This window comes from Gouania willdenowi, chromosome 6 (genome assembly GCF_900634775.1).
Source record: "Gouania willdenowi chromosome 6, fGouWil2.1, whole genome shotgun sequence".
Taxonomy (NCBI): domain Eukaryota; kingdom Metazoa; phylum Chordata; class Actinopteri; order Blenniiformes; family Gobiesocidae; genus Gouania; species Gouania willdenowi.
In genome coordinates this window covers 657,722-719,044 of record NC_041049.1, presented here as the reverse complement: position 1 = coordinate 719,044, position 61,323 = coordinate 657,722, and the positions used below count along the sequence as shown (strand labels likewise).

At 40.8% G+C, this 61,323-nt stretch overlaps 3 protein-coding genes across 8 annotated transcripts in view; all 3 read right to left on the bottom strand.

Moving 5' to 3' along the window:
- Window positions 1–1,436: 1,436 nt before the first annotated feature.
- On the bottom strand, window positions 1,437–12,746 carry LOC114465532 (potassium voltage-gated channel subfamily A member 1-like). Of its 3 annotated transcripts, none has more exons than XM_028450605.1 (2): window positions 12,722–12,746; window positions 1,437–5,751 (listed from the first exon to the last, which is right to left on the bottom strand). In XM_028450605.1, the coding sequence occupies exon 2, from the start codon at window positions 5,668–5,670 to the stop codon at window positions 4,183–4,185; it is 1,488 nt and encodes a 495-aa protein (XP_028306406.1). In that variant the 5' UTR covers window positions 5,671–5,751; window positions 12,722–12,746; the 3' UTR covers window positions 1,437–4,182. The 3 variants fall into 3 exon arrangements, with proteins under 3 accessions (XP_028306406.1, XP_028306405.1, XP_028306404.1); XM_028450604.1 differs by lacking the exon at window positions 12,722–12,746 and adding an exon at window positions 5,842–6,036; XM_028450603.1 differs by lacking the exon at window positions 12,722–12,746 and adding an exon at window positions 5,846–6,036.
- Window positions 12,747–23,889: 11,143 nt separating this feature from the next.
- Window positions 23,890–27,897, bottom strand: LOC114465189 (potassium voltage-gated channel subfamily A member 1-like). 3 transcript variants are annotated; one of them, XR_003674287.1, is made up of 2 exons: window positions 25,776–26,270; window positions 23,890–24,599 (listed from the first exon to the last, which is right to left on the bottom strand). XR_003674287.1 is itself a non-coding variant. In XM_028450028.1 (2 exons), the coding sequence occupies exons 1-2, from the start codon at window positions 27,800–27,802 to the stop codon at window positions 24,574–24,576; spliced, it is 1,206 nt and encodes a 401-aa protein (XP_028305829.1). In that variant the 5' UTR covers window positions 27,803–27,897; the 3' UTR covers window positions 23,890–24,573. The 3 variants fall into 3 exon arrangements, 2 of the variants coding, with proteins under 2 accessions (XP_028305829.1, XP_028305828.1); XM_028450028.1 differs by lacking the exon at window positions 25,776–26,270 and adding an exon at window positions 26,623–27,897; XM_028450027.1 differs by lacking the exons at window positions 23,890–24,599; window positions 25,776–26,270 and adding an exon at window positions 26,364–27,897.
- A 21,133-nt stretch (window positions 27,898–49,030) lies between these two features.
- Window positions 49,031–61,323, bottom strand: part of phf21b (PHD finger protein 21B) — a 26,013-nt gene continuing 13,720 nt past the window's right edge. For both annotated transcript variants that reach the window (XM_028450342.1, XM_028450343.1), the window contains 12 exons: window positions 60,557–60,715; window positions 58,928–59,020; window positions 57,704–57,967; window positions 57,512–57,640; window positions 57,388–57,439; window positions 54,699–54,775; window positions 54,450–54,504; window positions 53,852–53,874; window positions 53,086–53,244; window positions 52,758–52,824; window positions 52,213–52,316; window positions 49,031–52,084 (listed from right to left, as the gene is read on the bottom strand). In XM_028450342.1, the coding sequence (XP_028306143.1) occupies window positions 51,905–52,084; window positions 52,213–52,316; window positions 52,758–52,824; window positions 53,086–53,244; window positions 53,852–53,874; window positions 54,450–54,504; window positions 54,699–54,775; window positions 57,388–57,439; window positions 57,512–57,640; window positions 57,704–57,967; window positions 58,928–59,020; window positions 60,557–60,715 (1,362 nt within the window). In that variant the 3' untranslated portion in view covers window positions 49,031–51,904. The remainder of the gene's footprint in view (window positions 52,085–52,212; window positions 52,317–52,757; window positions 52,825–53,085; window positions 53,245–53,851; window positions 53,875–54,449; window positions 54,505–54,698; window positions 54,776–57,387; window positions 57,440–57,511; window positions 57,641–57,703; window positions 57,968–58,927; window positions 59,021–60,556; window positions 60,716–61,323) is intronic.

Below are 61,323 nucleotides of genomic sequence, written 5' to 3'. Positions count from 1 at the left end.
AATTACTGAGCCTGAAATAAATAACCTAATAAAAGTTAGCCTTCCTCTTGTGTTAGCTTTCTGTTAGCATCTATAATGCTAACATGTCCTAAATCACCTGTAAAATACACTAAAAACAAATATCTATCATCTATTTTATTTCCTATTTATTGATGACCTTGTTAGGCTTCCTAATCAATTAATATATAGGTATTATTATTTATGGTGTGGGTGTCAGTATACTTCTAGATTTATATGTTTTTAAATGGTAAAATGTAGGAAAGCTTGACATGAAACATATTTTAATAATTATTAACTACCAGTGACGTGCTGGCAGGGTAGGCAAGGTAGGCAGTGCCTACCGAAGGGTGAATTGATATTTTGATTATTTGATTAATTACAATAAAATAATGAATTATTTATTTTTCCATTTCCAATAGCCTACTGCACCTATAAGTTTGAAAGTGTCAGCATTTTGTGCGTTTCATAGCCCAAATTACTAAACAGCGCTATTTCCTGGAACAGCTGCACAGTCTCACACCTCTGTAAGGCAGGAGGAAGCCACGCCCCCTCCCAAAGGCACGTTGCTCCTCTGTCTCTGTTCTCATTGCGTGTTTGCACATGTGCAGTCAGGTCTCCAAGATGACAACCAGTTACGTCCAAAGGCAGCGTAGAGAGCTGCCTTTGGATGTAGCCGCGCTATGCTAAATGCTATACATAAGTTCACAGTGCATTAGTGAATTGATATCATGTGACCGCTGCTGTTACGTTCTCTAGCTAGTGGACGGGATAACACTACAGTCATGATGACAGCGCTAGAGACGATAGAGAAACTTTGTTTTGAGGAAAAAACGGCATCTTTTAAAAGATGGAGACCAACACCTGAGCTACCAGACCTTCAGCAAAGGTAAGGTCAGAACATTGTTGGTACTTTCTACAGTGAATGGAACATAAGGAAGGATTGACTTTGTGGATGCTCCTCACTGAGGATGTTCTGAGTTGTTGTTGTTGTCATTTTCTCCATGTTTCTGTGTTTCCAACACAAACAACAGATGTGCTGTCGTGTCATGAGATATATGTTGTTGGAGAGTATGGAGGTTATATTAAATAATTGTTTATGATGTTGATTTTGTTAGATGATAAATACTTGTTCATGTGGATCTTATTGGGTTTTTTCTTTATTATGAATTTTATATTTTGATACGCGCATTGAGATGATTTTGTTGTAAATTTCTTTATACAAATAAAGTTGATTTGAATTGAATTAAAACTTGTCAGTAGAAACATATGAAATTGTTATTGGTGGTCTTGATTTGCTATGTGCCTACCCAACCCTAGTGGTCACAGCACGTCACTGTTAACTACATATGTGTAGATATAACATGGTTCACCAGTTTAGCGTTAAATTATAATTGACAATTTTTATAGAATTTTCATGGCAATTACAATTTAATTACGATTTAATTACAGATTTTTTAAATGACAATAATTACAATTATAATTGACCCCAACCCTGGTATTTAGTCGTAAATTGTCAGTGACTGCCCTCTATGGGTTGAACGCTGCTAATACAATAGAATGTTTCTATTGGCCGAGATTAGATCAATCACTGTTGGCCCCGCCCCCTCCTAAAAAATATGAAGCAGAAACACTCCTTGCCTTGGTTGTATTGATTGACAGCACCATGTGGAACTGTGAAATGCGGTGGGGGCGTGGCTGCTGTGACTGGGCGTGTCCTAACTACTCTATAAGCCACGCCTATAATCAAGGTTTTTTTGTTTTGTTTCCCCCTAGTGGCAGGTCAGTAATACTTATACTTTAAAGTCCTGATGATGATAAAACAAGTTCATTTTAATATAAAATCGAGAAGCCAATGATCATTCTGATATATGTGGTCAAATGTTTGTAGTAAAAGAGAAAAGGTTAAATGAAGCCAATATTTCAGAGAGCTATGAAATCAACTATTATACTGTAGTGTGATGTCATAGGGTGGACAGCAATGACATCCCATTCAGAGCTGTGATTGGTCCGTGCCTGGTACCAGTGGATAGTTGTGGTTCTCCTCAGTCTGAACATGTTCCTCTGGTGGAGGTAGAGTCTGAATGATCCACTGGAGGTTTGGAAACAATAAAAAACTAAACATGGAACCAACGGATTAAAACACGGGCTTCATTTCAAATGATCGGTGGTTTCTCGGTTTTCTATTAAATTAACTTGTTTTATCATGACGGAGATTTTAAATTCCATTCTTCATTGACATTAAAGATCATTACATCATAAAACTAAACAAATAAAGAAAGCAATAAAACAGAACCTTAAAATGTATCAGAAATTCAAAGAGCAATAAATGATTAGACTGCATTAGATATGGCCCTGGAACTAAAGTGTAAAAATAATGATTTACGTCAGCATGTACAGAACAATAAACAACAAACTTTCATTATCTGAATTAAAATAAAAAATATTACTATTCTATTCTATTTACTGTATTTACATTTGATTAGTTAAATTTAGTGTTTGATTAATTATGAAATGTGATGTCCTCTGTTAGTTCATTACATTTGAAAACGTGTTATTTGTAAGGATTATTTGGGGGTCAATGGGCTTGAAAGTTCACCATCGTTCAAAGTGGGAAACACCCAATAAAGTTTAAGAACCAGAGGTTTCATGGACGTATTTCAGCTTTTTCTGCATCAGTATCTTTTCAAGGTTCCCATGTTTACAAACATTAATTTAGTTTCTTGAACTAATTCATGTTTTATGAGGCTTTTTTTCTCCTACATTTAGAAAAACTGAATGTTTACGTGCCTCCCTGGTGCAGGAGGTTAAACAACATCAGTTCTTATCTAACTTTGCACTTTTTTGTTTGATACTTTGTGAAAAAACATAAAATGTAATTTTGCTGAACTTGCACTGATGTTTGGGCCCTCGGACAGTTTTAGTTTAAGACCTCTGAACACACAATGACAAACATAACACTGTTATGTGGGCCTCAGATTTTAGGTGAGAAAATTAGTAATTGAATCATTATTGTGCTCTAGTTTGAACTTACATTTATAAATAAATGATAATATATGTACGGCACTGATCATATCAAAGCACTGCAGATTCTTCATTTTACATTTATTTCATTCTGTGACCCATTTTTATGTAATTTGGGGAAATTTTGTGCAATAATTTAAAGAAAATTGCAGGATTTTGGAAAATTGAAAGTTCTTTTAATAATTTGAGATTAAAAAGGACTTCCATCATGTGATATAAACGTGGGGAAAATCTGTGTATTCATTTTAGTAATTTACACAATGATTCATGGTTTCTCTGACATTTTTTGTTTTCTGCTGCGGGCCGAAGTAGATGCTCTAAAGGGCCGGATTTAGCCCCCAGGCCATGAATTTGACACGTGTGATGTGTGAGAAACAAAATGTTGTAACATTAGCAATTTTGGTGACAACAACTGAAAGGAAGCATTGAGAATGAAGGTCAAATAATAGTAATACAGAGGCTGATTAATACTTCAGAATAAGAGCTTTAAAACATTCTAAATAAATCATTTAGTGTGAATTTACACAAAAATATCAGCAACCTTTGCTCTTTGTCTCCTGATCGTATATTTACATATAAAGAAACTCAGAGTCCTTAACTAAAATATTTTTAATCCTAACCTTTTAAAAATCGCATCTTTTTTATTTTTTTATCAACTGATCAAATGATGAGAAGAACATTTAGCTAACGTGATAAACTTTTAGTTTGAAATCACACCTTCAGTTTAATTCTCAAGTGAAATTTGAATGAAAACTTTTACTTTGTAAAATGCACTTTTTGGTTCAACTTAGCTTAAATTAATTAAGGCATCTGAAACATTTCCCACATCTGTTTGAATGTCTCTCTAAGTTTTCTTGTCTCGAAACGTAAAAAAACCAACGTGGCTCCAATAAGAAACCCTGAAAAACTGACCTCGAGGGAAATGGTTGCACAACTTTCAATCATCATCACACACTGAAACTCCACCTCCCAGAATGCATTGTGTTCAGGGCCCACCTACACGTCTGAGGATCATTTGAGGGTACAAGTTACATGTGTTACTCCCTTTGAAGAAATTTTTTTTTTGTGTGCTCCGACCGGAACAAAGAGGTCCGTTTCCATGACGATACTCCATGTTTGATGTCTTTCTACACTATGTACAGCGGCGAGCGAGCAAGCCCCTCACACGTCCGTCAGCAGCTTGGCTTTGTTGACGCAGTTCTGCTGACTGGTGCAGTTGGCGGTCCTGAGGTTGGCCTCCCTGAAGTTGTCGATGCTGTTGTTCAAGTCCTCGTCGATCTCCATGTACTCCGACTTGCTGATGGCCGACGAGCTGCGGCGGCTGGAGTTGGTTTCCAGGTTCTGGTTGCTGACATTGAGCAGCTGCGCCTGCTCCTCGCCCTCCGTCTCCCGGTGGTAGAAGTAGTTGAAGTTGGAGACGATGACGGGCACGGGCAGCGCGATGGTCAGCACGCCCGCGATGGCGCACAGCGAGCCCACGATCTTCCCCCCGATAGTGACCGGGTACATGTCCCCGTACCCCACTGTTGTCATGGAGACCACGGCCCACCAGAAGGCGTCCGGGATGCTCGTGAAGAAGGACTCCTTCTCCTCGGCCTCGGCGAAGTAGACGGCGCTGGAGAAGAGGATGACTCCAATGAAGAGGAAGAAGATGAGCAAGCCGAGCTCCCTCATGGAGGCTTTGAGTGTCTGACCGAGGATCTGCAGACCCTTGGAGTGACGCGACAGCTTGAAGATCCTGAAGACCCGGACGAGGCGGATGACCCTGAGGATAGCCAGGGACGTGGCCTGCTCGCCGCCGCCGCCGCCCTTCCCCTCGCGGTTCTCCGGGTCGTCGGCCAGCTCGGTGCCCAGAGTTATGAAGTACGGGATGATGGCTACGATGTCAATGGTGTTCATCATGTTCTTGAAGAACGCGGCTTTGCTCGGACACGCAAAGAAGCGCACAATGAGCTCGAAGGAGAACCAGATGATGCACAGAGTCTCAACCACAAAGAATGGGTCAGTGAGGACGTTGGCTTTATAGTACGTGGTCACGTTCCCTACTGTTCGTATCCGGTCGTTGGGGTCCTCCTTCAGCTCCGGTAAAGTCTCCAAACAGAAGATGACGATAGAAATAAGAATCACCATCACGGAGACAATGGCGATGCCCCGAGCTGGACCAGAACTCTCCGGGTGCTCGAACAGAAGCCAGATCTGACGCTGGAACTCCTTCTCCGGTAGCGGTCGCTCTTCTTCTCGAATGAAGCCCTCGTCCTCACGGAACTTCTCCATGGCCTCGGCGCCAAGTTCATAAAACTTTATCTCCTCTGAGAACATGTCCAAGGGCACGTTGACGGGCCGCCGCAGGCGTCCACCCGACTGGTAGTAGTACAGGATGGCGTCGAAGCTGGGGCGGTTGCGGTCAAAAAAGTACTCGTTCCGTAAAGGGTCGAAGTACCTCATCCTCTTCTTGGGGTTCCCCAGCAGCGTCTCGGGGAACTGGGCCAGGGTCTTCAGCTGCGTCTCAAAGCGCAGCCCCGAGATGTTGATGACCACGCGCTCGCAGCAGTCGTGGTCGTCGTGGTCGTCGTCGGGCGGGTAGGGGTCCTGCGGGTGTCCCGGCAGGGTGGAGGTCTCATCCATGTTCTCTGTGGACACCACGGTCATCCTGCCTGAGGGACGGAGCACTCAGTGGAGCTCCTACTGCGTCCTCTTCCTCACCATCATCATCATCATCCTCATCCTCACCTGCAGGAGAAGCACAAACACGCGCTCAGTCAGAGCTGCGGCAGTCCGTGCTGCCTTCACGGTCCTCCGCAGTGCGTGAAACGCGCGCACCTACCTGCAGCTGTGGCCCGCAGCGGACGGATGGGCCAGTCTCGGTGGTCCCGGTGTGCGCGTGGATCCACGCGGTGCGCGTCAGTGCTACAGACGGCAGATAGCGAGGCTTCCTCCGCACCATGCTGGAGCTGGGGTGGGGGGTGGGATGGGGGGGGTGAGGTTCCACCGCAGTGAGGAGTGGAGGGGGGGGGGACGTCGCTTCGCAACGGAGAGAAGCTCCGAGTCCGAGAACCGAGCACCGGGAGCGCGAGGAGAGGAAAGGAGGGAGGTGTCGGAGAAGGCGGTGGAGTGTGTGGGGGGGGGGGGGGGGGGGGGGGGGGGGGGGGGATTAGACGCAATGCAGAAACTCTGTCACGGCCGCGCGCGAGGGCGCACAGCATGGGCCAGGACGCGCGCGCCGCTGCGCTGTTCTCAGGTGACAAAAAAAAAAAACAAAAAAAAAAAAAAAACACCGTGTTGGTTACGTAACCCGGCCAGGTATAGGAGGTCCGCGGCCCTGGCCCGGGTCCGAGCTCCCTGTGTGAGGGAGATGCTGAGTTACCATGGCAACAAGGAGCCCATGACGTCTGGACTTAACTCACAAGAGTTTCCAAACCCTGCGGTCCAATCAGAGCTTCACATTGAGTTCGAGCTCCTGCTGAAGTTGTGCTGTGGTATCTGCAGCTGCTCCACGTGCACTCACACAGGACTCACACAGGACTCACGTGCAATAAATGCACGGTGTATCCTCAATGACGACAAATAATTAATCATTTTTGTTGTCGTTATTTATTGTCTTTTCAGGAAAAAAAACTAAAAACTAAAAATGTCAAAAAATGGACAAAACACAGAATTTAATTGACAATAAAATGTAAAAGTAAAGGAAACCATGGAAACAGCATCTGAAGCAGGAACAGGTTCTCAACTTATGGCTTGAGGCTTTATGGGCTTTTATTTTAAAGTTCTTTCCACTCTATCCCTTTTCCACAAATATTTTAATAGTTTTCTTTTTATACTGGTTTATATTTATATTGGTTTATACTGGTTTATATTTATATTGGTTTATACTGGTTTATATTTATATTGGTTTATACTGGTTTATATTTATATTGGTTTATACTGGTTTATATTTATATTGGTTTATACTGGTTTATATTTATATCGGTTTATACTGGTTTATATTTATATTGGTTTATACTGGTTTATATTTATATTGGTTTATACTGGTTTATATTTATATTGGTTTATTACTGGTTTATATTTATATTGGTTTATACTGGTTTATATTTATATTGGTTTATACTGGTTTATATTTATATTGGTTTATACTGGTTTATATTTATATCGGTTTATACTGGTTTATATTTATATCGGTTTATACTGGTTTATATTTATATTGGTTTATACTGGTTTATATTTATATTGGTTTATACTGGTTTATATTTATATTGGTTTATACTGGTTTATACTGGTCTATTTTGGTTTATACTGGTTTATATTTATATTGGTTTATACTGGTTTATATTTATATTGGTTTATACTGGTTTATATTTATATTGGTTTATACTGGTTTATATTTATATTGGTTATACTGGTTTATATTTATATTGGTTTATACTGGTTTATATTTATATCGGTTTATACTGGTTTATATTTATATCGGTTTATACTGGTTTATATTTATATTGGTTTATTACTGGTTTATATTTATATTGGTTTATACTGGTTTATATTTATATTGGTTTATACTGGTTTATATTTATATTGGTTTATACTGGTTTATATTTATATCGGTTTATTACTGGTTTATATTTATATTGGTTTATACTGGTTTATATTTATATTGGTTTATACTGGTTTATATTTATATTGGTTTATACTGGTTTATATTTATATTGGTTTATACTGGTTTATATTTATATTGGTTTATACTGGTTTGTATTTATATTGGTTTATACTGGTTTATATTTATATTGGTTTATACTGGTTTATATTTATATTGGTTTATACTGGTTTGTATTTATATTGGTTTATACTGGTTTATATTTATATTGGTTTATACTGGTTTATATTTATATCGGTTTATACTGGTTTATATTTATATTGGTTTATACTGGTTTATATTTATATTGGTTTATACTGGTTTGTATTTATATTGGTTTATACTGGTTTATATTTATATTGGTTTATACTGGTTTATATTTATATTGGTTTATACTGGTTTATACTGGTCTATTTTGGTTAATACTGGTTTATATTGGTATATACTGGTTTATACTGGTTTATATTGGGTTATAATAGTTTAGACAGGTTTATACTGGTTTATATTAGTTTACACAGGTTTATACTGGTTTACATCGGTTTAAATTGGGTTATAATAGTTTATACAGGTTTATATTTATACTGGTTTATATTTATATTGGTTTGTACAGGTTTATATTTATATTGGTTTATACAGGTTTATACTGGTTTATATTTATATTGGTTTATACTGGTTTATGGGTTTATACTGGTTTATACTGGCTTATATTTATTTTGGTTAATACTGGTTTATACAGGTTTATATTGGTTTAAATTGGGTTATACTAGTTTATATTGGTTTATACTGGTTTATATTTATATTGGTTTATACTGGTTTATACTGGTTTACATCGGTTTAAAATGGATTATAATAGTTTATACAGGTTTATATTTATATTGGTTTATACTGGTTTATACTGGTTTATATTTATATTGGTTTATACTGGTTTATACTGGTTTATACAGGTTTATACAGGTTTATATTTATATTGGTTTATACTGGTTTATACTGGTTTATATTTATATTGGTTTATACTGGTTTATACTGGTTTATACAGGTTTATACTGGTTTATATTTATATTGGTTTATACTGGTTTATACAGGTTTATATTTATATTGGTTTATACTGATTTATATTGGTTTATACTGCTTTATATTTATATTGGTTTATACTGGATTATATTGGTTTATAATGGTTTGTACAGGTTTATACTGGTTAATAATAGTTTATACAGGTTCATACTGGATTATATTGGTTTAAATTGGGTTATACTAGTTTATATTGTTTATACTGGTTTATATTTATATTTGTTTATACTGGTTTATAAAGGTTTATACTAGTTTATATTGGTTTATATTTATATTGCTTTATATTGGTCTATACTGGTTTTTATTGGTTTATACTGCTTTATATTGGTTTATGCTGGTTTATACTGGTTTATATTGGTTTAAATTGGTTTATATTGGTTTATACAAGTTTGTACTGGTTTATACTGTTAATATTATTACTATATACAGGGGACAGATCTGGATAAGCATAATGCTTTTTTTCCGTCGCCCTTTCCGGCATGCAAAAGGACAAAAAAAAAAAAAAAAAAAAAAAAAAAAAAACAATGATATGATTCTGCTCTGAATCTCAAAATGAATTTCTGTGATTGCAACCATGTCGGAAATGAACTGAATAAATAAATAATATTGGTTTATACAAGTTTGTACTGGTTTATATTGGTTTATACTGTTTATACAGGATTATACTGGTTTATATTGGTTTATACTGGTTTTTACAATTGGTTTATACTGGTTTATATTGGTTTGCACTGGTTTATACAAGTTTGTACTGGTTTGCAGTGGTTTATACAATTTGTACTAGTTTACACTGGTTTATATTCGTTTATAAAAGTTTGTACTGGTTTATTCAAGTTTGTACTAGTTTATGCTGGTTTGTGGTGGTTTGTACTGGTTTATACAAATTTGTACTGGTTTATACAAGTTTGTACTGGTTTTTACAAGTTTTAACTGGTTTCTACTGGTTCATATTGGTTTATACTGGGTTGTACTGGTTTCTACCTGTTTATATTGGTTTTTACTGGTTTATACAAGTTTGTACTGGCTTGTAGTGGTTTATACACATTTGTACTAATTTACACTGGTTCATAAAAGTTTGTACTAGTTTATATTGGTTTATACTAGTTTGTACAAGTTTGTACTGGTTTATACAAGTTTGTATTGGTTTATACTGGTTTGTGGTGGTTTGTATTGGATATTATGATTTATACTTATTTTATTGGTTTGTATTGGTTTATATTGGTTATACTGGGTAAAATGTGTTCATAATGGTTATACTAGTTGTTGTTATTGGTTTATACTGGCTTGACCTTCAGCTGGTTTGACCTTCAGTCTGTGACCTACTGGTGTTGCTGTGACGTTTTTTGAGGCTGATGTTCACACTCGTCCTTGTTTACGTGGTGAAGGTGAAACTCTATGTTTATCACGAGTTATTTGACAGCTGGAAACTTCCTCCTGTTCCCAAACCAACGTCTAATTTTAACACAAAGCTGCCTTTCACTTTGTCACCTCTGAGCAAGGCACAGGGAGCTGGGTGTGGGTTTGAACCCTGAGGTGAACAGCTGTGCAGGTTTCTTCTCTGAATAGAACACAGGTGGGCAAATTATATCACAGCAGGGGCCACAAAAAATGTGTTTGTTTGATGGAAGGGCCACATTATCAACATTCATGACTGAGCATTTAGAATAATGACCAATCTGATCCTTAACACAGGAAAGAAGTAAGAATAGTAATTTTGTGTGGTTTTGAATCATTCTGTGCTTGTTGTTGACTTGCTTGTTATGAGGCATTTTATGGATTTTTCCTGTAAAATGTATGTTTTTTGGATGGACTTTTGTGTATTTCTGATGCCGTTTTTGTTGTTTGATAATACTGTGGGTTTATCATATCATTTTATTGTACTTTCACTTTTATTTTTCTGTAATTTTGTATTTTTTGAGTAATTTTTTAGTAATTTTGTGTATTACTGCTGTTGTTTTGCTCATTTTTGTGTGTTTTTGGAGTATTTTCTGTGTTTTTCTTGTCTTTTATGGTATTTTCCTGCAATGTTGTAATTTTTAAAAATATTTTTTTTATGTATTGTTTTTCTTTTGTGTATTTTGTACGTTTACTTTCGGGGCCGCATAAAATTAAACCAAGGGAAGCATGTGACCCCTGTGCCGCTGGTTGCCCCTGTCTGGGATAGACCTTCACACGCAGATCTGCTCTATCAGTGGATCCTTTCTTCCTTGACCTGATCTCACAGCTTCAGTTTGGATTGAAGATGTTTGATGATGATGATGATGACAATGATAGTTATGAACATCTTCCTCATGCCACATGTGCTCTGCTCCTCTCTGAGAGCTTGTTGTTGTTGACAGGAGGAGGAGGAGGAAGTCACAGCGTTGTCAGAAGTCAAAGTGAACAATTCAAGTTTCCACTTTGCTTTGAGAAAGAATTCCAGGCGGTTCTTCAGCCATCGGCCGTAACCGGACACCCTGGCTCTGAGTTCTTTGTGCTGCTGGGATCGTCTGACAGTCTGAGGCCTCTTCACATGCTCACATTCATCAAAGGCATCCACGTGTTACATAGAAAACAAAGGACCGTAACCAGAGGAGCCAGAGCAGGAACCAGAACAGGAACCAGAGAAGAACCAGAGCAGGAACCGGAACAGGCACTAGAGCAAGAACCTGAGCAAGAACCAGAGAAGGAACCGGAACAGGAACCAGAGAAGAATCAGAGCAGGAACCAGAGTAAGAACCAAAGAAGGAACCAGAGCAAGAACCAGAGAAGGAACCAGAGCAAGAACCAGAACAGGAACCAGAGGAGAACCAGAGCAGGAACTAGAGCAAGAACCAGAACAGGAACCAGAGGAAAATCAGAGCAGGAACCAGAGTAAGAACCAAAGAAGGAACCTGAGCAAGAACCAGAGAAGGAACCGGAACAGGAACCAGAGAAGAATCAGAGCAGGAACCAGAGTAAGAACCAAAGAAGGAACCAGAGCAAGAACCAGAGAAGGAACCAGAGCAAGAACCAGAACAGGAACCAGAGGAGAACCAGAGCAGGAACCAGAGCAAGAACCAGAACAGGAACCAGAGGAAAATCAGAGCAGGAACCAGAGTAAGAACCAAAGAAGGAACCTGAGCAAGAACCAGAGAAGGAACCGGAACAGGAACCAGAGAAGAATCAGAGCAGGAACCAGAGTAAGAACCAAAGAAGGAACCAGAGCAAGAACCAGAGAAGGAACCAGAGCAAGAACCAGAACAGGAACCAGAGGAGAATCAGAGCAGGAACCAGAGTAAGAACCAAAGAAGGAACCAGAGCAAGAACCAGAGATGGAACCAGAGCAAGAACCAGAACAGGAACCAGAGGAGAACCAGAGAAGGAACCAGAGCAGGAACTGGAACAGGAACTAGAGTAGGAACCAGAGAAGGAACCACAACAGGAACCAGAGAATTAACCAGAGCAGGAAACAGAGCAACATTTTACCTTTAAGATAGCCTTTAGAACCTTTAACTTTTAGAACCTTTAGAATATTTAACCTTCAGAATCTTCAAACTTTAAGCTTTAGAGCCTTTAGAACCTTTAAACTTGAACATTTTAACAACCTTTAAAGGTGCAGTCTGCAACTCTTTTAAAAGTGACTTTGTCATATTTACTAAAACTGTCACTATGTAAGGACAGCTTTACATCAAACTAGTAGTTTGTGTGAAAAAACAAGCTCATTGAGTCTTTAACCTTTAGAACATTTAACCTTGAACATTTTAAGAACCTTTAACCATTAGAACCTTTTAACTTTACCCTTTAGAACATTTTGAACCTTTAAAACCTTTAGACTCAAAGGTCCGACTTAGAGCTGAACAAACACACATCTCTAAAGAAATTCACACAATGAAATCAAACGTACACACAACTACAACAGGAAGTCTACCAACCAATGTATGAGCAACACTGTTGCTATGGAAACACAAAACCAACATGAGGTTTATAGTCGACATGTTGTGATTGTGTGTTTTTGTTGTGATTGTGTGTTTTTGTTGTGATTGTGTGTACCTGCTCACTCTGCAGGTGAAGTCCTGCTCTGCATTGATTCCTTCAGCATTGCTCTCCTCCTCCTCCTCCTCCTCTTCATCACTCCATCCCGTCCTTTCATCCTCTGATAACACACACACACACACACACACACACACACACACACACACACACACACGGGTCATAAATCCACGGTGGAGGTCTCAGAGTAAATAAAGGAACCATCAGCACTGACTGACACTAACAGTGAGGGACTTGAACCCTGAACCTTCAGAATGATGATGATGATGAAGATGATGAAGGTCACACACACAGAGGGATCATCATTTGTCACTGTTGCATTACGATGTGTCACTGTTCACTTTCACCTTCAGTCAGTGCGAGAGCGACTCAGAATAGCATAGCATAGCATAGCATAGCATAGCATAGCATAGCATAGCATAGCATAGCATAGCATAGCATAGCATAGCATAGCATAGCATAGCATAGGTGTGTGTGTGTGTGTGGCCCTCATCATCCATTTATTTCTGAAGTCGTTTTCTTTACTTTAGCTGGAACCACAATGAAAATCTTTTTATTTATTCAGTTTATTTTTGACATGGTTACATTCACTTTCACATTTCCAAATTTTTTTTTTTTTTTTTGTCCATGCCGAAAAAGGAGACGAGAAAAGCAAATTGCGTATCTAAGTCCCGTCCCTTGTTTTGAACACAGAAAATTTACATCAAAGCTTGTCTCTCTGGTCAAACATTCTTAGGTTGTTCTGAACACAATATCATTTCATTTTTATTTTTTTTTGTGTGTAGGGTTTATTCTCATCTGTAGTCAGTGTTGTCTTTCTTTATTCCTCCTCCTCTCTGTCGTTGTTCGTGTCGGCCTTGTTTGAATTTCATTCCCAGACGTTCCTCCAGTTCAAAAGAAAAGTTCTTGTAGCTTGTTTTGTCTCTACATCAAGGTTATTCCAGCTGGTAATAGCTCTGTTGACAGTGATGTATTTTCCAATGTTAGATTTAACCCTTTCTTGTATAAACACATTACTATGTTTTAGTTCATAAGCCGTTTGTTTGTATGTCAAACGTTTTTGTATTTGATATGGGAGTGTTTTAAGTGAGGCCCTAAATGCGAGATTTGTTTGTTGTAGTGTATTATTTCTCTTTTTTTTCTCAGGAGATTGTTGACTTTGTTTCTGTTTTCAATATTTTGTCTTTAAGATATTTTTTATATAATGTATTTCTTTTTTTTTGCATGCGTTTGCATTTATCATGTATTGTAGTTATTGTGTCTGTGAATGTGTCACATGCAATGTTCACCTCTTTTTTTGTAAAAACCTCCTTCCACGTTTCTGTTCTTATCTGTTGTTTAAAGTTTTCTAGCTGTTTTTCTCTTTCCAGTCTTTTGTATGTTATTGGTTTGTGTGTTTCTGGGTGGATGTTGTCATTAGTGTTAAATATTGTAACTATTGGTAAATGGTCGGAGATGTCATTTATTAATATTCCATTGGTTAGATCTGAATTTTGTATGTTTATATGTTTGTGAAGATGTTATCTCGATACAAACAGCAGATTAATATGTTCTCTCCCTTTGGTATCGTTATTTTTACTGTTACACATTCCATTACTCCTTCACAGTTGTACTCATCGTAAAGTTCATACCTTTTTGTTCATTTAGCCAAGTTTCTGACAGTGCTCTTCCAGTGTGTGTATTGATCTGAGTCCATATCCATTTTCCCAGGTCTTCCATCGTTTTGATGAAGATTGGTTTTACGTTCTCTTCTCCCAGTGGTGTGATATAAATCCTGCAGTTTCTTGTCCACGTCTTTAGAATTTTTCCTCCTTTTTTCATTTGGCGTGCCTTCCATGCGATGCTTGTGTTTTGTTTCGTCAAGTGTTCATTCATGAAAACCTTCGTTTCCTTCAGTTTCTTGCCTTGCTTCAGTAGTTCACCTTTAAATTTCACATTCGTGAAGGTGATTTTTACTGCTCTGGTGTTATTACGCTTTGGAAGGAGTTGGCAGGAGTTGATGTTGTTAGGGTTCAAGACAATGTCCTTTGTTTCTAAGTAATCAATGACATGTTGTTCAATCGATTTTGTGTCTTCGTCACTCGGTTCCGTTGTCCGTCTCAACGCACTCGCGTAACTCCTGGGTGTTATCTTTAGGCCTGTAATGATGACATCTTTCTCTCTTTCCTTTTGTTCCAGCTCTTCAACCCTCACGTTCAGCAGTTTCATCTCTTCAGCATTCTTTACATTCTGCTGTTCCAGTACCTTTACTTCACTTTGAAGGTTTTCCAGTGTTTTTACCAGCTTCTTTTCCAACGACTTTATCTCGGTAGTGAACTTCAGCGATAGATCGTCTTTGAGGTTTCGTATCATCTCCTTGACCTCTTTCAAACCCAGATTAGGTTCTGTAGGGCCTTTTTTAACCATTTTTATTTTCATCTTGGGCCCAAGTTTTCTTTTCTCAGGCTGTTAATCTCCCAAGGTCGTGTTGTCGGAGCGAGTAAAAACACGTCTGCTCTCTCCGAAGACCAGATAGACAATTCCAAAATCTTTGGAAATAAATGGAATAAAACATTAAACTTTAGATTGACGCTAAACCCTGAGCTTTAGGCCAGCACCAGGCTGAAAACAGCTAACAGCTAACTCTGTACTAGAGATAAAAATGAGGCTCACGTCGGGCTCGAGCCTCATTTTTAACCTTTTTTTTTTTTTTTTTTTAATCTCTATTACATTAATATAATTTATTAATAAACACAAAAACACTTCTATATTGTTGTGGTATCATTTCTAAAGTGATTTCTGTTTGTAGTGGGACAGGATATTGACAGCGTTGTGTTTAGTTGTTCAGCGTTCACATTCACTGATGATTATTTGCTGCTGGAGCTCAGAGAACAAATATGATTGGTTCTTCAGTCAGGTCTGTGCTCCACACACGGACCACCTGGTCTGGTCTACATACTGTAACGGACTGGGTTCTATGTTCTGGTTATGTTCCACTGTGTGTATTCAGTGGTTAACTGATGCTGAGATGTCCTATGGCCATGAAAGCATCATGGTTACTGCAGCTTTCTCTGCCAATGTGTGTCTTTGTTTACATGTGTTCTGAGTATTGATTGGCTGGGAGGCTGGGGGAAGGGCGGGTGTAATCGGGGAAAAGAAGGAACAATTGTGTTCTCACGGTAGTGTGTGTATGATGGTGCAAGATGTTTCTTTGTGTGTTTGATTGTTTATTTATGGCGTTTCTATGACTTCCATTAAAGCCTGTAAAACTGTGATAACGGCTCGAGTCACGTCATTAAAATACCTTTTGGGCTGTGGTGAGGGTGTGCCCCCCCCCTCTCCCCCCTCGCTGTGCGAGGCACCATGCTATTAATCTACGGCTGCAACACGTTCAATGAAATAATAATTTACGTTGGGTTTGCTTTGGGCTCAGGCCTACAATTTAAGTTCATGGGTCAGGCTTTACGCCCGCGCCCGGGTCAGTCGGGCTGGATTTTTTGTGCCCGATCAAAACTCTACTCTCAATCCAACTCAAGCATAGACCAGTCTTTTGGCTCTTATGGGAGGAAATTTTCATGAGGGCCACATGTGTGATGTTTACCATGGGCTTGACTGATGAAGGTGTTTTAGTGGTCACGAAGTGGACACACCGTCACACACTGAAATACAACTCAGTGGTTCCTCTTCTAGTACCAAATGTCATTCAATGGCTATTTAAACGTCAACATCAAAAAGTTATTCTGGGTTTCCATGGATACTGTTGATGGTAACGGAGTGGAAAGGAAAAATGCTGAAAATCATCAATGGAACCTGCATTACAAAAAAAATGGAAAGCTAGGATTTTTCTGCTTTTTTAGGCAACACACACAATACTATTGTATTATATACTATACTGTCAGGTGCTGTTTAGGTTTGTTATTTAGCCCTTGTGGTCCTCTTTCAGTTATTTTGTGTCTTTGTTTATTCTGTTTGAGTCTGACCTCTTGTGTTTAACTCTTGTCTGTGTGTTTCAGGTATTCCTGCTTGTGGCTCCACCCCCCAGTGATATCTGCGTGGTTGGTTTCTGACTGATTAGCTACCTCATGTTTTCCACCCAGGTGTGGCCCGTTCCCAGTCAAGCTTCCCTCACTGTTTAGCTGAGTGCTTGGTCACAGTATGGCTGCTGGATCATTATGTCCTGCTGTTTGTTTCCTGCTCCCAGTTTTCCCTGTGCTTCCTTGTGTCTTTTTGAATTTAAGTTTATTTGGAATAAACATGGAGTGGTTCCAGGAACGCTATGCCTGCATTCTGCCTCTATCTCTCTCTGCATTTGGGTCCACACCACCTACACCAAATCATATTATATACTATACTAATATTATATACTATATTATAGTAAGAAAATATGTTCAGATATAAAACTGTGACATCACCACCACAAACTGTAACAGTACATCACAGGATAACACAATGACCAGTCTGACCCAAACAGCAGCTTCTCTAAACGCTGTGTGATCAAAGTTCATCATCTTTGTCCTACAGACACGAGGGGACACATGTACACCGTTACAGTCATTTTGGTGTGTGTGTGATCACGCCACTCGTTCAGTGCACACACACAGGATGCTGATTGGCCCAGGGAGAGAAACAATCACAAACAACTCACTGATAGCATCGAGGAGGAAGATTTGTAGGATAGGGAACAATGGCTTCATCTGGTGGTGTAGCGCTACAACTGGTCATCGTTACAACTGGTGTCACTCAGTGTTTAATACAGAACCACATGTTCAGTCACATGATCATCTGTGCTTAAAATCAGTCACAAGATAATATGATCATCAGTTGAAGTGTAACATCGACTAAGCACAGTGCTCAGTGAGGTCAGAGTTCATCTCCAGCAGGACGAGAGGACACATGGGAACTATTGTTCTCCATCATCATCATCCTCCTCAGCAGCAGTGATGGCGTTCTGCTCCATGTCTATCACTTTCCTTTCCTCCCTGACTCTAATAATAGCTCAGTGACTCCCCCCACCCCCTTCCGCCAGGCTCCATGTGTTGGTCTTTAAGGGGCTACAGCATGAATTGGCGGAGATCTTTTTTCCCTGCATGCTTTGGGGCGTATAAATAGCTTCAGTCTTCTCCTGCACGCCGTGCGTTATATAAGAGTCCCGTGTGTTTGTGAATGAGGCTGCATTCATAAAGTCACGGTCTCAAAGTTCTGCACGAGGCGCTGGAATCAGCATGAGCTTCAGCTCCAGTTACACACTATGTGGCAAAGCCGAGGCTCGCGGCCCAAAATATTTCTTCTTCTACAGTGTGATATTAAACTGCACAGACTGTGAGGAAAAGCTCTGAAACGTGCACAAAATGACTCCAAAAATACAAAACAACTCAACAAGAACGCAAAAACACCAACAACACAACAAAATAACAACTAAACAATTCAAACCAACCAAAAAATATATCTTCAAGTTTTTTTTAACCTTTCAAAAGAACCAAACAAAAGAAAACTAAACTAAGTAAAGAAAAGATGAAAAATAAAAACAACTGCAAAAGTACAAAAACACATAAAAATACACATAAAATGTCACTTCAACTTAATTTTAACAAATTGATCACACAAAAAAACTATAAAAAACACATGAATAATAAATAATGAAACATCTTCTAGTCTCTCTATCCCTTTTTTGGAAAGACTGTGAAAGGAATATGAAACAGCTGCAGCACAGACTGTGACGTGTAGAGGAGACGTTGGTTGTCATGTGAAGCCTGTGACTGAAAACTCCAGAACAATGGAGAACATTCTTTCATGAATTAATGACGGTTTGTGCTGAATGAACGCTCAGGTCACATTAAAGCTCAACCAATTGCTTTCTGTTGGTCCCTGAACGCACCACAAGGGAGGATGGGGCTTCAAACCAAAAGTTATGATGCCTTTACTGACCTTTGTGATGTTTGTCCCAACAAAATCAGAAAAAACTGCAAATCACCAGTGGTGCATTCAATGACTGTTGGTTGATGACAACCAAACGTTATCACAATGTGTTTAAACTGTGAGGCGTTCACTGACTGTTTTCAAAATGAAGAGAAGGCCAGAAATCTTCCTTCCATATGTGCGGTGGTGCATTCACTGACTCCTGCTCTTAAAATATAAAGTCTAGCACATGTTGAAAACTATTTTCTATTGATAATTAAATTATGATGCATTCACTGACTGTTTTCCATTTAGCGTAACCCACAGCTCTGTTCATGTTGCATTCAGGGACCTCACTCTTTCCTTTTGGATTCCTTTCTGTGAGGCTCAGAGCGTCAGAACACATCATCAGTGAGTGAGATGACCTTTAGGTTTTAACCATTTCACATACAGCGTTGGAGCACAACGAGGCGTATAATGACGCCCCGAAGAAACGCCGCAGAGCTCCAATGGGACACACACACACACACACCGCTGCAGGAGAGGCAGCATTAGCATCATTAACTTCTGCGGGAGTTGATGATGCGTTCGCACGAGCACTGGAAATAACCAACTTAGCAATGAAGCAAACACACACAGTGAGATGTTTAGGATGATTATATATGAAGAGAGAAACCAACAATCTGTGTGGAAAAACACATCAGCCTGATTTTTATGTACAAGACATGAAGACAGTGAAGGTATCATAAAGAAGGGCTTTGTCTCCCTCTAGAGGAAGTGGTTTTAATCACAGCAGCAACGTAGAGTTAATATTAGATCTGTTTATTAACGTACCAACATCAAACAAATCCTCCATGAAGGCTAATTAACATATAGCTAACAGTTCCAGACATTTGGTTAGCTTAGCACGTAGCGACTATTCCCACACATTTGGTTAGCTTAGCATGTAGCAGTTAGTCCTACACATGTGTTTAGCTTAGCATGTAGCAACAAATCCCACACTTGGTTAGCTTAGCATGTAGCAACCAGTCCCGCACTTTTAGTTAGCCTAGCAAATAGCTATTGTTCCCATGTTTGGTTAGTTTAAGACGACGCAACCAGTTCCACAAGTTTGGTTAGCTCAGCATGTAGCAACCAGTCCGACAGGTTTGGATAGCTTAGCCATTTGCTACCACTCACACATTCGTTTAGCCTAGCATGTAGCGAGCAGACACACGTTGGGTTAGTTCAGTACATAGAGACCAGTAGCGACCAGTCCAATGTTTGGATAGCCTAGCATGTAGTGGTGCTGGCAAATAGGGTCAAAGGGCAAAGGGGGCGGGGCTATGGTCTCAGGTACTCTGATTGGACCAAACCTCAGAGCTACAGTGTGAGTGATGAATGATAATAAAGAACAAACAATGATCAAAGGAACATTTAGTGACTGAGAGACAGACAGAGCAGTGTGTGTGTGTGTGTGTGTGTGTGTGTGTGTGTGTGCGTGCTTGCGTGCGTGCGTGAGACCTTCAGGGAATCCCTGCTTCTTTCTCAGCGTACTGATCTATTTTTGGACTCTGCCTGTTCTTGGAGGGGTTTCTACATCTATTCCTGCTGCTGATGGGCTGAACCACTTCAGGTCCACGGGGGGGTACGGCACACACCATCACACCAGAGCCCACAGCGTGTTCATTACAGAATGACAGCTCAGGCACATAAAGGCAGCATGAGGCATTCACTGACACCACGCTCAGCTGGCAATGCAAATGTTGGATGAGGTTGGATGATGGACGGCTCCATCACTGAGGCCTCCTGAGCTGGTGGTACGTCCCAAATATAATAAATGTTGTCAGAGGAACCAACCTCCCCTTCACCCTCCAGCCTACACAGTTACCCCGCTGCAATAAAAGCTTTTACATCCTCTGTTTTACTGTGAAAGCACCAAGAACAACCGTACGGTGTTTAAACACTCCTTTCCTTTGTCCTGTAGATCAGTGGTCCTCAATCTTTTTCGCTCACGACCCTCCAAAATAAAGGTTCCAGAGATTGGGGACCCTCCAAAATAAAGGCCCCATAGAGCAGGGACCCCCACTGTAGCTGAAGGTGGTTGAACACAGACATGAACATTGAAGAACAGTCATGTGGAGACAGGACCATCTATAAGGGGGAATAAAGGGGAGAGATTTTTGGGGTCCATCCATAAAGTCAGTAAAATGATGGTCCATTGTTCTATGAATCTGTGATAACCACATTTATTTATTCATCTGAATAATATCCACTGTTATCCAGGAACGTTTATTATTATTATTATAATCATCTTAAAGATGGAAATCATGGTTTTAATCACTAATAAAATGGTTCAAAATGAATAAAAATGGTGGAAAATGAGGTGAAATGGGATTTTAAAAACCACAGAAATTGGTTAAAAGTTGTAAATTAGTGGATAAAAACAGACAGAAAAAGTGGTAAAAAGCAGCTGGTCCACATCTTCACACAGATCTTCAACACATCACTGGAGCTGTGTGAAGTAGCTCCTGCTTCTAAAGCTCCAGCATCATCTCAGTCCCTAAGAAAGCTGCCATCACAGGATCAATGACTATTGACCCATTGCTCTGAAGTCCTTTGAGAGGCTGGTACTGAGCCACCTGAAGGACATCACAGGACCCCTGCTGGACCCCCTGCAGTTTGCCTATCGGGCAAACAGGTCTGTCGAGGATACAGTCAACATTGGACTGAACTACATCCTGCACCACCTCGACTCCCCAGGGACCTACGCTAGGATCCTGTTTGTGGATTTCAGCTCTGCGTTCAACACCATCATCCTGGACATCCTTCACCAGAAACTCATCCAGCTCACAGTGCCGGCCTCCACCTGTCAGTGGATCACCAACTTCCTGACTGACAGGAAGCAGCAGGTGAGACTGGGAAGCATCACATCCAACAACCGGTCACTCAGCACTGGCGCCCCTCAGGGGTGTGTTCTCTACCCACTGCTATTCTCCCTCTACACCAATGACTGCACCTCAGGGGACCCCTCTGTGAAACTCCTGAAGTTCGCAGACGACACCACCGTCATCTGTTTCATCCAGGATGGGGACGAGTCTGCCTTCAGATGGAGGTGGAACAGCTGGATCTCTGGTGCAGTCAGAAACATCTGGAACTGAACCCGCTAATGTGCAGAAAAGTCATTAAAATGTGATGTAGAAGTGTCAGAAATAGGCGTAATGTAGCAAAAATGCATTAAAAGGAGCAAAAATATGGTGAGAAAAAGTGATGAAAATAGATTAAAATATGGTGAGTTTGGTGAAGTTGTTGAAAAAGGATAAAATAAGCAAAAATGGGTTCAAATTGTTCATAAAATATTCTTAGTTTCTTGAAGGCATCTGAGGACCCCCTCCAATTGTCTCGCAAACATAAATGGGGTCCTGGCCCCATGGTTGAGAACCCCTGTTGTAGAACATCTCCAGTGTGTAAAGTGTGATGTAAACGTGTGTGTGTGTGTGTGTGCGTCTCTCTCTGATGAAGTTTGAGACCAAACTAAATGTTTTCCTCGAGTCCAAAAAGCAGCGTTTGGGATCAGATCAGATTAATGACCATCTCCTTGGATTACAGCTAATCCTGATCCTGATCCCCTGGATCAGAGAGTTTAGTGATGAAGCTGAGAGTTTGGAGCTGCTCATTAAAACACTGTCACGTGTCACAGACCATCACAGCTGTTGGTCCTCACGTGACCACTAGGGGTCGATCAGTGGTTCACTGAGTGACCAGCAGGGGGCAGCACACCTACACCCCTCAGTTAGAGATACAGCAGTGGTTCCCACACTTTTCACAGTCGCGTTCACCACTAGAGGGCAGTCTTACAAAGGCATGGAGGCTCCTAACTGCTGATCTATTTATATTCTAGTTTCCAATGTTGTGACACTGTTTTTAATTTTTTATCCACATACCCCTTGTGACAATTTGTACCCCACTTTGGGAACCTAGGATATACAGAACTAGTAGTACTAGTTAAAACAATAAATTCACCTAATGCAAATGCAGTAGGAGGGATTAAAACCAAATCCAGCTCTCTGATTGGTTGTAATACAGTACTTTCGAAAGCCAATGGCAAGCTTGAATGGGCTTTCCCCGCCCCCTCATTAGCTAAACTAACTCTGGCTGTGATGTTGTTCTGTCATATTTTCACTTTTCTCACACCTATTTTATATTGTCTCAAATAATTTTTAATATTTTAATAACATTTATGTACTGTTTGTTTAGCTATGTAGCTTATTAGTGTAGTTCACAATTATTTATTATGAAATGAGGAAAATGGATTTTAGCACTTAAACATTTAGCAATGCACTGCTAAAGTGCTAAATTGTGCTTGTTAGCACCTACAGTTACAGTTAGCTCCCAAACACTAGCAGTAAACAGTGGTTTTATTTTGGTGAGATGTCAAATGTTATTTTTGTGTAATACAAGTTCTTTTTTTAAGTTAACTTTACTTGTCATTATTGCTAAACTGCAAAAAAAAAAAAAGTGTGCTAACCTGGTGATTGTTAGCATACAGCTAGTTTAGCTCCATAGCACTAACACGAGCAGTGGTTTCACTGATTTGACTTAACCAGAAGTAAATCAGTTTTTGTTTTTTTAAATGTACTGAATAAATGTTAAACTGCTAAAAAATCAAATCTGTGTATGCTAATGCTGTGATTGTTAGCATAAAACTAGTTCATTTGGCTAACATTAGTGATAAACTCACAGGTTGAGAATTGTCCAGCTGCAGACTGCAGGCCCTCTAAACCACGCCCATCCAAACCACGCCCATTGTGGCAGTAACAACTGAAATGAAGCGTTTGCAGCGGACAAAACATAACCCAGCAATGTAGCAGCTACAACTAGCATATTAATCAATGTTTGAATAAAGAGAAACTATAAACACACTTTATTCATGGTTTAACGATGTAATAAGACCCTAACCTTACAACAGTTACTTTCAGAAACATTTTCTATGTATTTCTGATTTACTTACTTAGGCTAATGTCTCTCAAAGTGGGCGTGTTACGCTTCATACGATTCATTGTCACAATGATCATATTTGAAGTACAACTCCTGCAGGTGAGCAGCAGTGATTGTTGCGTTCAGCAGGACAAAGAGCTGAAAAGTGAAACCACGAGGAAGTGATGAATTATTGAAACGAGTTTCATAAACACAAAGAGGAAGTTCTACATTCTTATCTTTATCATGAAATGTATGGATGGTGGTGTTACAGTCGGACTGGTCATCAAGCTATCTTGTGACTGTTTCCCAGAAATAAACAAACATGAACAACGAAGTATTTATATATTAATTGATTGATTTATTGTGTATAAAAGGAAGTTTTAAGCCAGATTGAACATGTTTATGATTTTATTGCATAATCGTGTTGAGTTTTACTCTAAATATTAAATATTAAAGGCCGTTAGTCTCACTATAGCGTAAATGTTCCCCTGTGAGGGTGATTATTGCCACAAAAATATAAAACAGTCATCATCAGTAACATGTGCAAAGTAATCCTTGTTAAACAGTCAGTTAGTATTATTAATATAATCTGTGTTTTTTAATGCCTATATTTAGTAGTTTTAGGACACGCTCTGCCTCTGTGATGCTCTGTTATTATTATTATTATTATTATTATTATCAGGGGCTAGTGAGCAAACACAGAAACAAATGTTCATGTCGAAGGCTTATTTTGCACAAAAATGTGTCTGCAGACGTTGAATTTCAAACGAAGTGAATAAAATTGTTTAGGTGGAATCAAAAAACAAGATAGAAAAAATATGAAACAAGATCCTCTGCGTAGAAAATATACTCAGTAAAAAATAGAGATTTTATACAAATGTCCAAAGAATGTCACGCTGTGTATGAGCCACAGACTGAGCAGCGCCCCCTGCTGACGGATCATAAACATTCGCAAGAATAAAAATCAGTCCAGACGTCCAAAAGGAGTGAGAAAGAGCTGCTGAAGGTTGTCCAACATGTTAGTTTGATGATGTTCTGTTTGTCCCTGAAAAAAAAAAAACATTTAAAAATCATTAAAATACAGATTTTCAAACTGTACTTTTTTAATTCCATTGCTCCAAAAATAGGTTAAAAAGTGAGAATTATGACAGTGATGCTGCTCCTGTTGTTTTAATTAATCCTCTGTTCTGTACAGCACGTTGTGATTTTTATCTGCGAAAAGCGCTTTATAAATACAAATGTACTTACTTACAAGTCAAATGCGAGTATTACTAATATTTTGTGTAGAAACAGTGTGTGGTGGTGTGTGCTGCCCTCCAGTGGCCACACAGCTCATTAACTTTGTGTGTGTGTGTCAGCAGCACATCAGTGTTAGTGTGTGAGTCAGAGGACACAAACACAAACAATAATATAATAACACTAATAATAATAATGTGTAAAATACGAAAAATTTTCAATCGAAAAAAGACAAACTAATATTACTATTATTATAACAGAGGATGAACCTAAATATTAGATAAAGGTTTATAATTTATAATAACTGACTGTATTTGCTATAAATAATGCGAACTTTTCTCTTTTCATGCCTTTGCTGTTATTTAGTGGTCGTGTGAGTGTGTTTTTGTGGGTCTCATTGTGTGTGTGTGTGTGTGTGTGTGTGTGTGACGGATCTGATTAAGTGTTTTGCTGCCACCTGTCTGCTCTCAGTGGAATTACAGCCTGACAATGTTTTTAAAACTATAGAAATAAAAGGTCATGAAAACGAAGTTTTTTACTCTTTTTAATTTACTAACAAGTCCAAATCCCCCATAATGTTAAATCTCACACACGCCTTTTTAATGTGATAATTATTATTTCCATGGACAGAATCAGCGTCCTATCTACATTTATATATCTACGCTGTTGTAAAAAAGCAGACCTTATGTTTTTCTTGTTGATGAGTTAACTTCTGTTGTTTTTGTGACTCATTAACATGTAAAAAAGTCATTAAATGAGTCATTAACCTGTTTTATTCAAATCTTCTTACTGTGTTTTTGACTTGTTTTGGAAAATAACTTGTTTTGTGACAATACGTTTTTATATTTCGTTTTTACATGTTCAACAACAAATGAAATCAAATTAACCTGTAAACGATTTGTTTCTAATAGCATCTGTGTTCGTCTGACTTACTTTGAAGTGATTGCACTATACTGTGTGTGTGTGTGTGTGTGTGTGTGTGTACCTGGTTCCTCACATTACGATGATGAGGAGGTGTGAGTTTCCAGTTCAGAAATTTAATATCCATCGGAAGAACTCCTCTGAACTCCAGCAGTGTGTGTGTGTGTGTGTGTGTGTGTGTGTGTGTGTGTGTGGTAACAACATGGAGGCTCACACACAACATGGTGGTCTGGAGCCTTCAACGGCTTCTTTTTCTCACAGCGGTCAACATAACACGGAGCCGGTCCGGATGGTTTCTATGGAAACTGCATCCAGAGGTCTATGCTGCTACCATGGCAACTGCATCCGGAGCTGCGGTGCCTTCGGTCAACAGCACGGGGGCGCTGCAGACTCACAATGGAAGAGTGTGTCTGATTATTACACACTTCAACACAGTGTGTGTGTGTGTGTGTGTGTGGGGGGGGGGGGGGGGGGTCACGATCTATACTAGGTTGTGAACCACTGAAATATTTCTCACTAAATTAGTTTTCTCTGTCATTGTTACTTTTCCTGCAGGCCAAATATAATGCTTTAAAGGGCCGGATTTGGTCCCCAGTCCTTGAGTTTGACACACGTGTGTATATTATAGTGTGTGTGTGTGTGTGTGTGTGTGTTATAGTGTGTGTGTGTCATAGTGTGTGAGTGTGTGTGTGTGTGTGTTATAGTGTGTGAGTGTGTGTGTGTGAGAGTGTGTGTGTGTGAGAGTGTGTGTGTGTGTGGTCAGATGTTGATGGATTGTTTTTCCTCCTCAGGACCCGGATGTTGTCCACAGGTCACGTGCTCGTACCGTCGCTCTTCGCGCTCCGTGCGGCGGTAAAAGTGACTGAAGTTATTGACTATAACGGGCACGGGCATCGCGATGGTCAACACACCGGAAATGGCGCACAGAGAGCCCACGATCTTCCCCCCGATGGTGACCGGGATAATGTCCCCGTACCCCACGGTTGTCATGGTGATGACGGCCCACCAGAAGGCGTCCGGGATGCTGCTGAAGTAAGACTCGGGTTGGTCCGCCTCCGCGAAGTAGACGGCGCTGGAGAAGAGGATGACTCCGATGAAGAGGAAGAAGATGAGCAGACAGAGTTCCTTCATGGAGGCTTTGATCGTCTCTCCCAGGGTCCGCAGACCCCTGGAGTGACGTGACAGCTTGAAGACCCTGAAGACCCGGATCAGGCGGATGGCCCTCAGGATGGAGGCGGTCTGATGACCGGACCCCCGGTGCTGGACCAGCTCTAGACTCAGAGTAATGAAGTACGGGACGATGGCCAAGAGGTCAATGACGTTCATCAGGTTCTTGAAGAACGTGCGTTTGTTTGGACACGAACAAAAACGCACGAGCAGCTCGAAGCAGAACCAGATGATGCACAGGGTCTCCACCACGAACAACGGGTCAGAGAACATGTTCAGTCCGGTCCATGTGACCGTGGACATGTTCAGCTCCTCCTTAAACTCCCGGTACTGTTTCTCCTTGAACACTGGGACCGTCTCCAGGCAGAAGATGATGATGGAGATGAGGATGACCATCACGGACAGCACGGCCACGGCCCGGGCCGCCACGGAACTCTGCGGGTGTTCGAAAAGGAGCCACACGCGCCTCTGCAGCTCGTGTTCCGGTAACGGAAGCTCCTCCTCCTCACGCACGAACCCTTCATCCTCTCTGAGCCTCTGGACCACGTCCTCTCCGAGCTCATAGAACTTTAACTCCTCCAGAAACACGTCCACCGGCACGTGCGCGGGTCTGCGCAGGCGCCCTCCGGACTGGTAGAAGTAGAGCACCGCGTCGAAACTCGGCCGGTTCCGGTCGAAGAAGAACTCGTTCCTGATTGGGTCGAAAAAGCGTGACCTGCGGTGCGCGTCCCCGAGCAACGTGCACGGGAATCGGTTCAGGGTCTTCAGCTGCGTCTCAAAGCGCATGCCCGACACGTTAATCACAGCGCGCTCACAGTTGTCCCAGGTGTGCGCGCGCTCCGGCTCGAACCCGTCCTGGACCGAGAGCGCGCGCAGCGGCACGTGCTCGTGCTCGTCTAAGTTCTCCTTGAGCACTAAAGTCATCGTGCGTGTGTCCCCGGTACCGGTAGAAGCTCAGAGTGGCGCGTAAAGCTGAGCAGTGGCGGAAGGGAACTCCCCAGACAGACTGGCCTGGCGCACCCATCCCACGAGTTTTAAACAACACACACACACACACACGCACACACACACACTATAACACACACACACACACACACTATAACACACACACTAAAACACACACGCACACACACAAACACATACACACACTATAACACACACACACACACACACACTATAACACACACACTAAAACACACACGCACACACGCAAACACATACACACACTATAACACACACACACTATAACACACACACTAAAACACACACACACATACAAACACTATAACACACATACACACACTATAACAGACACAAACACACACACACTATAACACACACACTAAAACACACACACGCACACACACAAACACATACACACACTATAACACACACACACACACTATAACAGACACAAACACACACACTATAACACACACACAAACACATACACACACACACACTATAACAGACACAAACACACACACACACTATAACACACACACTAAAACACACGCACACACACAAACACATTCACACACTATAACACACACACACACTATAACACGCACACACACAAACACATACACACACTATAACACACACACACACTATAACACACACAAACACATACACACACTATAACACACACACACACACTATAACAGACACAAACACACACACACTATAACACACACACTAAAACACACGCACACACACAAACACATTCACACACTATAACACGCACACACACAAACACATACACACACTATAACACACACACACACACTATAACACACACACGAACACATACACACAGTATAACACACACACACACAGAGGGACCTGTTGTCTCGTGCTCACTTCATTGCTGTTTTACTTTATTTTCCTCCTCCTGGTTTTCAAGCGGAGACGTTCGGACGCTAAAGGGCCGAGAGTCCACAGGGGAGGCACCGCAGAACCAGCACGCGCACACGGCCATGCAGGCGCAACAAGTTAGAGAAGCCTCACTCTCTGTGTGTCATGTCCAGACCTATCCCTGGTACTGGATTTACCAGATTCTTTATGGATCAGAACAAGCACAGGCTCAGATTCAGACTTTATTTATTTTATTTTTATTTATTATTTATTTCTGACATGGTTACGTTCACTTTTTTTTTTTTTTTTTGTACATGCCGAAAAAGGAGACGAGAGAAGCAGTTTGCTTATCTGGGTCCCGTCCCCTGTTTTACCATCGCAAATTTACATGGGTTTACATGTCTCTCTGGTCAAACATTCTTGAGTTGTTCTGAACACTCCTTTTTTGTGTATTCTCATCTGTAGTCAGTGTTGTCTTGTTTTTATTCCTCCTCCTCTCTATCGTTGTTCGTGTTGGCCTTGTTCCCTGCCAGACGTTGTTAGCATTCCTCCAGTTCAAGAACAGTTCCTCTTTCGAAGGTGTTTGGAAGGTTTTTCCCTTTTCATCCATAATGTCACCACTCGGGAATGTCTCTTTTGGACACACAAGTTTGCAGCTTGTTTTGTCTCTACGTCAAGGTTAATCCAGCTGTCGTTAGTTCTATTGGCAGTGTTGTATTTTCCACTGTTAGATTTAACTTGTATAAACACATTATTATATCTTAGTTCATAAGCAAGGTAATAATTTCATTGTACAGGAACACGTGTTTCTAACTGCACATATGACAATAAACACTTTGAATTTAAATTTAATGTAATCCTTAATCACCCCACCACCTCGCAATTGAAATGAATAAATGACAGACCTTTTTTACTCTTTGTTTCCACATTTAATTCAGTCTCCGTAAAATAATCACAGTCTGAGTTTTGTTTCCAGTGTTTATATAGATCTGGGTCCATATCCATGATCACCATCAGTAGTGTTGTTGTTTAGGTGGATCCTTCGTATTTTCCCAAGTCTTCCATCGTTTTGATGAGGATTGGTTTTCCGTTCTCTTCTCCCAGTGGTGTGATGTAAATCCTGCAGTTCCTTGTCCACGTCTTTAGAATCTTTCCTCCTTTTTTTATTTGGCGTGCCTTCCATGCGATGCCTGCATTTTTTTTTTTGTCAGGCTTTCCTTCAGCTTTCTTCCTTGCTTCAGTAGTTGTCCTTTGAATTTCATATTCGTGAAGGTTATTTTTACAGCTCTGTTATCATTTTTCTTTGGCAGGAGATGGCAGGAGTTGATGTTGTCAGGGTTCAGGACAATGTCCTTCGACTCCAGGTAGTCAATGACCTGTTGTTCAATCGATTTTGTTTCTTCGTCACTCGCGTAGCTCCTGGGTTTTATCTTTAGGCCTGTGATGATGACATCTTTCTCTCTTTCCTTTTGTTCTAACTCTTCAACCCTGGCGTTCAACAATTTTATCTCTTCAGCATTTCTTTCATTCTTTTCTTTCAGTACCTTTGCTTCGCTTTGTAGGTTTTCCCGTGAGTTTTCCAGCGTCTTTTCCAACAACTTTATCTCGGCAGATAGGTTTCGTAGACCCTCGCGTATCATCTCCTTGACCTCTTCCAAACCCGAATTGGGTTCTGAAGGGCCTCCCTGCGGTTTTTTCACCATTTTCCTTCAGTCTTGGGCCCAATTTTTCAGGCTGTTCAGCTGTAGCCAGCTGTAGCCAAGGTCGTGATCGTGAAGTAATTAGTTACACTCATAGCTGCCTTTAACACTAAAATAAGAAATACAACATTCATGTTTAATTGCAGTCAGTCACGTGTCAGTACCACAGATCAGCAGAATGTAATATAATAAACAATTTCAATAATAATATGATTTAATATAATGGACCAATGCGGAAGATACATTAAAAATATAGCAATAAAACACTCAATGTATCTAAAACCACACAGTTACAATGACTTCTCAGCATTTAGCAGTGGTAGCTGAGAAGATGAAAGAGTTTGAGAATCATATTAATGTGACACAATCTTTGTTCTATTTCCTATTATTTCATGAGATGTCTCACTATGAGATGTGGCCTCTGTTACATTAATCAGAAGACCTAATTCACTTTGCCAATCCTGATTGGCCGGTGAAGCGCATCAGTTCGATGGGAGAACCTCCCACTTCCTATAAGAGGACGGGACGAACAGGTGCGCGTCATTCTTAAACTTCTCCTCCTCTCAACTACCTTGTGTTTTTTAGCTCTGACCAGTTTAACTGTTCTCAGGTGGGATTTTCTTCTTTTCCGCTGGCAGGGCTAACGCTTAGCTTTAGACCACAGCAGGTCAGAAGGTAAGGTTAAACAGCTCTTACCTCGCTCACGCGTGGTGAGTGCTGTCCTTCACTGCCGCAAGGCGTGAGGCTCCAAGCTTCAGCTCCGGCTGTCTGCGCCCACCAACGCTGCCGCTTCATGTGCTTGTTGCCATCCCAGACCACGGCCCTTGACACCCTCTGGGGTCTTGCGCACGGTGGTCTCCCTCCTGGGCCCACACCGCAAGTTCGGCCCAGCTCCAGCTCCTATACCACGGTATACGAGCCACGGAACTCCAGCGACCCAGCTGCTGTTCAAAAGTCAACACTATCCCCAACGTCTTGGATGCTCCGGTGCATGTTGGCCTGCAAACCTGCTAGCACCTAAGCTAGCCTCTACGTGGTAGCACAAGCTAAACCACCTGCTCTCCCGCCTGCGTCATGTAGCGATCAAAGACGAGGCCCCTCTCACCGAGGGAACAAGATGCACCATGACTGGCCTTTGTCCATGTGGTGGAAAAATATCCAACAAGGACAGACACAAGGCCTGCTGCGGAAGCCTGGGCATCGAGCACGCCCGAATGGCGATTGAATCCCTGGCCTCCTGTCAGCACTGTTCCACGTTCAGCGCCCGGTGCCTCCACAGAAGACAGGTGCGACTTTGAGGCCTGAGCAAGGCCCCTCTTCCTCCACACACGGCACGGCCGTGGTGGATGCAGTAAAGACGGTTCCCATAGAAACTGCTGCTGTTCATGGCTCCAGCTGGAGCTCTCAGCTGAACCTGGCAGATATCTTCACGCCTGACGAGGACATCCTCGTTATCGACTGTAGAGAATATGATGGGGACTCCTCCAATCCAGTCCTATCCGGGTTGGACAAAGGGGACGAAGTATCCGTCACTTCGGCCCGAGATGGACTGTATGCCTCCTTCACTGCCTCTCGGGAGGACATAGAGGGCTCCGCGTCTCTCATCCTCCAAGCCTGGATACGGTGGAAGTGTGTATCCCATGGCCCGCCGTTGCAATGGAAACCACTAGGTCCCACTACGAGGGAAAGAAGTGTCCTCTTTTTAGACTCGCTCCGAGACAAACTCTCCCCTTCTTCCCCGAGCTGCTCGAGGAAATGGCTAGTCCTTGGCAGACCTGCCCGTTTACCGGGAGGGCTCCTGTTGCGGGCTCTTCCATCCTTGACTGTGAGGCCATGGACTGCTGAGGAGGTGGAACCGCTCGTCGCGGCGCACCTGCTCCCACGCCAGCCTGCTGTGTCTCCACAGAGACCCATGTTGCCATCAAAACCGGACCGTCTCCAGTCAGACCTGTTCCACAGGACCGATGCGGTCGCTGCCCTTTCGGTCAGGGCCATGAATGTCCCCTCCCTCCTCACCGCCTACTAGGCTGAACTTTGTGAAGATGTTGCTTTGTCCCAGGACCCAGCGATAGTGGAGGAGATGTCCACAGTGACGGATGTGTGCTTTCGTTCCCAAGCCTGCTCACAACAGACTATGGTGAAGGTCATGGGAAATATGATCTGTGCACCGGTGCAGCAATCCCAGCGCATGCAGGCACTGAGAAAAAAAAGACGGCCTGACCGCTTTCCTCTCTCGCCCCAAAGCTGAAGCTGACTGTTTCTCGTTCGTCGGCTTCAGCTGTTCCGCTTTCATGCGCGCTTCCACGGTCGTTTCATGCCCCGGTCTCCCCCCTGCCAAGGCTCGGCCCTCTGATGACAGGGAAAGATGGACAGGTTCCACAGGACGTTTGGCTGTTGCCTCTCCTGCATGTCCACAAACACGCATCCACACACATGTCAAAAACAGAGTGATGTGCTCATCGCTCACCACTCTAGGCCAAAAGCCTATATAGGGGGCTCCTCCACTGTGGGAGCAGTCCCTCTGGGGTCAGACGGCCGCCCGCCAGCAGGGGGCTCCACCGTGCCGTGAATGGATTCCCCACCTCAGGCTATGTGGACGCCCCCAGGCCGAGGGCACCGTCTCGCTGGTCTTGGACTCTCTGGCTGCATGCAGCCTGTTTCTGGGAAGGTGCGCCACCGCACTGCTGTCAGTGCCTCTCACAATTAGGATAGACAGATGGAAGGCGCTCACAGCCCTGACCTGGGTATTACGGACACTATTGAAGGGATACAGACTGCAGTTTGCGTCAGTTTTGCCGGCATAATGCACTCCCGGGCCCAAGGAGATTCAGCCCGTGTGTTTCAGGAGGTCGCTTCCGCGCCCTTGGGCGCTGTCACGGACAGGAAGGTGATCTAATCCCACCCCAGCCTGATCATGAGGGCAGGTCTGTGAGGGGCCGTTGGAATGCGGCCCTTCAGCGCTCTCACATAAATTACTGTCAGCAGTCTTTTTCACGCTGATCCACTTCCCCCCGTCTCTCAAGGGACATGTCCTGGTGAGGACGGACAACATCACAGCCGTGGTGTATATCAACCGGTAGGGCGTGTTTCTTTCCCGTCGGTTGCTTTCGCTGGCATGCATCCTATGGAGTGTGGGGCATCTCCTCTTGCTAAGAGCGACACACATTCTGGGGATCATGAACATGGGCGCAGACCTGCTTTCCAGGTGCGCTCCAATTTACGGGGAATGGATGTTGCACCCGGACGTGGTGCAACAGCTGTGGGCTTGTTACGGACGGACCGAGGTGGACCTGTACATGGGGAAAGAAAACGCGACGTGTTAAATGTGTCTGTATTAAACATGTGACTTCCTCCTGTCCTATCAGATCGTCCTCTCTTCATCTTTATCAGTTGCTTTTATTGCATCTGTTGGTTTAGACGTTGGTGACGTGTGAATGCGTGTATGTGCGTATCTGTGCGCGTGTTGACAGGATGTTTTGAACAGCAGATGTCTGTGAGGTCAGAGGTCAACATGTCCTCACAGATCAGATCTTTGTGTCCATAATAAACTGGTTCTTTGTGCTCAGTTATTTTCACAGTTTCCATCTGATCTCATCATGTTTTCAGTCAGTTGTTGATGACCTCCGTCTCCTTTCTAACACACGTTGTTTGTTGTTTGTTCTTCGTTTGTTTTCCTTAATGTTGTTGTTACTGTGAGAGATATTTCTTTTATTTCTGTATTTTTTTAATGTTCTCTGATTTCTGGTGCTTAGTTTCCAACACACACACTTTGTGCACTGTTCACATTTCTCCATCACTGTTCACATTACTCCAAGGTCACGATGGCTGGACTGGATCCTAGTGATAAATCAGTCCCCCCATTGTACGCACCCCTTCTAAGAGCACAAAGAACACACACACGTTTGTAGGAACAGCAGTCCTAACATATTTTACTTGTGACTAATTGGAGCTGTTCAATTAAAAGAATCAGGAAGAAGGTAGAAAACCTTACACCCTTTCACATTAAAGTTCTCTGTTTTAGAGTTTGTCTGAGAACGCTGCAGAAGAAGGAGATTAAGTTTATCTCGGAGTTTAAATGTTCCCTGACATGTGTCATAGGCGGGTACGATGGATGGACGAAGGATAAATGAAGGATGGACAAAGGTTCAGAAACACATACTGACAGGAAGTGGGATTCTTTTGTAGCTACGCCCACAAAGTCAAACTCAGTGACACACACACACTATAACTCACTCAGGTATCAGAACTGTGTCGTTGCCATGACGACAGTCTGTTTTGAGGTGAACTTTTCACTCTGTAATCTCCTGTTGCATTCAGGGACATGGGGGGAGGGGGGTGGTGTCACTTCCACTGAACAAACAAACAAACACGGTTGTTGTTGTTGTTTACTGCTCTCTGACTCATGCTCTGCTAGTATCATATTTACCTGTTTGAAACAGGAAGTCGGTTGCTTTCGCTGGCATGCATCCTATGGAGTGTGGGGCATCTCCTCTTGCTAAGAGCGACACACATTCTGGGGATCATGAACATGGGCGCAGACCTGCTTTCCAGGTGCGCTCCAATTTACGGGGAATGGATGTTGCACCCGGACGTGGTGCAACAGCTGTGGGCTTGTTACGGACGGACCGAGGTGGACCTGTACATGGGGAAAGAAAACGCGACGTGTTAAATGTGTCTGTATTAAACATGTGACTTCCTCCTGTCCTATCAGATCGTCCTCTCTTCATCTTTATCAGTTGCTTTTATTGCATCTGTTGGTTTAGACGTTGGTGACGTGTGAATGCGTGTATGTGCGTGTCTGTGCGCGTGTTGACAGGATGTTTTGAACAGCAGATGTCTGTGAGGTCAGAGGTCAACATGTCCTCACAGATCAGATCTTTGTGTCCATAATAAACTGGTTCTTTGTGCTCAGTTATTTTCACAGTTTCCATCTGATCTCATCATGTTTTCAGTCAGTTGTTGATGACCTCCGTCTCCTTTCTAACACACGTTGTTTGTTGTTTGTTCTTCGTTTGTTTTCCTTAATGTTGTTGTTACTGTGAGAGATATTTCTTTTATTTCTGTATTTTTTAATGTTCTCTGATTTCTGGTGCTTAGTTTCCAACACACACACTTTGTGCACTGTTCACATTTCTCCATCACTGTTCACATTACTCCAAGGTCACGATGGCTGGACTGGATCCTAGTGATAAATCAGTCCCCCCATTGTACGCACCCCTTCTGAGAGCACAAAGAACACACACACGTTTGTAGGAACAGCAGTCCTAACATATTTTACTTGTGACTAATTGGAGCTGTTCAATTAAAAGAATCAGGAAGAAGGTAGAAAACCTTACACACTTTCACATTAAAGTTCTCTGTTTTAGAGTTTGTCTGAGAACGCTGCAGAAGAAGGAGATTAAGTTTATCTCGGAGTTTAAATGTTCCCTGACATGTGTCATAGGCGGGTACGACGGATGGACGAAGGATAAATGAAGGATGGACAAAGGTTCAGAAACACAAACTGACAGGAAGTGGGATTCTTTTGTAGCTACGCCCACAAAGTCAAACTCAGTGACACACACACACTATAACTCACTCAGGTATCAGAACTGTGTCGTTGCCATGACGACAGTCTGTTTTGAGGTGAACTTTTCACTCTGTAATCTCCTGTTGCATTCAGGGACATGGGGGGAGGGGGGTGGTGTCACTTCCACTGAACAAACAAACAAACACGGTTGTTGTTGTTGTTTACTGCTCTCTGACTCATGCTCTGCTAGTATCATATTTACCTGTTTGAAACAGGAAGTGGAAGCCTATTGGCTGGGTGCACTCAGTGATCGTTTCCATTTGTATAGGGGTCCATAGGATGAAGGAGTGGCTTATATACATTAATGTATATGAATGACCATCAACAGTAGACCATAGTAAAAGACTACTTAGAGATTTTTATGCATTTCAAAAGAATGATACATAAACATAGATTTCTCAGAAAATCCGAATATCAGCTTTAAAAACATCTAAATGAGTCATGGTGTGACGTAGACATAGAGGAAATAGAATAAAAATCTTTCTTTAACCTTAGAGAACTTCAAATATTGAGAAACATTTGATGTTATTTTTATGTTTTGAAAATGAATCGTTTTTGTCCTGAAAACAAATCATTCTGAAAAAGCAGTAAAAATTGTGTAATGGTTTATTAAACGTGTGTATTAAACGTGTGTATATCAAATGTGTGTGCATTAAACGAGTGTATCAAATGTGTGTGTATTAAACGTGTGTAATTAATGTGTGTGCTATAAACATGTGTGTAATAAACGTGTGTATTAAATGTGTGTAATAAACGTGTGTGTAATTAATGTGTGTGCAATAAACGTGTGTAATAAATGTGTGTGTAATAAAGTCTGTGAAATAAAGTCTGTGTAATAAACGTGTGTGCAATAAACGTGTGTGTAATAACCGTGTGTAATAAACGTGTGTGTATTAGATGTGTGTGCATTAAACGTGTGTAATAAACGTGTATGCAATAAACGTGTGTGTAATAAACGTGTGTAATAAACGTGTGTGTAATAAATGTGTGTGCAATAAACGTGTGTAATAAAGTCTGTGTAATAAAGTCTGTGTAATAAAGTCTGTGTATTAGAGATGTAACGATTAATCGTAAGGCAGTTAAAACTCGATTCATAGATACCACGGTTCACATCGATGCACTGAAAATTGAATCGCAGTACTTTTTTTAAACAGCGGAGGGAGCTATATATTAATCCTTCCAGAAGCGGATGTGACGGGCGGAATCTGCTACTATTTTCTTTCTGGCCGCCATTTACTGTTAAACATGCTCATAAATGATTCTTTACTCCTTTAGCACCGAAATAATATCTGTAATATTACGTGAATATCTGTAAAAGTCACGTTTTTCTATTAGCTCTGTCTACTAGCATAGCTTCTCTTCTTCACTGGTGGAATAACTGCATGCCAACCGACCACTGGGTTACCAGCGCCCTCTGCTGGTCTAAACAAATATCTGACGTAAATACAGTAAAATGACTGTTTTTTTTTTTTTTTTAAAGTCCAATTGTTAAGGCACAAAATAAATTTTCAGTTGCACTTTTAAAAAGAAAAAGAACTATTATGCAGTTTTGAATTGTTTATTATAGAACCAGAATTTAAATTAATAGGTTTCTTCTTCATTTGTATTATTCCTTTATTTATTTCATTCAAGATTTATTTTTAGTTAAATTGCATCATTTTGCATAGTTTATCAAGGGATTCTTTTAACAATGAAAAATAAAAGGAAAATAGTACAGTATTTTCCCCAAAAAAATAAAGGAATATTTTTCAGTCATTTGTCAACATTCCCATTTTGTAAAATAAATCGTGAGAAAATTGTATCGTGAATCCAGTATCGTGAATCGAATCGTATCGGGAGTTGAGTGAATCGTCACATCCCTACTGTGTATTAAACGTGTGTGCAATAAACATGTGTAATAAACGTGTCTATCAAACATGTGTAATAAATGTGTGTGTAAGAAAAATGTGTGTAATAACCGTGTGTAAAATGGGTGTGTAACAAACGTGTGTGTAATAAAGTCTGTGTAATAAAAGTGTGTGCAATAAAAGTGTGTGTAATAAACGAGTGTGTAATAAACGTGTGTGTAATAAATGTGTGTGTAATAAAGTCTGTATTAAATGTGTGTGTATTAATCGTGTGTAATAACCGTGTAAAATGTGTGTGTAACAAACGTGTGTCTAATAAACGTGTGTCATAAACGTGTGTGTATTAAACATGTGTAATAAATGTGTGTGTAATAAATGTGTGTCTAATAAACGTGTGTAATAAATGTGTACTAAACGTGTGTAATAAATGCGTGTGTATTAAACGTGTATATTAAATGTGTGTGTATTAAACATGTGTAATAAATGTGTGTGTAATAAATGTGTCTAATAAACGTGTGTAATAAATGTGTACTAAATGTGTGTAATAAATGCGTGTGTATTAAACGTGTATATTAAATGTGTGTGTATTAAACATGTGTAATAAATGTGTGTGTAATAAATGTGTGTCTAATAAACATGTGTAATAAATGTGTACTAAACGTGTGTAATAAATGCGTGTGTATTAAACGTGTATATTAAATGTGTGTGTATTAAACATGTGTAATAAATGTGTGTGTAATAAATGTGTGGCTAATAAACGTGTGTAATAAATGTGTACTATATGTGTATATTAAATGTGTGTGTATTAAACGTGTGTAATAAACGTATATGTATATTAAATGCTTCTGTATTAAACGTGTGTATTAAATGTGTATATTAAATGTGTGTGTATTAAACGTGTGTAATAAACGTATACGTATATTAAATGCTTCTGTATTAAACGTGTGTATTAAATGTGTATATTAAATGTGTGTGTATTAAACATGTGTAATAAACGTGTGCAATAAGCATGTGTATCAACGTGTGTATTAAACGTGTGTGTATTAAACGTGTATTAAATGTGCAATAAATGTGTGCATTTAACGTGTGTATTAAACATGTATTAAACAGGTGTATTCAACGTGTATTAAATGAATGTGTATTAAACATGTGTGTATTAAACGTGTGTATTAAATGTGTTTGTATTAAACGTGTATTAAATGTGCGTAATAAATGTGTGTATTAACGTGTGTGTATTAAATGAGACGATGTAAACATCTCCCGCTGTGAACGATGAACTCAGTCTTGTTCTTCTTATTCTATCAGTAATCGTGTGTGTAGATCTCACTCCGTCACTCGTGCAGCGCACACACACATTGAAGGTCACGCTGAAGGTAACGGGTTAATGTTTGTATAAAAGCTGTAAAACTTCATCCACATCCTGCTTCGTGTTTACCTTCAACTGTTAAAAGATATGATCAGGAACAAAGATCAGTGTGTCAGTGTGTGTGTGTGTCTGTGTCTGTGTGTCAGTGTGTGTGTGTGTGTGTGTGTGTGTCATACACATATCTAATCTAAATTCATTGTAACCATGTTTATCTTCAACTGTAAAAAGATATCATCAGGAACAAAGATCAGTGTGTGTGTGTGTGTGTGTGTGTGTGTCATACCACTGCTGTCCTGTATCATACACAGGCTCCAGGACCAGGTTTGATGTGAGATGAACAGGTTTGTGGGTTCTTCGATGGTTAGTAAAGGATTTCCCACTAATGTTGAATTATCTTTAAACTGGTTCTGTAGGTGAAGATTCCTTAGTTTGGACTAAATGTTCTTACAGCTCAGACAGAGATTTAATAAAGTTCAAATAAATAAAATCAATAAATGATGCAGTCATGAAATTCATTCATGACTGCAATAGTTTCAAAATAATTTCTGCTTACCACTGACCCAAAGGAAGGGATTTACGAGTCACCTTTGGATCCCAACCCACAGAGTGAGAACTAATACACAACCTAAATTAAACCAAACTAAACCCAAACTAAACCTAAACTAAACCTAAACCTAAACTAAACCTAATCTAAACTAAACTAAATTAAACTAAACTAAACTAAACCTAAATCAATCTAAATATAAACCAAACTAAACCTAAACTAAACCTAAACCTAAACTAAACCTAATCTAAACTAAATTAAACTAAACTAAACTAAACTAAACATAAATCATACTAAACCTAAACCAAACTAAACTGAACCTAAACTAAACTAAACCTAATCCAAACTACACTTAAATCAAACTAAACTAAACTAAAACAAACCAAACCAAACCAAACCAAACTAAATTAAACCAAAACCTAAATCACACTAAATATAAACCAAACTAAACTTAAACCAAACCCAAACCCAACTAAACTAAACTGAACCTAAACTAAATCAAACTATACCTAAACTAAACCTAAACCAAACTAAACATAAATCAAACTAAGCATAAACCAAACTAAACTAAACCTAAATCAAACTAAACCTAAACCAAACTAAACTGAACCTAAACTAAACTAAAGCAAACTAAACTAAACCTAAATCAGACTAAACCTAAACCTAAACCAAACTAAACTGAACCTAAACCAAACTAAACTGAACCTAAACTAAACTAAACTGAACCTAAACTAAACTAAACTAAACCTAAATCAGACTAAACCTAAACCAAACTAAACTGAACCGAAACTAAACTAAACTGAACCTAAACTAAAGTAAACTTAAACCAATCTAAATCTAAACCAAACTAAACCTAAACCAAACTAAACTAAACCTAAATCAAACTAAACTAAACCTAAATCAAACTAAACTAAACCAAAACAAACTAAACTAAACCTAAACTAAACCTAAATCAAACTAAAGCAAACTAAACCTTAACTAAACTAAACCTAAATCAAACTAAACTAAACCTAAACTAAACCTAACTAAACTAAACTAAACTAAACCTAACTAAACCTAAACTAAACTAAACCTAAACTAAACTAAACCTAAATCAAACTAAATATAAACCAAACTAAACTCAAACTAAACTAAATGAAACTAAATTAAACTAAACTAAACTAAATCAAACTATACCTAAACTAAACCTAAACCAAACTAAACATAAACCAAACTAAACTAAACCTAAATCAAACTAAACCTAAACCAAACTAAACTGAACCTAAACTAAACTAAACTAAAGCAAACTAAACTAAACCTAAATCAGTCTAAACCTAAACCTAAACCAAACTAAACTGAACCTAAACCAAACTAAACTGAACCTAAACTAAACTAAACTGAACCTAAACTAAACTAAACTAAACCTAAATCAGACTAAACCTAAACAGAACTAAACTGAACCTAAACTAAAGTAAACTTAAACCAATCTATATCTAAACCAAACTAAACCTAAACCAAACTAAACTAAACCTAAATCAAACTAAACTAAACCAAAACAAACTAAACCTAAACCAAACCTAAATCAAACTAAACCTTAACTAAACTAAACCTAAATCAAACTAAACTAAACTAAACCTAAACTAAACCTAACTAAACTAAACTAAACCTAAACTAAACTAAACCTAAACTAAACTAAACCTAAATCAAACTAAATATAAACCAAACTAAACTTAAACTAAACTAAACTAAATGAAAGTAAAATAAACTAAACTAAATCAAACTATACCTAAACTAAACCTAAACCAAACTAAACATAAATCAAACTAAACATAAACCAAACTAAACTAAACCAAACTAAACTAAACCTAAATCAAACTAAACCTAAACCTAAACCAAACTAAACTGAACCTAAACTAAACTAAACTAAACCTAAATCAGACTAAACCTAAACCAAACTGAACCTAAACTAAACTAAACTGAACCTAAACTGAACCTAAACTAAAGTAAATTGAACCTAAACTAAACTAAACTGAACCTAAACTAAAGTAAACTGAATCTAAACTAAACTAAACTAAACTTAAACCAATCTAAATCTAAACCAAACTAAACCTAAACCAAACTAAACTAAACCTAAATCAAACTAAACTAAACCTAAATCAAACTAAACTAAACCAAAACCAAACCTAAATCAAACTAAAGCAAACTAAACCTTAACTAAACTAAACCTAAACCAAACTAAACTTAAACCACACCCAACTAAACTAAACTAAACTTAAAACCTAAACGAAACTAAACCTAAACCAAACTAAACCTAAACCAAACCTAAACCTAAATCACACTAAATATAAACCTAAATCACACTAAATATAAACCAAACTAAACTTAAACCAAACCCAACAAAACTAAACTAAACTAAACTAAACTAAATTAAATTAAACTATCCATCCATCCATCCATCTTCTCCCGCTCAGCCGTTTCCGGGTTGCGGGGGCAGCATCCTCAGTAGGGAGGCCCAGACTTCCCTCTCCCCGGCCACTTCCTCCAGCTCTTCCGGGGGGACCCCGAGACGTTCCCAGGCCAGCCGAGAGACATAGTCTCTCCAGCGTGTCCTGGGTCTTCCCCGGGGCCTCCTTCCGGAGGGACGTGCCCTGAACGCCTCACTAGGGAGGCGTTCAGGGGGCATCCTAATTAGGTGCCCGAGCCACCTCATCTGGCTCTTCTTGATGCGGAGGAGCAGCGACTCTACTTTGAGCCCCTCCCGAATGACTGAGCTTCTCACCCTATCTCTAAGGGAGAGCCCAGCCACCCTACGGAGGAAACTCATTTCGGCCGCTTGTACCCGTGATCTTGTTCTTTCGGTCATGACCCAAAGTTCATGACCATAGGTGAGGGTTGGAACGTAGACCGACCTGTAAATCGAGAGCTTTGCTTTTTGGCTCAGCTCCCTTTTCACAATGACGGACTGGTGCAGACTCCGCATCACTGCAGACGCTGCACCAATCCGCCTGTCGATCTCTCGCTCCATCCTTCCCTCACTCGTGAACAAGACCCCGAGGTACTTGAACTCCTCCACCTGGGGCAGAACCTCATCTCCAACCCGGAGAAGGCACTCCACCTTTTTCCGGTCGAGAACCATGGACTCGGATTTGGAGGTGCTGATTCTCATTCCGGCCGCTTCACACTCGGCTGTGAACCGATCCAGTGAGAGTTGAAGGTCACGGTATGTTGGAGCCAACAGGACCACATCATCTGCAAAAAGCAGTGATGCAATACTGAGGCCCCCGAACCGGACCCCCTCAACGCCCTGACTGCGCCTAGAAATTCTGTCCATAAAAGTTATGAACAGAATCGGTGACAAAGGGCAGCCCTGGCGGAGTCCAACCCTCACCGGAAACGATTTCGACTTACTGCCGGCAATGCGGACCAGACTCTGACTCCGGTCATACAGGGAACGAACAGCTCCTATCAGGAGGTTCGATACCCCATATTCCCGGAGGACCCCCCACAGGAATCCCCGAGGGACACGGTCAAATGCCTTTTCCAGGTCCACAAAACACATGTGGACTGGTTGGGCAAATTCCCATGACCCCTCAAGGACCCTGCTGAGGGTGTAGAGCTGGTCCACAGTTCCACGGCCAGGACGAAAACCACATTGCTCCTCCTGAATCCAAGGTTCAACTATCCGGCGGACCCTCCTCTCCAGTACCCCTGAATAGACCTTACCGGGGAGGCTGAGGAGTGTGATCCCTCTATAATTGGAACACACCCTCCGGTCCCCCTTCTTAAAAAGGGGGACCACCACCCCGGTCTGCCAATCCAGAGGCACTGCCCCCGATGTCCACGCAATGTTGCAGAGTCGTGTCAGCCATGACAGCCCCACAACATCCAGGGTCTTGAGGAACTCCGGGCGGATCTCATCCACCCCCGGAGCCCTGCCACCGAGGAGCTTTTTAACCACCTCGGCAACCTCAGCCCCAGAGATAGGAGAGCCCACTCTCGGGTCCCTGGGCCCTGCTTCCTGATTGGAAGGCGTGTCGGTGGGATTGAGGAGGTCTTCGAAGTATTCCCCCCACCAATCCACAACGTCTCGAGTCGAGGTCAGCAGCGCACCATCCGCACCATACATAGTGTTGACGGTGCACTGCTTCCCCCTCCTGAGACGCCGGATAGTGGTCCAGAATCTCTTCGAAGCCGTCCGGAAGTCGTTCTCCATGGCCTCACCAAACTCCTCCCATGTCCGGGCTTTTGCCTCGGTGACCGCCGTGGCTGCACTCCGCTTGGCCCGTCGGTACCTGTCTGCTGCCTCCGGAGTCCCACAGGCCAAAAAGGCCCGGTAGGACTCCTTCTTCAGCTTGACGGCATCCCTCACCCGCGGTGTCCACCAACGGGTTCGGGTTTTGCCGCCACGACAGGCACCGACTACCTTACGGCCACAGCACCGATCAGCCGCCTCAGCAACAGAGGCACGGAACATGGCCCACTCAGACTCAATGTCCCCCGCCTCCTCCGAGACATGGTTGAAGTTTTCCCGGAGGTGGGAGTTGAAGCTCCTTCTGATGGGAGTCTCTGCCAGGCGTTCCCAGCAGACCCTCACTATACGTTTGGGTCTGCCAGGTCTAACCGGCATCCTCCCCCGCCATCGGAGCCAACTCACCACCAGGTGTTGATCAGTTGACAGCTCCGCCCCTCTCTTTACCCGAGTGTCCAAGACATGCGGTCGCAAGTCCGATGACACGACTACGAAGTCGATCATCGAACTGCGGCCTAGGGTGTCCTGGTGCCAAGTGCACATATGGACACCCTTATGCTTGAACATGGTGTTTGTTATGGACAATCTGTGACGGGAACAGAAGTCCAACAACAAAACACCGCTCGGGTTCCGATCAGAGGGGCCGTCGTCCAAGGCCCCCGCCCTGGACGACTGCCCGATCCACATTGCACCGGCCTCATATGATCTCTCCTGCGGGTGGTGGGCCTACGGGAGGGCGGGCCCACGTTGTCCTTTCGGGCTCTGCCCGGCCGGGGCCCGTGGGCAAAGCCCCGGCCACCAGGCGCTCGCACTCGAGCCCCAACCCCGGGCCTGGCTCCAAGGTGGGGCCCCGGTAGCGCCAATCCGGAGGACGTGAACTGCCTTTGTTGTTTAATGTACATATATGGCTATTAAACCGCTCTTAGTCGGACCCGTCACCTGGGACCTGTTTGCCTTGGGAGACCCTACCAGGGACATTAAGCCCCCGACAACATAGCTCCCAGGATCATTCGGGTACTCAAACCCCTCCACCACGTTAAGGTGGCGGTTCATGGAGGAGTAAATTAAACTAAACTAAATTAAATTATTTAAACTAAACTAAACTAAACATTAATCAAACTAAACATAAACCAAATTAAACTAAACCTAAATGAAACTAAACCTAGACCAAACTAAACTGAACTAAACTAAACCTAAATCAGACTAAACTAAACCAAAACTAAACTAAATTAAACTTAAACCAAACTAAACCTAAACTTAAACCAATCTAAACCTAAACCAAACTAAACCTAAATCAAACTAAACTAAACCAAAACAAACTAAACTAAACCTAAACCAAACCTAAATCAAACTAAACTAAACTTAAACTAAACCTAAACCAAAGCAAACTAAACCTTAACTAAACTAAACCTAAACCAAACTAAACCTAAATCAAACTAAACTAAACTAAACCAAACTAAACTAAACCTATACCTTAATCAAACTAAATATAAACCAAACTAAACTTAAACCAAACCCAAACCCAGCTAAACTAAACTAAACTAAAACAAAACCTAAATAAACTAAATATAAACCAAACTAAACCAAACCCAACTAAACTAAACTAAACCAAACTAAACCAAACTAAACATAAACCAAACTAAACTTAAACCAAACTAAACATAAACCAAACTAAACCTAAACCAAACTAAACATAAACCAAACTAAACTTAAACCAAACTCAACTAAACTAAACCAAACCAAATTAAACTAAACCTAAAATAAACCTAAACCAAACTAAACTAAACCTAAACTAAAACTAAGCTTTTCCTAAAACTAATGTGTGTGAGTGTGTTTGATTTAATGTGATCATTTTCATTGATCCACTGTGACTTGTTTAAACAGCAGCAAATCAAATCAGTGACTCATTATCTGAAAATGATGAGTGACACAGTGCGCCGGCTCCTCGGCTTCTAGGTGCTTTCTCGGGTGTGTATGTGGGGGGCGGTGGCTGCCTCTCGGCTTGGTGTCTTGGGGGCGTCTGGGGGGCTGCTTGGCTGGGAGGGGGTGGCCTGGGCTCCCTGGCCCCCGCTCTTTCTGCTATTCTGGCTGCGTCCTCGAGGCCGGGGCAGCGCTTGGGTTTACAGTGGCTGTTTCTTGCACATACATCGGTCTACGATGCACTAGCACGCCTTGGACTGTGGGATAAAACTTGTAGTGGGCTTAACTTTAGACACGTTGATCCTAAATACCTGTTTCAGGTATTACCACTCACTCCTTCCCTCTGTCCACAACCACCACCATTATAGTTAAACCTCACGTCTACAACTTCACATCTCACTTTACAGTAATCAGCTCTTCCATTTCTCTACCTTGAATCGCTCCTCCCTGCTCTCTGAGACAAATGAAAGTGATGAAATGATCAGATGTTCTGTCAATCATCATCACCTGCTGTGAGAACCACAGTAAAGAGTCTACAGCGCCCTCTACTGGTCAGTCACAGACTAACTGATCAATCAGGTTTCATCTAAACAGGGGCGTTAAACTCATTTTAGTTCAGGGGTCAAATACAGAGCAGTTTGATCTCCAGAGTTATACAGATTTTATGCAAACAAAACAAGTAATTTCAACATTATTGTTCCGTAGTTTACACTTCTACATACACATTAAATACTAAATATGTGAGAAACCGACTGTCATGATGCACTTTTATTTTGAAGAGTCTCCCTGCCTCCTCATCAGCTGGCATCAATCCTACAATCAGCACCTCTACTTAAGCTCACCTGTGTTTCTAGATCTCTGCTCTCCTGTTTTTAGACGTTCAGCGTTCCTTCCTGTGTTTTCCGGATTGATTCTTCAGCTTTGTTCCCTGCTCAGCTTCTCGGACCTTCCTCTGGATTATCCCCTGGACACCTCTGCTCTCTCGTCTGGTCTCTCTGTTACCGACCTCTGCTCTGCCTTCTGGGCTTCATCTTCTCCTGGTGCCTCTGCCTGCTTGTAATCACGGCCTGGTTCCAAGCAATAAAGAATCTAAATCCTGTTCCCACTTCTGAGTCCTCTTCTCCTCTTACAGCACGACACATTTGTGACAAACTTCTATTTAATGGAAATATTATATATATTTGACGAACATTGAAGGACTTTGTAAAATTTTTTCAACTGTTTAACATTAAAAATGACTGAAATAATGTGATAAGCACTAAGGGAAACTGTGAGCACATGTAAATATTTAGTTTTATTTACACAATGATTCATGTTTTCTGTCATTTTTACTTTCTCCTGCAGGACAAATTGGAAGCTTTAAAGGGCCCAATTTGGCCCCCAAGCCATGAGTTTGATCTACATTAAGAAAGCAAACTGTGTGTGTGTGTGTGCATATGACAATAAAAAAACGACACTAACATAAACGTCCTTGTTCAACTTTTATTATGGATTTCATTTTTTGTAAGAAGTCGTACAAAAACTTGAAACTACGCATTGACTCGATAAGTCGTCAACACGTTAGCTCGTTAACCGTGGTCGTTAATGATCCGCTTTGAATGCTTCGCAAAAAAGAGAAAAAAGAACTACATCGGCATATTTTACGACAAACACGTTCCTATACACACACTACCCACGGTAACACAGGCGCGCCCCCTGGTGGCCAACGTCACACACTAACCTTTCAGATGCAGAATTCACAAAAACCTTCACTTTGTTGGTTTTTTTTCTTTTTTTGCACCTCCATAAAAGAATATAAAAATGTCCTTTTTTTGTTCAAATGTTGTGTCGTGTACTAAAATAGATCTGTTCACGCGCTGCACAGTTTCTCCCGGAGAGGATTTCTACAAACAATGAGTGTGTGTGTGTTTAAAGGGGTGGTGTGTGTGTGTGTGATATGGTTTTTCCTTGATATGCATCACATGGCACATTCACAGACACACGTTTGTGAAGGCGACGCAAATGAAACCTGCGACGTTTACAGGTGAGACGCCATAGCTCTCACCTGATTGGTCGAGAACGTTACTTTGAAGGCAACGTTTTTATGAAGCAGAACTTGGTTGGTTGGATTTTATTCAAATCATTTTAAAGTTAACTGAGGAGAAAAGAGAATATTTCCCTTCTTTTTGTTCATGTTTTTGTTTTATTTTGTAGTCTTCCTTCCTGTGATATTCTGTATTTGCTCCAAAATGTGTATAATTAAAGTTATGTTAAATTTGATGAATTAATCTTCTAAGCTTTGAACTTGTGACTGTTTCCTGTTTAAACTAAACTAAGGCTGTGTTGTAAATGTCATATTAACATACTAATACTAACGTACTAATATAAACATACTACAGACTCATACTAAATGAGTGTATATATATATATATATATACACACATTAGATAGTATGAATAGATTGAGTATGTGTGAAATACCAGGATGTATACTATATGGGGACATTTTTTAAGTATGCAACGTGAGCACACTAGTCGTACTCAACCATCCCATGATGCATTGGAATGTAAAATGGTCCTGGGACTGGCTTCAAGATAAAAATCATACACCTCCTTTTCAAAGTAAAAGCATCTTTTCTTGTTTTCCATAACTTTTTTTTTTTACTATTTTGTAAATATGGCTCTTTTTTTTGAAGTGAAAAGGAAATTTAGTCAGTAGACAAATGGACAGTCTCTGAAAATGTGTGATTGAAAAATGTCTACGTGAGTTTAATGGATTAAATGATCACATGTTGATATTCTACTTGGTCACTTTCTCACTTCATATGTTTTCAGAACTTTCAAAGTAAAGGTGGAAAATCAACAGATATTTAGCCTCAGTGTGAGCAAGGTTTTTAATGCTGGAGGTTCCAGATGCATCTTGGGTTCAAAATGGTGGAAAAGGTTGTGAAATGGGATTTTAAAAACCACAGAAATTGGTTAAAAGTTGCAAATTAGAGTGGACAAAAACAGACAGAAAAAGTGGTTAAAAAAAAAGGTTCAAAATTTCAAAATTGGAACAATTAGTTTAAACTGGCAAATAATGGACATGGCAAATGGTGAATGTGGGTAAAATGGCAAAAATAATCATGAAATATGATGAAAAGAGGTTAAAAGTGACAATAATGTGTCAACATATGTGACATTAGGTGTAAAAGTGGTGGAAAGGGTTTATAAATGCTGAATATGTCTGGAAAGTGAAAAAATGTGTGACATTTACAACACAGTCTGTGACTCTTTGAACAGGAAGTCAGATTTTGCTACTTTGAGCATCTTTAACTTTTATTCCTTTAACTGTCAACGACTCTTCTGATCCAAAATGTTTCAGTTTCAAACACTTTTTCAAGGAAACGATTGGATGTCTGGAGGATTTATTCTCTACAAATGATTCTTTTAAATCAGGAATGTCCCGTGTGTGTGGTCTGTTAATGCTGTTCTGCTTTAACCAACCACCAACGTCTGTAGTCGCAGCTAGTTGCTATGCTAACGCTAACGTAGAAGTATTGCTTGGCCCCGTGACTTTCAGGGGCCGAACCAGATGCTCCCCGAGGCCGGGTTTGTTCCGCGGGCCTCGGTTTTAATACGTGTGGTGAGAGCAGTGGTGTGGGGACATCCTGACTGGTTTAAACCAGCATGGAAGGTGTTTCTGACACGTTTGATGGAGTTTAAATAAAAAAAACTGAATCTTGGAAACCAGCAGGAAGACGTTCCACATCAGTCCACTCGGTGGCGCCGTAACGTACGTTTGTTTTTGTTTTTTCTTCTTCTGATGAACAGGTCAAAGTGTAGCGCGCAGCGGTTTGTCCTCAAGGCAGTGTTCGTCTGTCACGTTTAAAGAAATAAAAGTCAAACAAAGAAACTATGCAGCTACTCCAACAAACCAGCGCTCCCAGTAGAAAACCAGCAGGTTTTTGGCATATTTATGATGTCACAGGAAACGCACAAAAAACAACGGCTTTAAAATATAAAAATGATCGTACACATATTATCTAACTTCTCTTCGTGTTTCTACAAAGGTCGCATTAAGGTCATGTTAAGGTCACGTGAACAACAAAAAAAAACAACGTAATAAAAAAGGTAAACCTTTACAAAACCAGTACAAAGCAAAGAGACTTTACAAAAGATATGTTAATAAAAAATAATGTGAAATATAAAAAACAATTATAAAAATATAAAAATATCAGTCAAAACATAAAAAAGTCAAATTAAATGTGAACACAGAACGAAGCAAAACTTGTTTAAAGTCCCAGGACAAAGTGAAGAGAGGCAGAATTTCAAAAAAAATTCACTTTTTCGACAATAAAACTTTTCTGATATTCATGTTGAGATGAAATGTAAATGTTTAAAGGAAAATTTACCTAAAACACTTTAAAGAGTTTCTAGTTTCTTTAAATTGTAACTAATTTTTAAATGTAACTAAATAATAATAATAAAACTTTTATTTTGTATTTATACTTTGGAAGAACATTGTCGTATTTTCTGTTAAAATTTCACAAAGTTCATATTGAGATTAAATATAAATGTTAAAAATAATAGAAAAAAAACAAAAAATTTTGAAGGAGTTTCAAGGTTTTTGAAATTCTGAGTGATGCTAAAATATGAAAATGTAACTAAATATTTAAAAAAAAAAAAGATTTTTTTTTTTTATTCGATAAAAAAAAAAAATGACTTTTCTGTTCGGTTTCATAATCACACAAAAAGTGAACAACTTTTTAAAACATAAAATTTTCCAATATTCATGTTGAGATGAAATGTAACTGTTAAAAGATTATAGAAACATTTTAAGTAGTTTCTAGGTTTTTTATATTTAGTGATTCTAAAATATAAAAATGTAGCTAAATAATTTTCTTAAAAATGTGATTTTTTTGTTCCATAAATAAATGAAAAGATGACATTTTATTTTGGAAAATACATCGCTGTATTTTCTGCTAGGTTTTATAATCACAAAAAGAGTGTATTAAATATAAACTTTCACATAGTTCATGTTGAGATGTAATGTAAATGTTTCCTCAAACATAAAAAAGGCAGAATTTCAAAATAAAATTTACTTTTTGACAATAAAACTTTTCCAATATTCATGTTGAGATGAAATGTAAACGTTAAAGGAAATGTTAAGAATAATAGAAAAACTCTAAACATTTGAAGGAGTTTTTAGGTTTTTTAGATTGTAAGTGTGCAAGTGTCTAAAATATTAAAAAAATTACTAAATAATTTAAAAAAAAAAATTATTATTCCATAAAAAAATGAAATGATGACATTTTATTTTGGAAAACACGTCGTATTTCCTGCTTGATTTTATAATCACACAAAAAAGAATGACGAATGACATTTCAAAACAAAAAGAAAACAACTTTCTGAAAAATAAACTTTCACAAAGTTCATGTTTAGATGAAACGTAAATGTTTCCTAAAACATTAAAAAAATAAAAGTTTAGATTGTGGCGTAATCTTTTAAATTGAAACTAAAAAAAAAAATATGTATCATTGCATGATGGTGTTTTATTGTGAAAAATGTGTGTTTCTTTAGTTTATGTTGTTTTTGTTCTGGGACTCGTTGGCCTGCGACGGGAAAAAGTCAAACAGTAAGATGAAGATGATGAAGATGATGAAGATGATATGTACAGGCTTAATGAAAATACTAAACTCTCCACTAAAAGTCTAACTCTTAAATACTTCTCTTTGTTAATACTGAAACCCTTCGTCTCTTTGTTTGAAGGCTCCACTCGTCCTGAATGTTTGTTTGGTCACCGTTTGGTCACCGAGTGCCAACGAACGTCAACGCAGTAAGTCGCCCGCTGGCTAATGCTAACTCTACGGCTGGCGCTCGCTAACGTGTGTGAAAAACGTCTCGTGGTAAATACATTAAGGCCAAGAACGTTAATAAATAGAAACGTAAAAAACAACGTAAATCTCGTAGCACTGGAGGTGTTGGCTTTAGAAAATACTCGAACAGATACTCCTCCCCCATTGGTCGAAGCCCTAGTCCGCCACTCCATCCTGGCATTGGATGGAGGCGGTGCTGGTGGGCGTGTCCCAGGGCGTCGTCATGGCGACGGGTTGGTCGCTGCGGATGAGCCTGACGAGCGTTTGGAGGCGACACAGCGACGCCTGCACGTCTCTCTGCTGACTCAGCAAACGCTCACGCACACTCATGCAGCGCTGCCAGGGAGTGGGCGAGAAAGAGGCGTTACCACGGCAACGGGTAAACACTAGGCATGTGTCTGTGTGTGTGAGTCTGTTACTGTTAGTGTGTTACTGTGTGTGTGTGTTACTGTGTGTGTGTGTACCTGCAGCGTCTGGGTCAGATCTTTATCTTCTTCTTCAAGGTGAACAAACTCTTTCTTTAGCTCAGAGTTTCTCCTCATCAACCTCCGTTTCTCCTCCTGACGCACTAAATATTAATAATAATAATAATAATAATAATAATAATAACACACACATCAGTGACACATGCACACACACACACCCACACATATCAGTGACACACGCACACACATCAGTGACACATGCACGCACACACACCCACACACATCAGTGACACACACACACACACACACACACCAGTGACACACGCACACACACACACATCAGTGACACACACACACACACACACCAGTGACACACGCACACACACACACCAGTGACACACACACACACACACACACATCAGTGACACACACACACACACATCAGTGACACACACACACACACATCAGTGACACACACACACACACACATCAGTGACACACACACACACACACATCAGTGACACACACACACACACATCAGTGACACACACACACACACACATCAGTGACACACACACTCCTACCTGTTTTGTGTGTAACGTAGGACTGGACAAAGTTTTGAGGCCACGATAAATTTTCTTTGTTTAAAACCTGAAAATAATTAAACACATTTTTGTTCTTTTGTTTTAAACGTATTCTGAATGTGAATCAATATATCCCGATATCTGTGCATTAGCTTCCTGTCCTATGAAGCAGGATATAAACATGTTTACTGATAATAATAATTCAGACCTAAAGCTCAGTATGTAGTCAGCCAGCGTCCTAGTACAGCATACAGAATAAATCCTGTAGTAATCTTATGGATTAAATGATTGTGGTAGATTAGCTAACGGTGCGTTCATGGTGCACTACCTTCTTCTGACACTTGGGGCAGTACCAAGGTCCTCTGGGTGGGGTCCGGAGGGGCGGCTGCAGGCAGGTGGGGTGGAAGGCTCGTGGACAGGTGTGGCACAGCTGTAGCTCTCCATCCTCCTTACAGACAGCACAGAGGTCCTCATGCTCCAAGTCCTCCTGCAGCATCGTCATGACAACCAGACACAAACCTTTGTGTGAGTCACTCAGCGAGGCTTCGGCAGAGAACCAATAAAAACATGGGATGAACGTTTATCGCTCCATCACGCATTTAACTTCACCTTACAAATCCTATAGGATTAGCTGCTCCATTAGCAGCGCCGCTACATGCTAAGCTAACCGCACATACGGAACTGTGCTAATGTGTGCTAAGCTAACCACACATATTAGACTGGTGGCTACATACAAAGCTAATCACACATGTAGACTGATCTCTGTCTCAGTCTCAGAGGATGAACATTTGCCGTGTGTAACATGAGGAACACAAATGATCTTCTCCCTGACTTGAAAAGATTTACAACATGTTTGTCTGGAATATGAAACAACGCTGCACAGACCTTCAGAAAACCCCTGAAACATGTGGAGGAGTTTGATAAACGTCCTCCAATAGATGAACTTTGTTAATTAGAAACCTTTTCAGGAACTGTTAAACAAACGTGAACTCAGGGAGCGCTCAGTTATCGGATCGACCGGTAATTGGTATCGGTGTATCTCTAATAAACCCCCGTTTATTAGAGACAGGAAACACAATGGTCATGTGACCTACCTTCCAGCAGAAATCCTCAGAGTCTGAGCATGTGAATGGAAGCAGAGCAGAGGTTAGAGAGGTCAGAGGTCACAGACAGACACTGAGGTGTTAGGGGTCAAAGGTCAGATGGAGACGAGGAGGAGCACTGTCTCTTTAAAAAAGAAAGGCTTCGTGAATGAATCAGTGGCATGTGCTCGAAGGGCGTTAAAGACATTCAGCAAAAAAAGTTTTCAAAATAGAAGTCCAGTTTTATTTGGAAATAATTATTTATGAAGATATTTTTTACCGGTTTGTGCAGATTCAGCTATTTATATATTTTTATGATTAGGAATTATACATTTGTTTATTTTCTGAAATATTTTATTGTATTTTTTAAGTTGTAAAATAAAACTTAAAAAAATAAAATTTTCCAGATGATAATAGTTTCCATCCAAGCTTTTCTGCCCCACTTCCTGGTTATAGCTTTCTTTGATGTTCCTAAAGGTGCTGAGGAACATTTGTTATTTATTTTGAGTTCTAAGGTCAACCTTTATTTTCAGTACACTTAGATTTTTATTTCCTCTAAGGTAAAATAAACTCTGAAAATAAGTGTTTGTTTGTCTGTGTGTTTGTTTACCTTGTGCCGACAGGTAGAGTGAACTGCTCAGGTAATGTGACGCCAGACGCTTACGCTGCGAACAGAGGTCACATGATCAGGAAGGTTACATCAGAATAAATAGTTTTAATAATAATAATAAAAAATAGAAATAATAATAATAAAACAGTTATTAGAGAATAGAAGGACTTTTACTTGGTAGATGGTTTGAAAAAAACAAAAACAAACCAGAAAGAGTATAATAATATAATAATAATATTGTTTACTGACCTCGGGTTCAAACAGGCCGCTGTAGGCGGGGTTAGCCGTGCTCCTCCTCTTCCTCTCCTGCCTCTTAGTCTGGATCTCTGCTTAGGATAAAAACATCATCAATGAAAGACAAGATCACACAACCCACACATTAGACGATAAATAAACAAAGTCAGTCTATATTAAACTGTTCGGCAAAACAAACCATTGTTTAGTTCAGTGGTTTACAAACTTTTTCTGTTGCTCCTCCTTTGAACAATGAAAAACTCTCAGGGCTCCTCCATCATGACAAAAAAGGGTAAATAAAACTTGCTTTTTTTTACTATTGTTCTTCAAACATTTGCAAACATCAGTGTAGGGAACCAAATCCTCCAAGTTAACCTTTGACCTACGACACTAGTTTCACCCGTCAATGGAGTCAGAGAGTCTGTCTCCTACTGTGAAATGCAAATGTGCCCCACAGGGGGATCTTCTCCCTCTTCCTGTCCGAACAAAGGAACAGGAGAATCCAAGAACAGTTTTCCTCCTGTGATCACCTCTCTGCTACATTACGATCAAAAGGAAACGGTCAGTCAATGTTTACATGCTAAGTTTTCAAACTCTGGGCTCCGACCCCCTGCAGATGTTGTCACCTCCAGAACCCAAACCACTGGTCACACAGGACGTTGGAATAACACTAGCTCTGCTGCTCAAATGAGAACAAAGAACATGTGCTTGTTTGAACAGTCACAAAAGAAAGGATTATTGGTACGGTCCTGCAGAAATTGAAATTGCAAATAGTATCTGTCCTATGCCACTCTTTTCATGTAATTCAATAACCAACAGAATGTTATTTTAAAATGTTTATCATTTAAAAGGTGCTTGAAATACTAGAAAACATCACAAAGCTTAGTTCAAGGTACTGAATGTTAACCATATGATAAAGAAAATTCCTTAACCCAAATTTAGACATTCAGGTTTATCAAGTACTAACTATGCTATTTTTCAGCCGTGTCTGGTATCTAACTGTTTCATTATAGATGATATATTAAGATATGATGTTGAAAAGATGTTTTGAAATATGTGGAATTAATTATTAGACATTCTTTTATGTTTAGGAACTCCCTCTGTTGTCTATGTCATTCCACTACACACCCACACTTGAGACACACCCACAAGCTGAAAGCAGAGACATTGACCAATCACCGATATGATCTCAGAATGATCAACCAAGACACCTCCTCCGAAAGGCGTCTCCAAATTCTTTTAAAAAAAGACGCGCTGCCCGAAACTTTAGTTTTGGACGCGGGCGTTCAGGCTCACACGTGTTCCTTCATGTTTCCAGTCTTTCATTTCATTTTTCTTTTATTTGTAGTTGCATCAGTTAGACTTTTTAAGAACCTTGCTCGCAGCGAAAGCCTAAGACGCAAAAGAGCGTGCCTGAAAGCCGACCTTCCAACATCTGAATCGTGAACCAAACCGTGGTCCCTCTTAGTCTGAAACCGGCTGCGATCATCCCAGAAGGGGTTGTGGATCGGCCAATAGAAACGCTGCTGTTTAACAAAACAGAACTCACGCCAGCGCTGCTATACTGCTACACAGACGCTGTTCCTGCAAACCCAGAACGTCTCCAGGTCCAACCAGACCACATCTCAAGGTATGGATTAGTGAACAATGGACCAGCAGAACTGACTCACCTAAACTACAATACAACCCCATACTTACACTCCACTCACAATCCACTACATATATGTTTGTCTGTCTTCCCTCTTTGTTATGATTTAATTCTTTTATTTTACAATAGTTAGTCTAGATTAGTTTAGAATAGTGATTCACTTTACTACATGTAATCCTCACTTTTATTAGCTTAGAAATGCATTTCCTCATGGTTTAATCACCGCATTGTTCTCGTTTCTTACTGGATTATGCAAATAAAAGGTTAAACGTAATCTTTGATTCCTTTGATTCATTAAAGCTGTGATGATGGTGTAGATTTGCTGTTAGAATTCACTTCCCTGATTCAATACTTTGTTTAGTCTAAAGAAAAACTTAGACATATTTCCTCTTTTTAAGAGGTGGCACCCAGTAATTCATTGAGCTAATATTAATAATCATAATTAAGATCCTCATTCATATAACCCATTATTAACTACCCTTATTCTCCTACAACAGTAATAATGCTCTTTATTAATAAAATGCAAAGGAAAAAACTTTCTCCATTATTCACGTTCAAGGTTCAGCAAGGTCCCCCGTTATGACGTCACGCCCCCCAGTTTGGGAACCACTGGTTTAGTTGAAGATCTTTTAGGTTCTTTAATGTAAAATGTTACAGATTAATATAGCCATCATACTGTCATTAGCTTTCTATTGTACAAGTGAACAAACAGCATTTAAGCTCTAATTATAATGATCACCAGTTGAACCGATACACCACAGTTGATTACAACCGGGACTAAAATATGCAACGTTCTAACAAAAAGAACAACATGTGTTTAAAGACCAATCAGAACACGGTTGAGTCTTTAAAAACAACAGCAACATCACAGACTGCTCACTAGATACCATGATCACCAGGTGACCCGTAACACCAACTACTGCTACCAGCACCCACAAGATGGCATGACCACCAGTCCAACTGGGACACCAACTGGTGCTGTGCTGATTGGCCCAGGGCACAGGACAAAAACCATGCCCACATGCCATTAGTGACCAATCACAGAGCAGCACTCACCCTCCAGGTGTTCTGTGGTGACGAGGCCGAGGGCCACCATGAAGGCGATTTTCTGCAAAAAAAAACAGAGTCAGAGACGATGATGGAGCCGTCACCATATGACCATGTGACCATGTGACCTCACCTCAGGGTCTTTGTCCTTCCTCTGAGGGGAGGAGCTAAGGGCCGGGGAGGCGTCCTGTGTGGGGGCGTCAGGGGGGGACCCCGGGGTCCCCTCGGTGCTGCTGGGGGTCTGAGGCTGGATGATGATGACCTGAGGAAGAGGATGAAGAAGTGATGAAAAGTGATGAAGAGGATGAAGAGTGATGAAGACTACCTTCACAGCCTCGCTAACCGCCGACACTCCGTTCCCATTGGCCGGTGATGCAGCGATGATGGCGTAGGCCACCCCAGGGCTGGTGGAGGGGTGTTGGGCGGGGCCAGAAGAGTCTCCACCCCCTGAGGGCTGATCTGGGGGCAGTGTGGCCCCCTGACTCCTGGGGCTGAGCACGGCCGTGGCTCTCTGCAGACTGAGAGGCTGCAGGTCCCCACAAGGACCAGGCGGGGGCAGACTGTCAGGGATCTGAGTCTTTGGCCTGACCTGAGGAACAGTTACACACATTACGCACGCACGCACACACACAAGCAAGGCAAATGTATTTGTATAGAACATTTCATACACAAGTCAACTCAATGTGTTTTACATGATAAAACATTCAATCATCAGTAAAATCAATTAAAATCATCAGTAAAATCATCATGACATCATCAACATGACCATAAATCTCTCTCAATCATACACAGTAGAAAAAAAAAGTTCCTTTAACTTTGATTTAAAAATGTTCACGTGATGCTGACTTCAGCTCTGCTGCAGTTTGTTCCACTTCTTTGCAGCATAACAACTAAACACAGCATCACCATGGTTACTGTGAGCTCTGGGCTCCACTATCTGACCTGTGTCCATAGATCTCAGAGACCTGCTGGGTTCATACCTGACTAACATCTCACTGATGTATTCTGGACCAAACCCATTCACACATTTATAACCAGCAGCAGAACTTTACAGTCTCCTCTGAGGCTGACTGGGAGCCAGTGTAATGTGTTCTGACCTCTTTGTTCTGGTTCAGACCTGAGCTGCAGCGTTCTGAACCAGCTGTAGATGTTTGATGAAGACCATTACAATAGTCCAGTCTGCTGGAGATAAAAGCATGAACCAGTTTCTCCTGATCTTTCTGAGTCATTAAACCTTTCACTCTGGAGATGTTCTTTAGGTGGTAGAAGATGTTTTTGTGATAGATTTGATCTGATGCTGAATGTCAGATCCTAACCCTCACACGCACACGCGCACACACACACACGCTGTGTATCAGCTATGTAGTTGTGTTACCTGAGGTAGCACAGTAACAGCTAGTTGTTGTGTAGTAGTAGTTGTGTAGTTGTGTTACCTGAGGTAGCACAGTAACAGCTAGTTGTTGTGTAGTAGTAGTTGTGTAGTTGTGTTACCTGAGGTAGCACAGTAACAGCTAGTTGTTGTGTAGTAGTAGTTGTGTAGTTGTGTTACCTGAGGTAGCACAGTAACAGCTGGTCCTACCAGGCGGTGCAGAGAGCTGACCTGAGGCACCTTAATGGGGACGGCAGTCAGAGTCCCCAACATCTGCACAACAAATAAACAACAACAGATAAACAACACACGTTGTACACACAAACAAACACACACACAAACAAACACCAGCAGCCTGTGCTCAGAGTAAGAGGTTAAAGTTGGCTCCCCTCCCCCGTCACATCCTCAGCATCACTGCAGAGGAGGAGGGACATTTCCATGGCAACTGCAGCCGGGAACATTCTTATAGTCAGAAGCTTTTATTGTGTTTCAGCACATCTTCATCTTCATCATCATCCTGACTCCAGCTGAGTGTGTTTCACTTCCTCTCACATGATCTTTGTGTTGCGTTGTTGTGTTACTGCAGTGTGTTGTGTAGACATGTTGTGTTGTGTAGACATGTTGTGTTGTGTAGACATGTTGTGTTGTGTAGACATGTTGTGTAAACATGTTGTGTAGACATGTTGTGTTGTGTTACTGCAATGTGTTGTGTAGACGTGTTGTTTTGTGTAGACGTGTTGTTACTGCAATGTGTTGTGTAGACATGTTGTGTTGTGTTGTGTTACTGCAATCTGTTGTGTACACGTGTTGTGTTGTGTAGACGTGTGTTGTTTTGTGTAGACGTGTGGTGTTGTGTAGACGTGTGGTGTTGTGTAGACGTGTGGTGTTACTGCAATGTGTTGTGTTACTGAAATGTGTTGCGTTACTGAAATGTGTTGTGTAGACGTGTTGTGTTGTGTAGACGTGTTGTGTTGTGTAGACGTGTTGTGTTGTGTAGACGTGTTGTGTTGTGTAGACGTGTTGTGTTACTGCAATGTGTTGTGTAGACATGTTGTGTTGTGTTACTGAAATGTGTTGTGTAGACGTGTTGTGTTGTGTAGACGTGTTGTTTTGTGTTACTGCAATGTGTTGTGTAGACATGTTGTGTTGTGTTACTGAAATGTGTTGTGTAGACGTGTTGTGTTGTGTAGACGTGTTGTTTTGTGTAGACGTGTTGTGTTAATGCAATATGTTGTGTAGACATGTTGTGTTGTGTTACTGCAATGTGTTGTGTAGACGCGTTGTGTTGTGTAGACGTGTTGTTTTGTGTTACTGCAATGTGTTGTGTAGACATGTTGTGTTGTGTTACTGAAATGTGTTGTGTAGACGTGTTGTGTTGTGTAGACGTGTTGTTTTGTGTAGACGTGTTGTGTTAATGCAATATGTTGTGTAGACATGTTGTGTTGTGTTACTGCAATGTTTTGTGTAGACATGTGTTGTGTTACTGCAATGTGTTGTGTAGACGTGTTGTGTTACTGCAATGTGTTGTGTAGACGCGTTGTGTTGTGTAGACGTGTTGTGTTACTGCAATGTTTTGTGTAGACATGTGTTGTGTTACTGCAATGTGTTGTGTAGTCGTGTTGTGTAGACGTGTTGTGTTACTGCAATGTGTTGTGTAGACGTGTTGTTATTGTGTAGACGTGTTGTTATTGTGTAGATGTGTTGTGTTGTGTTACTGCAATGTGTTGTGTAGACGTGTTGTTATTGTGTAGACGTGTTGTGTTGTGTTACTGCAATGTGTTGTGTAGACGTGTTGTGTTGTGTAGTTACCTTGTGTTGTGTAGTTATTGTGTTGTTGCAGACCGTCTGCTCTGAGGACTTCTGTCCATTGATGTGGGCCGTCACCATGGAAACGGCGATGCTCTGACCAGGTGGTTTGATGAGAGACAACGGTTTGGAGTTCCCCACAGGACAGCTACGCACCAGCTTCTACACACGCACACGCACACACAGACAGTTAAACTCAACATCCCACAATACAGCATGGGTAGCAACATGCTCACTGTTAGCCGAGTGCTGGCACAGGTGCATTGTGGGTAATGAGGTGATTTCCTGTTATCTCTGTCACAGTCAGAGCTGATGCATGTGTGAGCATGAACTCACAATTCATTATGTACACGTTAGCTCGTTAGCTAACTGATTCATTATGTACACGTTAGCGCTTTAGCTCGTTAGTTAGCTAATGACTATGAGAGGAAGCAGCCCTCAGTGTGGGGGCTGAGGCACAGACTGAGGGGCCCAGTGCAGAGCTTTGTATGGGGGGTCCTCACAGAGGAGGGGGAGGCCAGCAGATGGAGTGCACTGAACAATGGGACACACACAAAGAGCACACACACACACAAACTAAAAATATCCTCATTTTACTTTGAAAATCCACAGCAACATGTTAAAGCTTCGTGTGAGTCAGTGATGGAGTTTCATTATGTTTTGTGATGTGTGTATTGTGTGTTGGTAGGATACAATGATACAAAATGTTTTGGTCAGTAATACAGTTTTTATTACTTACTTTATCACTTTTTGCTTTGTGTCATCCAGTG

Bases quoted from the DNA above. Each gene is read 5' to 3' on its own strand.
- LOC114465189 (XM_028450027.1), bottom strand. From the start codon at position 27,802: ATGACTTTAGTGCTCAAGGAGAACTTAGACGAGCACGAGCACGTGCCG.
- LOC114465532 (XM_028450605.1), bottom strand. From the start codon at position 5,670: ATGACCGTGGTGTCCACAGAGAACATGGATGAGACCTCCACCCTGCCG.